This window comes from Coffea arabica, chromosome 5c (assembly GCF_036785885.1).
Source record: "Coffea arabica cultivar ET-39 chromosome 5c, Coffea Arabica ET-39 HiFi, whole genome shotgun sequence".
Taxonomy (NCBI): domain Eukaryota; kingdom Viridiplantae; phylum Streptophyta; class Magnoliopsida; order Gentianales; family Rubiaceae; genus Coffea; species Coffea arabica.
In genome coordinates this window covers 5,443,935-5,516,023 of record NC_092319.1, presented here as the reverse complement: position 1 = coordinate 5,516,023, position 72,089 = coordinate 5,443,935, and the positions used below count along the sequence as shown (strand labels likewise).

The following is a 72,089-nucleotide window of genomic DNA, read 5'->3' as shown; positions in this document are numbered from 1 at the left end:
CATTTTCCCTTCAACATACTTTTGAATGTCATCAAATGAAGTTAAAAGATAGCAAGCAAAGATTTTTTACTCGCACCTTCAATTTGCTTCTTATAGGACTAATATTAGAAAGAGAGTAGGAAAAAAAAAGATAAAGTTGCATCACTAAATGCAAATGTTAGCACCAGCAAAGTATCCTTTTGTAATTGTGGTCACATCAAACTACACCAAATTCTTGACTATGCACCGATTGCAATGAAGATGGCGACTGAGAAAACTACATACAAAATTGGTCTATATATTTTTCGACCTGATTTGGAAGATAAGCATAAGATAAAAAATTGTGTTACCGGGTTGAAGGGAAAGGTGATGTACCAATTATGTGGAAAGAAGAAAGCATTCTGCAGTTGTTGTACGTCACAAAGTCTTGGCCGTTTCGGCCCGTAGCCCAGAATACACATTAGAGACCTGCGCCAATGTCTTGGGGAAAAATACAGAAAAATGGAAATGAGATGAGAGCCAGTGTGATCGAAAGCGAGTTGAGATCTAGTGCTCAGTTTGGCTAAAAAACAAGGAGTGATGAACGGTTGTACTTTTCGAAGTGCTTGTATGTTTTCAGTGATCAAATGCTAATTAACTATGTGAATGGATCCTAAATTCTTTAACTAAACAATGAGCGACTCTACAAATATATGAATGGTTTTGCTTGATTAGAATCTTATCCTTCTTGTTCCTCTAAATATTACTTTTAGTTTCATTTTTCGGTGTAGGGATGTACCAAAAACTATAAAATAGCTATCTAGATAGTTAAAAGTCCGTTAAATTTTTGTGGGAGTTTGTTTGAAGGGTTGATATGAGTAGTAATCTTTCTTGAATTTAATTTAATTTGACATTTATATTCTATGCTTTCCAATGAGATTGAGAATCAATTAAATTTTTTAAGACTCTTATAGAATTTTTTTTTTGTATGTTTTATTCAAGGAGATGGTTAGTCACTTTAAATACATAATGTCTCTTTTCCTTTCGTTAAGCTCCAGAAATAAAAATCTTTTTGATGTGATGACAGATAAAAAAAAAACCAGCAATAGTCATAGACTCTAGGCGTAGAAAAATTGCCAAAGTGTTCGTCCTTCACGCACTGATTGGGAAGATTACTACAGTCGTAAAATTAGTAGCTATATTTTTAGGATTGAATAAGAAGATAATGTGCCAATTCTGGTTGGAAAGAAACCGTTCTATTGTCCTCGTAATTTCCAAGTCTTGGTATTGCTGGTCCCAGAAGCACTTAACATAAAGTTGAAAAAGAAAGAAGTGTTGGATCCTTAATCCAACATTGGACTTATATGTGAATAATTATGTATTGCAAGTTGTCAATTAAGATTAAACCCAATTAAAGTGATCAAATATAGTTTGGGTTTAATGTATATAATAGGGTGTGGGCCTTTAATGTGTAGAGACTTATAGGCTCCTATTTCTATAATGGGTTGAAATAGGGTTCCAAAAGGTAACAGGAATGTTAACTATAAATAAGGTTATGGTCCCCAGGTCACAGGTATCATTCAAGTTGTCGTATTTTTTAATACCACAAAATAATTCTTCCCTAATATTCCATCGTCAGGAAAGATACCAGAGAGAAACTAAAGGCCTCTGTAACAGCCCCACCTTCCCCTAAGGCGAACCAAAGGGGTTAGCGAACTGCCTGCCCAACTCTCGCCAGGACTAACGGTACAGTTTACATCGTTCTATTACGTTCCGAAACATACCAAAGCGCGCAAACAAGTCAAAATCACTAAATAAAAAAAAACGAAAATCGAAGCCGGAATGAATAGTGCAGGACACGTCAGAATCCGGATTCGGTACTGTTCATCCTCGCCAATTTTTTTCCTTTCCGTTTGAAAATCGTGTCACTCCGAAATTCGTCCAAACAACAACCATACATATATATTCAATGGAAATCAACATTTACAAGCCAAACGGCCTACCAAAATATCCATTTAGTTCAAACATATACAAGTAGCCATTTACACATCACACATTGGTGGAAACAAAGCACTTAGGGTTTTCACCCTCAAGGAGCTATTCAAAATACATATACATGAGCTCAACTTGTCATTCAACTATCACAATCTTTTCCAAAAGTTTCATTTTCCTGTAAGAAAAACAAATGACACGGAATGAGCTAAAACCCAGTGAGCAACTATCACAATAGCAGTTAAGATCACATAAGCATAACCATTCAATTCAAGTATGCAATTTCGAAGTAAAGCAAATCAGTGAAAGGATACGGTCGGCTCTCAAGAGCCCATTCCACGCTTGCAATCTTGATCCAACCTCATTGACTCTCCGTCAATGTTAAAAGTACCAAACCGTAGACCACCCTTTACTTCCAATCCTTCCACCCATCATACCCCAACCGGGCCCGCACTCCATTCAGTCATTTTGGTAATACTCGATTATACCGGAACCAAGGGTCTCAATACCACAAGGTTCCCCAGTACAGTCCCCGTGGCAATTCAATCTTCACGACCAAGCCCTCGCCGGCTCGATCCAATTGACTACCAAACGGGGTTGAGCTCAGTAATACAGTAAGGTCGTTGGACATCGTCCAAACAACACCAAATCAGTTTCCATAAAATGGAATGCAATAACTCATATATCAAGTTCAGTAAGACAGTGAAACAGTGGACAATCAGTGATACTATCAAAAGGGGTGAGGGCGGTCAAGTACACCCTCACCTTAATCAATTCCAATATCCAAGTAAGCCTTCAAGGCATCACATATACATTTAGCAAAGCCACATAATAACATTTAAGTGAGTAGTATACTCACCAAGTGAGAAAGTGGTGTTTCATACACCGTGGTCACCAAGACGTCGTGAGCTACCGTCACGCCCTAAAACATGTAACACATACAATAAAACTCGAGAACGAATCACCAAACAATGCTAAACACAACCCCAATAGGGTTTCATAAGCATAAATGAACATGATAGCAAATCAGAAATTTAAAAGAGCATTAGTCTTGGCCCCCGACTTGAAAAACTGTTTTGCACTTATTATGCGGTAATGGCGTCAATTTCACTACGGTTATCGGATGGGGGTGTAAGACCCACCGTTTCGAAGTTATGAATCAGGGCTACAACAATGTAGAAGGTCACTCAGTCCAGTTCCTAGCTTAACTAGGTCAAAAATGCCAAATACTATACCAGAATTACCAAAACAGGTTTGCAAATCGCACAAAACTGTAATTACTATAACTCGGTCTATACAAGTCCAAATTCGGAAATTCCAAAGGCATATGTTAGCTAAGACATCCAGCTACATTTCATCAGAAGACACCAACAACAAAATCCAAACCAATTCCAGTCAAAATGGCCAATTACCAGTACAGTTTTCGCATTCTGTCCAAAGCAGAATAGCTACAGTAATTCCGTCATATCTCATTCTACATTAATCTAAATGACCTGAAATTTTACAGGCACCTCAAACACATCAATACCTACAACTTTCATGTTTTGAGCAAAGTCAAATTCAGCCTGTAACCCTATGGTCTAAAACCGGACAGAATTAGGGGTTTATGAACCCTAACTTTTCAATTTTCACACCAAATCCAAAATTGGTTGCATTTAGCAACAATTCACACCTACAAGAGTCATTATAGTCCATTGCCAATCATCCAAGATAGCCACAACATCCCATTCATATTAAACCAGAAAATTCATCATAAAATGGAAAACTTCACCAAATCACTTCAAACCAAAATAAAAACCAGAAATTTCAGCACTTTAATCACTAATAAGCATAACTTAAGCTTCATAAGGTGTAAGAGGGTGTTCAAGCTTCACTTACCAAGAAACAAGAGAGAGGAGGATGTTGGACACCTTAAACCTTCAAACAAGCTTCACTAAAGCACTCACTATCACTAAAAGGAAAGATTTTATGGAGTGGAATTGGATGTAACAAATGTTTTTGGGTGATTTGCACCAAGTAGAAGCTTGAAAGTTGAAGAAATTTCCTTCCTTCCTTGCTCAAGGTGGCCGGCCAACAAGAGGTAAGAAAATGGTGAATTTTGTGCATTTTTGAGATATTTAATCCTTTTGTCAAAAAAGTCAAGAAAGTGAATAGTACTTCTTAAAGTTCATCCAATGAGGAGGTGACACTTGTCACCTCCATAAATGCATTCTTATCTTTCTTTCTTCTCTCACATCAATCAAATCTCACTCTCTACTTATCTCTTAACACCCGATAAATTTTATACAGTATCCGAAACTTAACCTTATTGGCCGAATTTTTCCGAACCTTTCGCACTAGTGGGTCCCACGTCCAATATATATTCTTAATTTTCTAAAAACTCACCAATGCTAGAAAAATCATCTAAAAACTATAATTTCTCATAAAATCTACCAGAAAAATATTCCTAAACCCGAAAATGCAGGAAACATGAAATTAAGGGGAAATAAAACTCTCGGAAAAGATTAGGGTTTTTACGGGTTCTCACACTCTCTCCCCCTTAAAAGAATTTCGTCCTCGAAATTCCTTATCATTGACTACACCAGGATTAAGTTGAGCATTATACTTAGCTAACAGATCGGTACCCCTTCACTGGCCAGGTTCAGTAAATTATTACCTTCCGCGTCCTCTAAGGGGTCAAAGACTTGATGTTGTTCTAAGGAGTACACCCGAGAGGACACTTTCGATCCATCCTTGTCTCCCTTCGACTGGTCAGGGTGGGTCGTGGTTGGTGGTAGAGTCCCTTGCCTCTCGCGCAGGCGAGCTGGACAGTTGGCAATTTGATGTTCGGCACTTCCACAGAGCAAGCATTTTCCTCCTTTCCTCCAGCAATTGTCCTCCGAGTGGTTTAATTTTCCGCAATACCCGCAGGGTCCGCGTGCTGCAGAAGCTGAGCCTCCTCTTGACGGCCTCTCTGGTGACATTTCCGGCATCCTCACTCCTCCCATTCCCCGCCCAAATTTGGGAGGGATACTTTCATCCTCCAGTCCCGAATTGTTTCCAGGAAATCCTCTCTTTTTCGCTTGAAAGTTTTTCACCTGGAGCCTAGCATTCTTTACCCGTTGTGCCTTTTCCACTGCTTCACTGAAGGCGTTAATTTGGGCTGCCGCGAGGTCCTTCTGGATTTCTACGTTCAGGCCCTGGACAAATCGCCGTATTCTTCGTTGCTCGGTCAAGATCAACTCAGGCGCAAACTTGGATAAACGGGTAAATTGACTCTCATATTCCGCCACAGTTTGAGTCCCTTGGCGGAGCCTAATGAACTCGTCCTCCTTCCTCTCCTGGACTAGAGGAGGGAAAAAATTTGCATTAAATTCTCGGATGAAGTTCACCCAAGTCCTCGGCGTCTGCTCCCGTTCCCATTTCTGCCTAATTACGTTCCACCAGGAACGGGCCGCTCCCTCAAGTTGAAACACGGCGAAAGTCACCTGCCGTTCATCGGGGTAGTGTAGGGCTGCAAATATGTCAACCATCTTTTCAAGCCATCTCTCAGCAATGTCTGGGTCGGGTCCCCCAACAAACTTTGGCGGAGCGAACTTTTGAAAGCGTTCAAGAGCTCTATCTTCGCTCTCGATGTGGTTACCAGGGTTTCCGGGGTTAGGGTTTGGGTTTTGGCCCTGTTGTTGCACTACTTGTGCGAGTAGGTTTGTCATTTGCTGCATAGCAGCAGCTATCTGCAAATTGGGGTCTATTTGAGGTGCAGGATGGGTTCCAGTAGAGGTTTCCCTCGTTCCCCTAACCGGTGTAGATTGTCTAGTTCTGCGTCCACGGCCTCGACCACTCCGAGTGCCTTCCATCAATCTAAGTCAATCTAGGTCACCAAATAAATATACTGTTAAAGGGCACCTAACCCTCCTTTCCGTAGTACCAGACAGGAACAATGAAACAAGAATAAACAACTCAAACATTTACTGCGAAGAGCATTTAAACACATAACACGTATACATAGATCACATAACCAGGTTAAACAATCATACGGAACGGTCAGTCAAGTACATATGAAGTCATTGCATGAAACAATAGGGTCTTCAAAAGTACTATGAACAACTAGGTCACAAGTGCAAAAGAACTCACGAAAAGCTTTTTCCCTTCTAGGGTTTCGTCCAAATATTTATATCTTAATCAAGGTCGATCACGCTTAACTACACCCGAACAAACCACACGAAGTTCCATAGAATCGCCTTTCTAGTTCACCAAATCCTTTCTAACCTAGGCCTTCATATCTTTCGTATCCGGGCGCAAGAATCTCGTCTAAGATAATTCACATCTCGAGCCGGCCGGTCCCAAGAGTAAACCATCCTTATTAAAGATTCCTACCCGACATACACACCTAACTTCCTCGAGTCCCATGATAATGATTCGTACACTTATTACATGCTCGGTTCATAACTTATGCTCAAACGAGCACTTAGACATATTCACGAATTTAGGACCACAACACCGCTTGGCCCAGTCTCACTCCGCGCAGAAACAACGCGACGTGGCTCTGATACCACTTGTAACAGCCCCACCTTCCCCTAAGGCGAACCAAAGGGGTTAGCGAACTGCCTGCCCAGCTCTCGCCAGGACTAACGGTACAGTTTACGTCGTTCTATTACGTTCCGAAACATACCAAAGCGCGCAAACAAGTCAAAATCACTAAATAAAAAAAAATGAAAATCGAAGCCGGAATGAATAGTGCAGGACACGTCAGAATCCGGATTCGGTACTGTTCATCCTCGCCAATTTTTTTCCTTTCCGTTTGAAAATCGTGTCACTCCGAAATTCGTCCAAACAACAACCATACATATATATTCACTGGAAATCAACATTTACAAGCCAAACGGCCTACCAAAATATCCATTTAGTTCATACATATACAAGTAGCCATTTACACATCACACATTGGTGGAAACAAAGCACTTAGGGTTTTCACCCTCAAGGAGCTATTCAAAATACATATACATGAGCTCAACTTGTCATTCAACTATCACAATCTTTTCCAAAAGTTTCATTTTCCTGTAAGGAAAACAAATGACACGGAATGAGCTAAAGCCCAGTGAGCAACTATCACAATAGCAGTTAAGATCACATAAGCATAACCATTCAATTCAAGTATGCAATTTCGAAGTAAAGCAAATCAGTGAAAGGATACGGTCGGCTCTCAAGAGCCCATTTCCACGCTTGCAATCTTGATCCAACCTCATTGACTCTCCGTTAATGTTAAAAGTACCAAACCATAGACCACCCTTTACTTCCAATCCTTCCACCCATCATACCCCAACCGGACCCGCACTCCATTCAGTCATTTTGGCAATACTCGAGTATACCGGAACCAAGGGTCTCAATACCACAAGGTTCCCCAGTACAGTCCCCGTGGCAATTCAATCTTCACGACCAAGCCCTCGCCGGCTCGATCCAATTGACTACCAAACGGGGTTGAGCTCAGTAATACAGTAAGGTCGTTGGACATCGTCCAAACAACACCAAATCAGTTTCCATAAAATGGAATGCAATAACTCATATATCAAGTTCAGTAAGACAGTGAAACAGTGGACAATCAGTGATACTATCAAAAGGGGTGAGGGCGGTCAAGTACACCCTCACCTTAATCAATTCCAATATCCAAGTAAGCCTTCAAGCCATCACATATACATTTAGCAAAGCCACATAATAACATTTAAGTGAGTAGTATACTCACCAAGTGAGAAAGTGGTGTTTCATACACCGTAGTCACCAAGACGTCGTGAGCTACCGTCACGCCCTAAAACATGTAACACATACAATAAGACTCGAGAACGAGTCACCAAACAATGCTAAACACAACCCCAATAGGGTTTCATATGCATAAATGAACATGATAGCAAATCAGAAATTTAAAAGAGCATTAGTCTTGGCCCCCGACTTGAAAAACTGTTTTGCACTTATTATGCGGTAATGGCGTCAATTTCACTACGGTTATCGGATGGGGGTGTAAGACCCACCATTTCGAAGCTATGAATCAGGGCTACAACAATGTAGAAGGTCACTCAGTCCAGTTCCTAGCTTAACTAGGTCAAAAATGCCAAATACTATACAAGAATTACCAAAACAGGTTTGCAAATCGCACAAAACTGTAATTACTATAACTCGGTCTATACAAGTCCAAATGCCGAAATTCCAAAGGTATATGTTAGCTAAGACATCCAGCTACATTTCATCAGAAGACACCAACAACAAAATCCAAACCAATTCCAGTCAAAATGGCCAATTACCAGTACAGTTTTCGCATTCTGTCCAAAGCAGAACAGCTACAGTAATTCCATCATATCTCATTCTACATTAATCCAAATGACCTGAAATTTTACAGGCACCTCAAACACATCAATACCTACAACTTTCATGTTTTGAATAAAGTCAAATTCGGCCTCTAACCGTATGATCTAAAATCAGACAGAATTAGGGGTTTATGAACCCTAACTTTTCAATTTTCACACCAAATCCAAAATTGGTTGCATTTAGCAACAATTCACACCTACAAGAGTCATTATAGTCCATTGCCAATCATCCAAGATAGCCACAACATCCCATTCATATTAAACCAGAAAATTCATCATAAAATGGAAAACTTCACCAAATCACTTCAAACCAAGATAAAAACCAGAAATTTCAGCACTTTAATCACTAATAAGCATAACTTAAGCTTCATAAGGTGTAAGAGGGTGTTCAAGCTTCACTTACCAAGAAACAAGAGAGAGGAGGATGTTGGACACCTTAAACCTTCAAACAAGCTTCACTAAAGCACTCACTATCACTAAAAGAAAAGATTTTATGGAGTGGAATTGGATGTAACAAATGTTTTTGGGTGATTTGCACCAAGTAGAAGCTTGAAAGTTGAAGAAATTTCCTTCCTTCCTTGCTCAAGGTGGCCGGCCAACAAGAGGTAAGAAAATGGTGAATTTTGTGCATTTTTGAGATATTTAATCCTTTGGTCAAAAAAGTCAAGAAAGTGAATAGTACTTCTTAAAGTTCATCCAATGAGGAGATGACACTTGTCACCTCCATAAATGCATTATTATCTTTCTTTCTTCTCTCACATCAATCAAATCTCACTCTCTACTTATCTCTTAACACCCGGTAAATTTTATACAGTATCCGAAACTTAACCTTATTGGCCGAATTTTTTCGAACTTTTCGCACTAGTGGGTTCCACGTCCAATATATATTCTTAATTTTCTAAAAACTCACCAATGCTAGAAAAATCATCTAAAAACTATAATTTCTCATAAAATCTACCAGAAAAATATTCCTAAGCCCGAAAATGCAGGAAACATGAAATTAAGGGGAAATAAAACTCTCGGAAAAGATTAGGGTTTTTACGGGTTCTCACAGCCTCTCTCAAGGACTAGTGAATACGTGTTGATCTAGAAGGCCACCCCAAATTCTCTAAGGATTCAAGTATCAAGTTTGTTAATATGGATTCAGGTACGCTTCCGCTATTTTTACTGTTAATTTATTTTTTAATAATGACCATATAAATTTTGGGTTTAATAGCTAATGATTTTCACCAAAGGTTAAATTTAGATAACCACCCTAACAACAAGATGATTTTTGCCATTTTCACCGGCCCACAGCACACGTATTAGTTGATGAGATTTTGAGACTTTGTAGGTTTGATAAATTGAGCAATTTGGAGGTGAACAGAACTGGAAAATGGCGGTTCTTAGAGAACTGGAGATTGGAAAAATCATCTCATAGATGAAATGGTATCCGATCACTTACAAGCAAGTTTGACGGATCTGGATTAATTCCGTATGTTTGCTTCATTAATTTCTAATGAGTGGACAAGAAATCCAACATTGAACAAATAAAGATAAGGTGGAAGAAAAGCAAATTAACAATTGTTCGTTTTGTGGGTACCTATCTACATATTGAAGAATTCGAGCTCGTTGCTCGATTGTGGCATCATCACAATTTTGATTTGTGTGTACCGGTTGTAAGAAATGTTTCAGCACGAACGGTAACGTATATCTTGGAATCCCACAAAGTGTGTGTATTTGTATCCCTTCGAGAACAAGGGATCATTGTTTGTTTAATGGTCTCAAAGCCAATGTTTTAAAAACCGGACCGTTAATTGAACCGGTGAAGTGAAAGGGTCGAGATTCAATCGGTCGGATTGGTTCGATCTTGGTTCAATAAATTTAAAAAAAAAATAATTTATATAAATATATATATGCACAAAATAAGACATGTAATGGATTAATTTAATACTTTACCTGATGAAAAGTTTACTATTTTTGAATAACTTGGATTTTTAAAAATAAATTATTTATTTTTGAATTATAAGTTAAAACAAATAAATTTCATATCAATTTCAATTATATCTACCAAAAAATCTTAAATCCAACCCAAAAACATCACAATATTTTGAAATTAAACAAAATTCACGTCTATGAGAATTTAGACATTATGAACTTAAATTTTAATTTACGTTTTGGGATTTAGAGATTGCAATTTAAAAAAGAAAGTTTGGAGTTCGAAAGAAGTCAAGAGAATCGAAAATAGAATTGCAAACTTGATAAGAAACAAAAAATGATATAAAAGTAAGTGGTTGTGGCATTAAATAATTTGGGTTAAAAAAATAATTCTTTTTTAACTTTTTAATTTAATGGACAAAAATAAAATTAAAAGATGTAAGAAAACATCAATAAATTAAAAATAAAGATGTTTGATTAAAAAGGGAGTGACAAAAGAAAAGAGGATAGAGAGAGAGAGAGAGAGAGAGAGAGAGTTGAAAATTAAAAAGAAAAAACCATCAGAGAATGAGATTTTGTAAGAAAAATGGAAAAAAGAAATATGAGTGTTTATTTTATATAAATAAGTTATAAAAAAATAATAAGATGTGATAGTGTAACGGTTACTATATTGGTCTTCTATTACAAAGGTCATGAGTTCGAATCTTGAAAATGCAAAACGTAAAAAAAAAAAAAAAAAAAAACTTAAAAAACTTAAAAAACCGAAAAAAATCGGTTCAATTCGGTTTTGACGGTTTCACGGTTGGACCGATTTTCTAGCATGGTCAACCCTAACATAGAACCGGACCGATGCTATGGCCGGTTCGTGGTTCAATCGATCGAACCGACCGATCCGATCCGATTTTCAAAACATTGCTCAAAGCAATAACCTTCTTGGATCATTGTTTTCAAGAAATATTTCTTTTTGGTATAAATCATAGGTATTTTATCAATTTTCCAGTCTACGGTTAATGTTGTTTGAGTCAGATCATAAAAATATAAAACACGGATCAGACAAAACATGTACTCTATATGAGCCTTTCCTTTTCTCATCCAATTTCCCGAGCGATCCCATACTTGCACTAATGGGCTCAAAAGCTCTATATTTATAGTGGGCTAGAATGAAAAATTGGTTGTTGGACTTGCACAAAAAAAAAGGGCATGGGCCTGAGTTGCTACCATTTTGTAATTTTTTTTCTTTTTTGTCTAATGAGAAACTCCAAGCCTTAAGCAGTAAAAAAGGAGAGGAGCAATAGCTTAAAATCGAATTAGGGATTTCACTGTGGACTAAACCAAGTCTTGGAGACCATATCGTTCCTTATGATTATGTGTTAATTGTGATTGCAAACAAAAATTTGTTTAGTTTTTAAGGTTTGGACTTTGAACGCCCTATGTGAAAGATATTTACATCAAAGTTCAACAACCAATTGTCTCTTTCTTAGTATGCACGGTTTGGCCCCAAAAAAAAAAGAAGGGTTAAAAAAAGTTCCATCTATGGTGGAAAGAGGACTAGGAACACCTAATTTCTGGCCTATGGGAAATCTTGTAAGAAGACATGAATTAAAGGGTCGAAGGAAAAGAATTAGGGATTGCAGATGAGAGAGAGTGGTTTCATGGTTGTAAGCATAGTCATAAAACCCAACTCGATCGCTGGTTCAACTCAGTGAACTTGCCATAAAATCAGACTGGATCACTAATTAGATCAAACAAGTAATAAAACTGTTAACCGTTCAACAACCTGACGATTCAACTGGTGAACAGAGAAAAAACTATTGGTTGGACTATTAATCGAAAAGTCAACTTAAAAATTTTATTATTTTTGTAATTTAATATATATTATTATATTACATAATATAGCTACCACCCAAGCTACAGTTGAACTGCCCAACCGAAGATTGAATCGAAACCATTGAACTAATCACCTCTTTGGGTTGAAGTTTGAACCACGTTTTATAGCTATGGTTGTAAGGACGGGGGATTGGGCTGCTGGTTTGATTTGTAACCATGCCTGGGCTGATATTGCTCCAGCAAGAAAATCTAATAGCGGTCCTTTTGGATATAGTGATTGCCCTTAAGGTTTGATTGGTGACATCATGCAGAACCCATTTTACCAAACTAGCAGTGCTCTACAACACAGGCACAAACTTTGTTCTGGGTAACTAAATGGACGTGCAAACACTACACATGGTGCACGCCTACACTTTCGTTTCTAGGAAAGCGATAAACTTGAACGGATCAGCCAATAGGTACCAAGACAAGACTCCATAAGTCTTTGAGTTTGTTTGGATAAGAGTTTATTTGGATGATTTATTTGAGATAATTATTGTAGTACTTTTTGTAATGTAATGTATGTGAGATAAAAAGGTGGTTGAAAAGATAAAAAGATAGTTGAAATTTGTGAAGTAAATTTTTTTATTTGAAATCAAGCCAATCCAGGTAGTCCCATTTGTTCTTACGGTTGAAATTATGACTTCATCTACCAAGCTTCATCCTATGCCGTCCTCAAGTACGTGGAAAAAATTTTGTTTGAAGTCTTGTTCTTTTCTTGAAGCGTGCCTACAAAGAAATTGCACAATACGTGTGGTGTTGACTTTTGTATACAAATTCATATATTTTCCACATTGGAAAACTTGAAAAGCATAGCAGCTCTCCCTGGCCCTACATTCCTCTATCAGCATTGCATTATCTAATAAATAGGATGGGCGTGAATATTTCAGCATTCACATTCAAAGAGGACGTCTAATTTTCGGAAAAGACTTGTGAGGACTAAGAAATACTAGTTGAAACTTCAACTTTCCACAAGAGACAAGTGGGACGGGCTCTTCTCGATTTACACATCCATATAATCATGTATGGAATTAAAACTTGAACGCTTATTTGATTAAATAGTTCATTTGATGTTCATTCGGCATCAACAAATCATGAAAAGATAATTTCACCTGAGAAATTTTTGCTATTCAAATTTTAGTTGTATCTAAGAAAGTAAAACTCTCTTTAAAAAAAAAAAAAAAAAGAGTTCAAAATGAATACATCAGGAAACAAAGGCTACGGCAAAAGAACAAACAGTAAATAAGTACCCAATAAAAATGCTTTAGTCAAATTCCAACTAATGCCAAGCTTCCAATTCCTTTATGACCTTTAAAGTTTCAACATTGTGCCAATGCTAGCTTGCATAACCCGATTTCAGAAAGAAGTTAATTGTATTTCATCTTAGAATTCCATTTGTTTCAAAGTTTATACGTAATATTTTGGGTAAATTATATTCTATCCCCCATGGTTTAGCTTTTTTTACATAACCCCCCTATGATTTCAAAAGTTATACATAACCCCTCATGATTTGAATTAAAGTGTCAAAATGACGGAAATAGTCACCTGTAACAGAACTTCTAAAAATGACCCTTATAAATACATGACACATTAACCCCGTATGATTTTTATATTTTATCATATAATCCCTTTATAATTTAATACTTTACTATATAACCCTCTTATAGTTTTCAAAATATACACATAACCCCCCTTGATTAATAAATAATTTTCAACTTTACATAAGGGTATTTTTGACATTCTAGGTGACTCCGTTATGAATGATCGTTCCCGTCACTTTGACACTTTATTCAAACCATAAGGGGGTTATGTATAGCTTTTGAAACTATAAGGGAGTAATGTAAAAAAACGCTAAATCATAGGGAATAAAGTGGAATTTGCCCTAATAATTTCCACGGTGCGTGCAGAAAAAGAAAATACATAGACATGTTAAAAGGTCAATGATAAGGCACTCTAGAAAAAAGTCACGTCACTCCAATATTCATTTCTTTTTTTCTTTTTTTTTTTTGCTTAATGAAATGACATAAACACTTCTAAAATATTATAGAAGACAATATTGCCTCCAAATGCTTGCTCTCATAGACGGAATAAAAAATATTTGAGGGGGCGAACTTTAATTTAACTTAAACTTAAATATTTAACCTGAAATATTTTCAATTTGTTGCCGGGGCAAAAGTATTTAACCTCCCTTCCCCCGCCACTCCCCCGTTCCATCCATGCTTATTTTAATGTTCACCGATAGCTCTTCTTTCCTTGTCTATTCAATCCGCTCATTTTCCCCTACTCTTACATTAGTTCTACGTTGTTGTGCTATTAATAATGGAGGAAACGGCCTTCTGAGTATAAATTGTTTGCAGTTCTTGAATGCAGTATTGGCCATTTTGGTTTTGGAATTATCTATTACTCTTGGATTTGCTCATTATTCTTTAGGTGGACTTTTAGAACTTTAAAACTTGTTGGGCTTCATTGCTTATAGAACTTTTTAGACTTTGTAGTCAAGGTGCATGTATTTATGAAAATAATACAAGCTGATCATTAACCAGGCCTTGGGGTAACTTTGGCACTCAATTTGTTACAAATTTAGGGTAGCTGCCTTTTTGTCATATTCAGCAATAAACAAGCAAGGAGTACTGATTTTTTTTTTTTCGAAATGCCAAAACAATTAGCCTGTTAAAATATCACAGACAACATGAAGAGAAAGTATCGTGCTATAAGTTACGTCTACTTTTCTCTTTTGGGTAAGCAAATTAAGTTTAATTTCTCTTGTATCGTTTTAAAAAAAATAGGAAAAGTACACACTAACTTGACTTAAAACGATTAGTTTGGAATTGCGTCATTAGAATTGTTTTGGGACTTAACAACTAGCCCTTCTCACCATTTATCAGCATCATGATGGTTTATCAATGTTAAAGAGCTAGACAAGGAATTTTATGAAAAGTAAAAACAAAAAGAAGAAGAGAAATGAAAAGGACAAGCAAGAGCAGAAATTATTCCCAGGAGCCCACTCCATGACTCCACGTCATCTTCCCAAGAATTCTTTCCAATATTCTCTGTGAATCTTGTTATTAACCATGACTCCGTGTCATTCAATAGATTAAGTGGTGAAATTCCTGCTGGAGGTCCTTTTGCAAATTTCACATCTAAATCCTTTATGTCAAATGAAAGACTTTGTGTAAATCCTTCAAGTCCCAGCATGCAGAGCTAGCTTATCTAGAAAGCAAAGAACAAAAAGAGTACTGACTGTGTTAATTACACTAGCAGTTTCTCTCATAGTTGTGGCCATCACCATCCCTGTTGCCTTAATGCGATCTAGACAAAAAAAAGCAGCACAGTGACTGGAGGAGATTACTTAAATGCTATAGCACATGGCAGAATATCATATCATGAAATTGAACAAGCTACGTACTGAAGGATTTAGTGAGAGAAATTTGATTGGCATGGGTGCCTATGGTTCTGTTTACAAGGCACTAATCAATGGATCAGATGTAGCTGTGAAGGTGTTCAACTTACAAATAGAAGGTGCATTTGGAAGTTTTGACATAGAATGTGAAGTACTACGCAACCTTCATCACCCTGATTTCAAAGCTTTAATTCTTGAATACATGTCTAATGGAAGTCTTGAAAAGTGGTTGTACTATCAGGATTTTACATGGATTTTTTGCAAAGACTAGACGTAATGATTGATGTGGCATCAGCATTAGACTATCTGCACAATGGTTATTCAATCCCTGTGCTTCACTGTGATTTGAAACCAAGCAATGTTTTACTTGACGAAAATATGGTAGCACATGTGAGTGATTTTGGCAATGCAAAATTATTAGGGATGGGAGAGAGCATGTCCCAAACTCAGACACTAGCAACACTGGGATACATGGCACCAGGTGATGACAACTGCTTCTGATTTTGTTTTATTTCCCTCAACATAATTGTAATCTTTCTGATAAGCTGTTTCACTTGGTGCAGAGTATGGATCAGAAGGTTTGATATCCAAGAAGTGTGATATCTACAGTTTTGGAATCATGTCGATGGAAACTTTCACAAGAAGGAAACCAACTAATGAAATGTTCTCAGGAGATATGAGCTTGAAGGACTGGATAAATGCATCATGGCCAGATACTGTATCTGAGGTTATAGATGCTCATTTGATGAGGCTAGAAAAGGATTTAACAGGGATGGTTCAGCACACATCATTGATAATGGAAGTAACTTTCAAGTGCTCAGCAGAGCTACCCGAGGAAAGGATAGCAAATGTGGTTGCAATAGATTGGTCTATAGTGTTGACATTTGAAACTAATCTTCTGGTTTCATATGAAAGGTTCAAGGATTCCAAGCTTATCATATTTCCAATTGATTCTGGAATAGACCCTTGAAAAGCGTTGTTTGCCAAAGAAAGGTAAGTCAAATCTTGTAACTCTCCAATTGTAGTAGGAATAATGTCTTATAGTTGATTGACTGAGAAATCAAAAAGTATGCTGGTTTGAGGTTTTCGATCTCTGGAGGTTGGGATCCACTTGAAAAGTTTGAGAAAGATTGAGTTGAAGAATTTTCACGTTCCACAGGCTGGTAGGAATTCTTGAAGTCGATTTATTGGAATCCAGATAAATCGTGGCTAGAGATGTAAGATTTCCTAAAGACGTTGGAAGTGGCCCGGAGAACTAATTTTGGCTCAAATGCAACTCACAGATTCATAGAAAACTTCCAAGGATTCTCTTATTTCATTGACACTAAAGTCCAATCGCTGAAGTTTTGTTAAACCTTGTATTGTTCTTCGAACAGATCCAGTGAGTTCATTATATGATAAATCTAACACTAGTAAACTGCTCAAATTGCCGATTGTTGTAGGGATGTTTTCCTTGATTTTACGCCTAGTAGCAATTAAGGCTACTAGAGAAGTCGAATAGTTCGAAAATGCTGCTGGAAGAATACCAGAGTGGATTATCGCTCACTATTAAATATCTCAAGAATCTACAACATGTCAAGGAAGTGAGAAAGCTCGATCTAGTAGAGGAATCAGTTGATAGATTGTTGCTGGCTAAGTTTAGATTCTTGATGTTTCTCAAATTTTCTTGAAGCTACTAAATTGAAAGCTTAGCCAAATGAGCTTAGAAGCATTTGAGATGGAGTCGGGTATAACTCCACACAAGTCATTTTGGTGGAGTCCAAGAGTCTCAAGATTGCTCAACTTATTTCCAATTGTCGAAGGAAGAGTTCCTGAGAAATTGTTAGTATTAAGATCAATTTCTTGGTGAGTTGTGATATTAAAAATCTCCAAAGGTATGGAACCCGAAAACATATTTTTGGAATTTTTCATTTTTGATACAACATAGAATCCAAACCAATTGTCATTTTCTTTTAATAAACAACAGCATACCATTAACTTTCAAAGGAGACTTCAAATGGGGACAAGTCTAGATTTGGGTTTGTTTCTTCTCCATCCTCATATATACTAACGGAAACTGGGATTAAAGTCAATGAAAGAATAAAGCAAGACTCCCCGTCCCGACCAGCGTCGCAAGCCCCATTCGTCCATGATTGAGTTTTATTATTCCTGGAATGTCTTATTAGTGAACTTCCTTGCTCGCTTCTAAAATCGGCAAATTCTCGGGTATTCCACCTGTGAAATGGTAATTGAAGTACTTTTACGTTAGCATACAATCGGCAACTTTCCATTGGCAATGTGTAGCAAGGTTCTAAAATTTTATTAAAAAAACAACTTTCGGAATAATAGAAAGTTATAGGTGACAGGTGCCGAACCTGTGTAATAATAATAAATAAAACCTAACTACCACTAAAAGCAGTCAATAATCAATTCTAAATACTGGAGCAGGGACTCTAGACGTGCAATGGGTTACTTAATTCACCCTATTCCCGAAGAGTTTACTTAATCCGATATACCGGTAAATTCTGTAGTGTATTCACATATTTGAAAGACAGGTGTGGAAAGCAAATGATATGGCCAAGAAGCTGGCACGTAGCAACCTGACATGTACGGAGATGAAGGGAATGTTTCTAAAAAAGTAAGTGGTGACCTATAACCGCGGTGAATGTAGCGTACGGCAAATGTTGGAAATGTATTGGGGTGAAACGGAATTAACATAAATATAATGGGGTAAGGAGTAAAAAAAAACCCGTTAACTTTATTAAAACAACCCCAATTTTCAACTCTTTCGTCCATAATAACAACGCAGTACCCATATTGGAATGCATTTTAGAATAAATAGCCAACTCTTTATGGCTTTCCTGCACTACAACTAAAGATTAAATCCATTTTGGATTCGTCAATCTTATATTCAAACGGGTGTCCAAGTTTAAAAGTTTCAGCTCCCCTTGGCTTTCTTCCATCACAACAACATAATACCGAAGGTGGCATAAAGAGAGACTGATTTATCGGATAAAAAGAAATTAAACCCGTTGGTGAGTAAAAGACCAGCTCTTTGTGCCTTTCAACCATTACAGTGACAGAGTACCCAACGTGCCTTAAATACAAATGTTGGGTAATGGGATAAAATTTAGTTAAAACGGTTGTCTTATAAACGACCGGCTGTTTGCGGCTTTCGTCCATCAGACGTTGAGGAGAACCCAATTTCGTAGAATACAAAATTTTGGATCGGAAAGCATAAAAATTAACAGCCGGTGTCGGTTCTGTTGTATAAAACATCGAAGAAATTGGGAAAGCAGTACTAAACAAAGCCATGCTGGGGCCACCGAAGAGGAAGCGTATTAGGTACTAAACACACAGCCATGTTGGGGCCCGCAGTGATGCGTGTGTTTGAAGACAGGTGGTGACGTCGGAATCGAAGGCAAAAATTTGGTAAAGAAGAAGTCAAGGCGGAATAGACAGAGGTGGTGTCTACTGGCGTAAATTTAGGCGCAGGCGGTGACGGTAGATATATCTGAGGAAGGCCCTTGCGAAGCTGTGGTGACACAATGCAGCGGCGTGGAACAGAAGCAGAGAAATCAAAGGTGAGTACTTTTTTGAGTTTTTCCATAACTTTGAAAAATGGAGTAAAATAACGAGTAAAACACCTGTACGTCTACTAGGGTGATTTCTACAGTTCTTGTAAGAGGCAATGATAGAGGAATAAGGAATACGAAGTACGGGGTGTAAGACCCTGCGTCTTCGAACGAAGATGTAACGAAACCGGGAAATTATCGCAGTTTATTTGTGCACGGAGCTTTGTGTACGTACGTAGGAAATCTTGGTCCTGTAATTTGTATTAAATAGTGTAAAGGAAATTAAGCAGAAATGAGTGAAGACGTGAAGAAGACGTTGTAACAGGACTAAAGTCTTAAAATAGAGTGATTTGGATGGCCGTGTGGACATCGATAATGGCCCCCATACAGCATTGCGCATGGTTATGTGAAAAGAATTAAAGAAACACACAGTAGAGGTTGAGTTTGTTGGTGTTAATGAAAATGCATGTCGATAGTGGTATTTTGTGCTAAAGGTTGATATAATTGCATCAGCCACACTTATAAAAACTGTGTATATGAATGTTAGAGTAATGTTTATCGTCTGCATTTTGTGAAAGTTGTGAGGTAAAGTATGGTTTGTTAAGTGAAATGATCGTGTATATATGTTTTGTTCCATTAGTAGACGATCAGTATTTATGTTACAAACGAAAGCATATGGGGAGGCTGAAAAAAAATGTTAAGCGACCATGGTTAGAAAAAGCATTGAACAACCACACAGGGGTTGTAAGTATGGGGCAGGATGGGGTGCTTAAAACTCATGACATGGTGCAGGAAATAGAGAAGGGAAAAATGGGGATGGATGGTTGCGGCAGGTTAATGTCATTTGACCTTAACCAAGAACCTGAGTGTGACCGAGACACATGCAGTGAAGAAAGCGGTGGTTCAATAGGAGGACACGAAGATGAGGAGGCAGATGAATTGGTGGGCGCAATAGGCGTGGATGACGTAATGAAATTAACATTTGACACGGAAGAAGAAGCTGGGGAATTTTATAATTTGTATGCGAAACTAAGCGGATTTGGGATTCGTAAAAGTAATGCCAAACGAGATGAAGATGGCATTTCAAGATTTAGAAAATGGGTATGTTGCTGTGAAGGTTATAGGAATGAAAAGTGGTTTAATTATGAAGACCGGAAAAGAGAAGCAAAAGCAATCACAAGGACCGGGTGTGGGGCTTGCTTTCGCGTGAAATATGACACAGAATCGGTAAAGTATGTGGTGACACGTTTCATTATGGAGCACAATCACCCGCTGGCATCAGAGGCAAGTGTGCAACACCTTAGGTCGCATAGAAAAGTGAGCGATGCAGAATATGCGCAGGCAAAAAGTCTAAAGTTGGTTGGGGCCAGAATATGCCAGATAATGAAACATTTTGTTATCAAAGCCGGAGGGTATAGTAACGTGGGATTTTGCATTAAGGATCTGTATAACCGAATGGACGAGGAACGTAGAAAAGATATTTTTAATGGCGATGCAGAAGGGGCACTTGGGTTCTTGGCAGCGAAGAAGGATGCCGATGACATGTTCTTTTATAAATATCATGTAGATAACGAAGGAAGATTGGCAAGGTTGTTTTGGTCAGATTCTAAATCTCGTGTGGACTTCAGTGTATTTGGAGATGTATTGGTGTTTGATACAACATACAAAACAAATAAATACCGCAAGCCACTAGTTGTACTTGCAGGGGTAAACAACCATTTGAACAGTACTATTTTCGGCTGTGCACTGTTATCAGATGAGAGGATTGAAACATATGAATGGGTGCTAAGTACATTTGTAGAGGCTATGAAAGGTAGAAAGCCAGTAGCAGTGATGACAGATGGTGACAGTGCAATGCGAAGAGCGATAAAGAATCTTCTCCCGGATGCTTGTCACAGGCTATGTTCGTGGCACTTGCATAGGAATGCACGGAGTAATATTCGCTGCGAGGAGTTTAATAACAGGTTGTATGACCTGATGGCGAGAAAGTTTAGCACTCTTGAGTTTGAGGATCGCTGGGCTAGGTTAGTTAATGAATGTGGGGTGGTAGAGAATGAGTGGGTGAAGAAGTTGTACCGTAGGAGAAGGTTATGGGCAGAGGCCTATTTACGCGGTAATTTTTTTGCAGGTATGAGAAGCACTCAAAGGTGTGAGAAAATGAATGCTTTTTTGAACGAGTACTTGAATGAAAAAATGCGACTATATGAATTCGTTAGAAGTTTTGATTTGGCAATAGCATGGCTTCGACATACTGAGAGCAAAGCAGTTCACACAAGCGAAAACACAAAACCAGTCTTAACCACAATCCTGCCCGAATTAGAGGCGAGCGCAGCGGAGGTGTTTACAAGGAATGTGTTCTTCATGGTGAGGAAGCATTTGAACAGGCAGGGACTTCTAATTTCTGAGGGCTGGAGCGAGGATGGAGGGAGTCGTACATATTATTACTCGAAATATGGTGGACACGAAATTAGTTGGAGGGTGGTTTATGATAGGTCAATGGAGAAGCTAATCTGCTCTTGCATGAAATTCGAGTCAAAGGGGATTCCTTGTGCTCACATGTTTCGCGTGATGGTGGTAGAAGGAATGAACAGGATCCCAGAAGCATGCATTTCAAAGCGGTGGACAAAGGGAGTTTACAGTACTAATAATGGAATGAAAGCATTTGTTGCAGACGAACAGCTGACACAAATGGCCAGATATGGCACTTTAAAGTCGAGCTGTAATAGTATGTGTTACTATGCGTCCTACATGGATGATGCGTTTAATGACCTGCAGCAGATGTTTGACAAGCATTCTGTGGACCTAAAGGAGAAGTGGATTGAAAGGGGATATGGGGGAGACGGATTTGCAATGGATTCAAGAGTGATGAACGATAGAAGTAGAAGAACATTCGGGCTGTTAGATCCCAGGGTGTCCCGGTGTAAAGGTGATCAGAAGCATTCAGAAACAAAGAAGAAAAGAAAGTGTGGTCATTGCAGGTACTATCGAAAATGCATACGTAGTTATAAGCAATTTGTTAATTGATAAAATACATGAAGTGGACAGTGAAGGTAATAATTATTATGTGGGTATTTTTCAACAGTAGCAAATAAACACATAATTGAAAGTGCATACAAAGTATACAAAGTTATTGGCAGTGCAAGAAAGTTGAAGTGGTGTAATGTTAGCAATGTGCTTAGTTGACGTGGTTACTTGCAGTCACAAATGATTTGACATGTGATATATGGGTTGAAGATTGCAGGCAGGCCACAACCAACGAACATGCCCATACAAAAAGAATTCGCACAACACAGCAGTTCATGATGATCATATGGAAAATTGTTTGGATGAATCGGTGGAAAAATCATTTGAAATTGGTACGGGGTGGAGCGACTCAGGCGAATGGAGAGGACAAGCATTTGCACCACAAGCATGCGGTAGCGGTGGAAGGGACACAGGTGACCAACAAAGAAGTCCAGGAGAAAGATGAGGCACAACTGTTGTGATGGTTCGGTTTGCAGTTACGCAATAAATAAGGCAGGTTTTGGTGAGTAGAGGTGCAAGAGTATTGAAGGTTGCTAGCTAGGTCTAGATGGGTAAGTCACTGTAGTTCCACCGAAGGCGTCATGCACAGAAGGATCACAAGATGCATCACTGTCATGGTTGCGTCGTAAGCACTGTTGTAGCAAATAGTGCTGCTGCACTTGGTTAATAGGAGAGAGTAAGTAGTTGACAAATTGTGTATTACGGTCCTTTTTTGTAAATAGGAAATTAAGTGGAAGCGTATGTTGCGCAAAATGTCTTCGTGGGATAGACGTTTTCCGAAGTGGCTACTTGGGAATCATCTTCAGTTGCCAGGTTTTGTAAACTGGTGCCTTACGCTGCTGCTATAAACTGCTTTTACGATATGGGCCGTTTGTTCGTCTCCTTGCTATCCTAACCAATGACCGTAAGGCCCAACGCCTTTTGTTTTGCCCATCGTTTCATTCTGGTGTAGGAACAGTAACTTTTGTTTCTCCCCATCTATTTTCATTGCTCACAATGCTTATGCGTCTCTTCAGTGCACCAATGACAATGGTATTATTATATATGTATATTAATTTATGCAATATAATTAATATTATGAATTATACTAATAATTATACATATCTACTAATAGAAATTATTAATTAGTTCGAATAAGTTTAAGAATACATTTGTACTAATATATTTAATTAGCCAATAACTATCAGTTACGATTAATATTTTTTACATCATTTGTACATTTCCATTGGAGTTTACTATTTTACGTAACTTGTTGGCACACGATTAATGAATTCTTATTATAACAATTATGCAATGTCCGCGTCATGTCCGTAATCTAAATTGCTATTAACATGTAGAAAAAATTCCACATGTTTACTGACACTCCATCCGAACAACTTTGATACCTCTGATGCTTTTTTGGTGACATAGTTAAACAAAAATTGGTATATCCTGTTGGAACAATCCACTTAGGTAGCAATGCTTCGTCAGCCTCCCTCACACTAATTACTGTACAACTGTGTGGAAGCTGGATCACACAAATTACTGTACAACTGTGTGGAAACTTGAACTCATGATATAATGTTGGAGTTGCATTCATACAAAAGGCTTTTCTGTCATGATATAAATAAGTCCAGAAAATGTAATGCAGTAAGTATGATAGATTTATAGTAACAACAACTTGCATTTAAATTATTTTGTTGTAAATATTTAATTTCACTGCAAACTTCAATTGCAGGTGAAGAACAATCTTGGACAGACGAAAAATAAGAACAGGACTAGAAATTAGTTGTGGGAAAATGACGGTGACAAATTTTCTATGGAAGCAGTGAAACGGTACAAATTTAGAGAAACAAGTTCAACGTTACCAATTATCTGTGAACTGTTAACATTTTCCGTGCTGGGTGTTCAAATTTTAAATTGTATTAGAAGTACACAACAGACGTGGCGATTGCTCACAGCTCGGCTTTGTTGCTGGGGACTCCCAACTACTTTGCATGCTCATTCCTCCGGCTACACAACCTTGTTTGCGGTTATGGGCCATGGGTGCTCAGTCTTAGGCATTATGAATTCCCTGACATTCGTGAGCTTTGCCTCTACCAAGGTCTTCCGTAAATGTCTCCGTCCCGGCACTTGTGTTCGGACGCTTAGAAAGACAGGAATCCCAGCCACCAATTCCACCGCGAAGGCAGCGTTTCCCTGCCCCCTTTTGGAGCTTCAATGCAGTTTCCAAAATTACCTGTATTTGATGTAGCCTTTGGTCCACCACTTGTGAGTTGTCCGACACATTGGATGCCAAACGAAATATTTCTGCACTTTTTTCTAAGACTTTCTTTCTGAGGCCCATGCACTGAACAAGCAGGTCCTCGTACCAGTGTCTAGGCACCTAAGCGGAAACAACACAGATGGCTGTATTAATTGTACACAAATTGCTAAAGTTAAATGCCGAGTGAAGTACAGGGCGAAGAATGCCATACCACATCACCAACAGCACATGGAAGAGGCAACCCTATTACATCGCCACCAACCCTGTGAATGCCCTCCTGCTGCAGTGATCCATCAGTTTGTATGCACAACACAGACCAGGGAGGGTAATTAATTGGATGTTTCAGTGACGGTGTTGTAGCCTCACTTAGTGGCAACTGGTCACATATATGAATTATGCACTCCTTCCCACTGGGTGGCAACGTGGAGGAAGTCATTGGTTTCATTAGCCTGCTGCGCACAAACTCGTCATACGTAGCATATGGAGGGGGATCTGGGTATAGGCTTGCAATGGGCAGTCCATCAAGCACATCATGTAGCGTGTTTCCCGAAATTGTATCAGCGCTGTACATATCTGATGGCCGATGGGGAGGTTGCTTTGCACATACACCTGCATACACCTGCCTAATAACCCTCTCGCCCAGGTAGTAAAATCGTCCCATGGGGCCATCCAAAAGCAATCTCGTTGCAGTTAGTTCCTTGGATTTGAGATACCGACTAGGCAATGCCATTGCAGGGAAGGGTAGCCAGGTGACCTAGGACACACAATTAAGAAGCGATGTAACATTGGTTTGTTGAGCACCAGTAACAAATTCATAACAACTGTTAACACGTAGGCGGTAGAAAATGTAAGATGTCGTAAGTACGGGAACTAACGTTGTCCGGGTTAATGGTGTCAATTGCGCGGCGAAAATGTTCGACCGTAGACGGTGATTGTCGGCTGGCTCTATTACACGAGCGCCATCGCCACATTCTGGGCAATACGTCCCTCTCGTCCTGTTTCAGTTTATACGGACTTAACTGAAGAATTTCATAAGCCCACACCTACACGTGGTTGTACAAATTATATCCAGCGTTGGAGATGAACACTAACTGCCTGAAAAGTTTATTTAACGGAACAGGGTAATGTCGAATTGACACAGAGTGAAGGCAATTGTGGACTTACCTCCCAAACGAAGCTGTAGCCGCCAAGGCTTTTCGTCCGGCGTCGGGAGACGGCGGACATAAATCTGTACAAGGTTGCCATCCCCGCCCCTCCCCAGTTATAATCCCCTATACGATCTACGTCCTCCAGCGCAGGCAGACAGCACAGGTGAATTGTTTCGGCCGTGTTGCTAAGTAAAGTGCGGCCAAGCATGTAGAGAAAGAAAGCTCTAGTTAGATGTGCCAGCTGGACGTCGTCGTACTCGTCAATGGCTTTGTCTTTGTAGAATGACAATATATCGGTAACTCTGATGGCACCGGCAGAAGCAAAAGCTGGCACCCAACCCAATTGGTCGTTGATGTAATTGGCATTTTCCCTAACATTGTAATCCCACGGAATGGGCAACCCGCCCACTGCAACACCGGTTATACAGGTGAAGTCCAAGGGTGTCAGTGTCATCTCTCCGAAAGGCAAGTGGAACGAGTTTGTTGAGTCCCACCATCGCTCCGCAAGTGCGACAGGCAACTTCCTATCTCTATCGGCCACGGGCAAGTGGCTCAGAAAATCCCCAAACCCAGCAGTAACAACTTTCGCGGCCACCTTACGAGGCAGCCTCTTCCACCACTCCATAACTTCGACTGACGACCCTCTAGGATAAATTGAATAGACTTCCTGTGCATTAATGTAGAACCAATTCAGGCAGTTATATATAAGTATAAACCAAATGAGGGCTTAGGGCAAAATAAGCACAAGTAATTGTCGACATTGATTCTGCAACATGTACCCCCTGTGCAAGGAAAATGCGTGATATGTGGGTTTTCCGATCAACCAGCAGTTCTTGCGAGTGTTCTTCATCAGGCGGTGGCCGGTACCGATGGAGCCTGCCCATGGCACGGCTTTTTTGGAGTTGGATTTTATTCCGAATATTGTGATGGCGCAGCTCTAGTTATCACAAAATCCCTGTCGCCCCACCCGCGATTATGAACAGCTTTGGCGTTAAGTGTTGCGGCCTTGTAGGTGCGTAGGCGTCTTTCTTCGCGAGAAATTGGAATTGTTAGACATTTTGGACGGCTGTCGCCAGGTTGGGCGTGCAATGGGCTTGTACCTGGTAATTAGGGTTGCAAATTGGGAAAAATGTGTTACAGTGACGGTCGGCGCGTGTGCTATGCATGATTTCATTGGCCTTGACATACATACCCTTCTCAGTTTTACTTGGACGACTAAGGAAACAGTATTGTGGCCAACCTGCGCGTCGTAAGCAATGAAATGTCTCCGAAGGTTTCATTATAGCGAGTGCGAAATTTGGATCAGATTGCCATGAAATAATTTGAATTTATAAACAGAAACCGCAACTCCAAGACATTAACAGCTAAAATTGAAAAGCACCCGTAATATTACGGATGGTCCGGACGATAAACGAATACGGGTTGCCAGAACTGCAATGACACTATGTTGACACGGGCTGTGCAACGCACAGGCACGGCCCTCTAGAACATTAGTTAAATACATACCACCGGCAGTTTTAGTGCACAATGAATAGAAATATAGGAAAAATATTAAGTATAAAAACAATTAAAATTTGCTGTGAAAAGAACTTTGATATATAAAGTTAACCCCAATTTATTGTGATTTCGATAAAGGATTTGTAACCAACATTATGTGTACGTAATGATACCAAAAAAGAAAACAAAGCAAATCCATTATGAGTGCATGATCGGTTTAAGAGCAGCATAGTTTTAACAGTAATTAAATAAACAGTAGTCATAATGTTTCAGAAATTTTAATAATTAGAAAAAAAATAGAAAGGCACAAAAACCTGTGACCAGCTTCAACATCAATCAAAAAAATACAAACTTGCATATTTTTCTTTCTTTTTTGAGAGAAATAGCGAGTTAATCTATCCATTTAAATCATGTCTAATAGCATTACAAATAGATGAAAACATTATCTAACCAAATAGTTATAGAATATGTATAGCAAGTTTAAATGAAAACATGAATTGCCATATTTGTAAATCTACATATGCAAATTGCAAATCAACAATTTGTTTGATTGCAATTATGTGTTCTTAATGAAAATAGAATTTTCTAATAATATTTTGTATAGTGACACTCTAAGCTAAAAGCCTCAATACTAACTTCCACCACCAAATGCATTCCTTTGAAAACTGCAACTGTTTTAGCTAGTCAAATCAACAAAATATTATTAACTTCTTTAGCCAAATAGTAATGACATGTCCATTTGAAGTTGCCTAACAGTCATCTCAAACTCTAATTACATTATCTATCATTATGGGCAATAAAGAAGGATAAAAGTAAGTCATATAGAACCAAATACATAAGTTAAAGATTCTGAAGTCTAATTTTGCAATTTTTTTATTTCCAAGCTATCATTTGCTAAAATTAAAACCATGAAAATAAACTACCTATCATGGATACAAGCAAGTAATTCAAAATGTTGAACGAAGACATATAAAATATTATCTTCACATTCTAAATTGCTAGCCCCAACAAATATTTTACACGTCATCCACAGTAACCCCACTTTGTAAGCATTTTTCACAATTGATAAACTTTATATAAATTAAAATATAATAATGTATCCATCAATTAAGAGATTGGGTTAATTTATAATTGAATAAACATACTTTTTATCTTCGTGATGATCGTTTACCTTGGATTTTCATGTTTTAGATTTTTTTCTCCTCTATTGTAGTACTATCACCCTATTATCAAATAACAATTATAATAAAAAAATTAGAAATAGAATGAATCTGCCCAAATCACTCTTTTTGATACCTCTAACAATTCTTTCATTGTTAGCGTAAAAATTTTTCATGTAATAACCACTCGTCGTGTTGTCAACCTTAGTTTACTTTTTCCAAAAATAAAAATATGAAAATGTAGTGTGGCCATAAATAAAAAATGAAAAACTAAAAAAAAGTTTCTTTAGATTTGGGGAAAATATTCACAGCATCACATACGTCCGTCCGGGCAGAAAAGAAAGTTAGATGAAGAAGAAATAGGTGACAAAACCAATAAGCAAAGGTTGGTCATCAAGACGGAAAAAATGACAAAAAAATATGAAATAGTATATACCAAAAAGAGACATTAAACGTAGAAGATTATGAATCATAATTTTTGGACTACGGACGAAAGGAAATTTCAAACCCATTCTTGATCTCCTTAAATGAACTCATTCATTTAGTTATTTATGGGGGAAAATGAAAGAAAGTGCATGAACTAATACAATAGAGAAAAAACAAGTTCAAATGATTAGGATGATAGGGGAAAAAACGGAGTACAAAGTAGAAAGTATATAAGAAACATGTAGTTCACGTCAGGATTTGTTTAATTACCTTTATCTGCAATCAAAAAAGATAAAGGAAATAAAGCGAACAAAAGAAAAAACTAAGCAAAATGAAGAAAACAAAAGGAATGGACCACGTGTCAAAGAAAAAGAGATCCACTTGGCAATCATTGGAGTTGCTATAGTAACTCCACTCTGTTGTTATATAATAGGTAGATTTTGTGGTACAAAATCTTGATTATTAATCAAATTTGCCTTGTTATCAGTAATAATTACTATTTATGTATAAAAACTTACTACTACTTGAATTAAAGTTACTAAGGTATATTATGAGTGCTTACTAACTAAGGTACTAAGTTTTAATCATTAATAAAAACATCTTATCATTATTTGAAATAAACTTCATAATACTACTTTGAGATAAGGTTTTAATGTAAAAATTGTACATGCATTCCAGAATTACTATTTATGTATAAAAACTTACTGTTATTTGAATTAAACTTACTCTTTTAAATGTAAGTTTGGGATATCAAGTAGTAATCTATTTATTTAAAAATTAAGTTTAATATTTATTCCAATTTACCTTTTGAGGTATAAAAGTTACTAATCTATTACACTTAACTTACTATTTTAGATAGGAAACTTACTTCCATAATTTTAGGTGTTATTTTATTTAGGCGAATATGTTCAACAATGAATCAAATGATCGCTAAAAGTGCAACAACGTGTTATATCAGGTAAAAACTATTTCGCTATCATAACTATCGTTTAGTATCTATATCTAAATGTATTGCTGAGGGGGTTTTGGAAAAGGAGCTTCAAAAATTATCAAAAGTGTGAATGCTATTTGAATAGAATTTTGCAATTTTTTAATTAAAAAATATTTATGTCTTAACTAATCATGTAACCGGCCCTACAAATCCTATAATCATACTTATATTTTTTCCACATTTCCCTTATGTTTTTTCCACTACCCCATAAAATTCAAACTCCTAAACTTTAACTAACGGATAATAACCACCCCTGTAAAATGATATCTGCAAATTCCAATTCACATCTCACATTTATTACTGACACTTACCATATCACTTAGAGTAATAACTAACCTTTAATTTAAGAAATTCGCAACTACGAAAGTCAAATATCCAAAATATAGGAGCCTGTTTAAATTACAATTTTCACAATTCAACGTATCTTATTGTCATAATATATTTTACTCTCACAATCATTCACAAATTATAAAGGCATTAAAAATAATTCTTTTTTTAAATAAAAATTAATTCAAAGGTAGTTAATTCACACGCACACACATATATACATACATATATATATTCTCATAATGCATATATATATAAGATTATCAAATGGAATGCATACTACTGGTAAGTATTTCATTTTAAAATAAAAAAACATGCAATTACATTTATTTGTATCCATATATCATTCATTTTCTAATATAAATTATTATTATTATTTTAAGATCCTTCTTTTGCAAAAACACAATTCTTGAATGATTTACAGTTTTTGTCATATTTTGAACTATTGTTAGACAAATAAACCCATTTTTCAATAAAATCCTAACTCTTTATACCTTTCCTGTATTATAAGAACCGTGAACCCATTTTACCATAAACAAATTTATTTATCGACAACAAAAAAATGAACCCGTTTCTCAATAAAACATCAGCTCTTTATGGCTTCCCTCCCTTATAAGAAAAGAGTATCCATTTTGCCATAAACAAATTTGTTTATCGCATAAAATAAAAATAAAAATGTTTTTTCAATAAAAAACCAGTTCTTTATGACTTTCCTCCATTATAAGAATATAGTACCCAATACCCATTATTCGATAAAAAATATTATTTATCGAATAATATAAAAATGAACCTGTTTTTGAATAAAACACAAGCTCTTTATAGTTTTCATCTATTATAAGAACAGAGTATCCATTTTTTCATAAATAAATTTATTCAGCGGATGAAAAACTAAATATATGTTAGAATAAAACACCAGTTTTTTTCCTGATTTTATTCGATGTGGTCTTGTCTGTATGATTGCAAAGTTCAATTTCTGATGTACTTTGAGGGGCGTTTGGCTGTAGCAGCAGGGAAGTGGGGAAGTGGGTGGCTTTCCGGTGGTACCGCCGGCTCAGTATAACCCATTAGACGAGCCGAGTCCATTGGGATTGAGGCTGAGGAAAAGTCCTTCCCTTTTGGAATTGATCCAAATGAGGCTTTCTCAAGCTTATTCACCTAAGGGTGCAAGTTCAAGTAAAAAAGAGCGTAAAGGGACCGCTGCTTCTGGTTCGTCTGAGAAGCTCAAGGCTTCAAATTTTCCAGCAACTATTCTGCGAATTGGGACCTGGGAGATTTTAGAAACTTGTTTTATTGGATTGCTTATGATTTCGTTAATTTTGATTGCAAGTCTTTGTTGTAATTTCTAGTATAAGTCAAGATATGAAGGGGATTTGGTAGCAAAGTGTTATTTTGCAAAGCATAAGCTTGTACGGGAGGTTCGTGATGGCGGGCTCAAGAAGTTGGGTCCAATATATCTACATTGAAATAACACTTATGATGGTCATTGCATTTATGGGCATTTTAAAAAATAAACTCTGCATAAGCTAAAATTTTTCTAACTAAAATTTTTTACATTTGTCATAACTTATTGATGGTTAAAATAATAGCAAGGATTTATGAAATTCTCCATCCCCACATTAATTTAAACTAAATATGAGACTGCATAAGCTGAGAAAACAAAGCAGCATTTGATTTGAACAATCATGAGAGTCCCACTTTCTTCAACTTGAGGGGATGCAGCATCACCATCAGGTGGTGAATCATCATCTTCGAGGAATGAACAAGACATTGTTAGTAGACCTCGAGAAGACATGAAACACCATCATAATGCTCAGTTATCCTTTTAATAGTCTTGAACCAAAATTTGATATTCACTAAAAGTTTCTGACCAACAGAAATGTAAAATGTCTTTTTCATTTGATTTATAATCTGTAGTGTTGATAGTATTGGTTGTAATATATTATTGCTCGTTTTGTATTTGTAATGACAAATTGGTTTGTTATTTGGTATACAAATTTTGCTATATCTCAATATTGACATTAATGATGATACCTCTTGCTAAAAAAATTGTTGAAACAAAAATTTAGCAACTACAGTCACAAAGCTGCTTTCGGCAACTTTGTTGCAAGAAAATCATTTAGCTGCATTTGATCGTCTTTGGTAAGGGGTCGATGGTTTTCAATAAAACACCAGCTCTTTGTGACTTTCGTCCATAAATTTTATATTTTTCCTTTTTCCCCTGAAATAATTTATTTCATGATTTAAATTCAGAAACTCCATTATAAGAAAAGGTTTGGACGGAATAAGTTGTAAGCAATCCATGACAATTACCGTCTGATAGTAACATGTGAAGGAACAGGGGCTATGACAATTTGCTATATGTACTGTGCAAATCTTATCCCATTGAAAATCACATTGAGAGGTGGGCCAGCATTTTGCTATATGTCAATATTGACATTAATGAGTTTATGTTTATTTTATCCGATAAACACATTCCTTTTTGCCTTCAAAATGCGTACTCTATTCTTATTCTTATAATAGAGGAAAGTCATAAAAAGCTGATGTTTTATTGAAAATACAAGGTTTATTTTTATTTAATCTGATAAATAACTTTGTCTAACAAAAAATGGGTACTCTGTTCTTAAAATAGAGGAAAGTCATAAAGAGCTGATCGTTTATTAAACAACGGATTTATTTTTATTTTATCCGATACATAAATTTATTTATGAAAAAATGGGTACTCTATTCTGATAATGGAGGAAAGCTATAAAAAGTTGGTCTTTTATTGAAAAATATATTTATTTTTATTTTATGGCGAACGATAAATATTTTAATTTATGAGAAAATGGGTACTCTATTCTTATAATGGAGGAAAGCCATAAACAGCTAGGCTTTTATGGGAAAGTGATACTTTACGGAAAGTGACCAGGATTTGGTTTTTGAAATAATCCCAAATAAAAATTTAGAATGAATTTATTTGTTTTGAAAGTTGTATAACGGTCGTTAAAACTCCAACCAATGCTTTATTTTCATTTTCAATACAATCCCAGGCCTGGAATTGAAATGAATACTTTAAAAGAAAAATAATATGCTCTAGAATAGTTGAAAAATATGAAGGAAAAACAAGGTCCACATACCATTAAACTATTACTATTATTTGAGGAGGCAAAATCCATAAATTATATAAAAAATTAAAAATGGAAAAATATTTAGAAAAAAACCCAATCCACCCCGTTTTTAATTCAGTCGGTGTCAAAGTAAAAAGTGCCATATAAATTTCCAACGATTCAAGAAAAATCATTCGCCAAAATTGGCTAACGGTTTCTAAAATTATCCTTTGAAATTTGAAATACATTGGTTTGTTTTAGTCCGAAAGGTTGAACTTGATTCGTTTGTATTGGTGAAAATAAATTTTTGTAAAATTCAAAATAAAAAATTAGAAGAAAACAAGTAAGGACATCACCAATTGTAAAATGTCATCTACACATTCCTTATAATTCTTTTTGATACCTCCAACCAATGCTTATTGTCCAAGGACAAGAAAGAAATCTAGTAGCTTTACTTTTTTTTTCTTACATTTTCTTGACGAAACCCAAGAAGCTTGACGAAATCTTACTTCTCACATTGGAATTCACATTGGAATTCACAGTGGAAGGTGGGCCACCGGCAACGAAATGAAATGTGGGCCACCAGCAATGAAATGACCGCTCACATATCTGTCCATCCGTCCACGAGGCTGTAATTCTTGTGCTGTAAGCAAGACTGGCGCCAGTCTGCCGCCAGTCTTGTCATCTTCGGGACTAACCCCGCCAACCGAGCTAAAAATCTTGGCGCCAGTCTTTGTTTACGTGAATTGAAGTAGATTCGCTTTGATACCTAAAAATGGGTACTCCGATTACAATGGAGCAAACCCAAGAAAACCGTATGTTGAAGTGGACAAGGGTTACCTTATAATCCCAGGCCTAGAATTCAAATGAATACTTTAAAAGAAAAATAATATGGTGTAGAATAGTTCAAAAATATGAAGGAAAATCAAGGTCCACATACCATTAAACTATTACTACTATTTGTACAGGGAAAATCCAAAAATTATATTAAAAACTAATTAATGGAAAAAAATTTAGAAAAAAACCCAATCCACCCCGTTTTTAATTCAGTCGGTGTATGAATACATATTTTGGCGGTGTATGAGTACCGTCATCTTATAACGGAGGATTAACCCCCGAATAGGTGGTGTTTTATTTAGAAAACCTATTATCTGTGTTTTATCTCTTAAATTAAGTTGTGTATGGAACAATGGGTATGTAATTGGTTGTAATGGAGGAATGCCGTAAAGAGCTGGTCATTTCTTCGAAAATGGTTGCATTGTTATTCGACCCACAGCTAAAAGGGGGAAAATGGGTAGCCTGTTGTTGTAATGCGGGAAACACATAAAAGGCTGGTATTTTATTGGAAAAAATCATTGTTATTATTGTATTAGGAAAAAAATGTCTGTCTACGGAAATGGGTACTCTGTTCTCATATTCCTGCCGAACCCGTCCACAGCTGGTCTTCTACAGCGGAGTAGTGCAATTCAGAAATATGCATGCCATTTGGTTCTTCTAATTTTCCCAAATAAAAATTTAGATGCAGTGCCAGCTGTGACTTATTATCGCACTAACCCAAGTTAGGTTGGTTAACCGTGGTCCGCAAAAGGATGCCTGAGAGGGGTCAAACTGCTCTTAACCACTCAGTCCATGCACTGCAAGCTCCTCCATTTAAACCCAGGTCCGTCATCCTTATCTCCTCCTATAAGAGCTTCCCGAAACTAAACTTGTTCCTTGCATGCCCATTGACTTCCGCATTGCTTTGGCACAACAGCCTTCGCTATAAAAGGGCCGCTTCAGTTGTTTACCACCTGTAAGACGTAAGTAGACGAAAGAATAGCTTCGTTCTGCATTTTCTAACCCCTGAACCGACCAGGCTCGTCGTACCAAAATCCTTTTCCATACTGACTCATGGCACTTGGACGATTTCCTCAAATACATGTCCTCAACAACGGAGGCATGGTCGGCTACTTTCAAGATGAGGTGTTACCACTTCACCACATTGGAGTGAAGTGGATAGTTGAGGAAGCCCTGGTTCGGTTAGATAGGTTTCCCGGAGCGGAGTTTCCACAGTCGATGCTGGTGTCTTGCATCCCCGTTCGCAACCCCATTGCGAACGAGGAAGTATTCCGGTCGCTGGTCAAGTGGCGCCGCCGTCCACTCCCCCTTATGCAGAACCTGAAGGCGTTTTATATCATGACCTACAATGCATGGTTTGCGGGAAAGGAGGAATTTGTTGCACATTTCCTGGGTCTAAAACCACTGCTCCATACCGACGTCTGGATCCTCTTCGGCGCCAACTTTGAAGACTGGTCTGTAACAAGGTTTCTGGCTGACCAGGGGTACCCCGCTAGTATGACACGGAACGTTGCCATTGCGGACAACCTTCACACCGCAACCATTTGCTGGAATCCATCAGCTGTAGAGATCACGTTTGAAGACAGAGATGCTATTGACAGCCTTGTCCTCACTGTGCGCCGCAGAAAATACCGCAGCTTTCTGAGGGTAGCTACCACGGTTGCCTCCTTAAACCCTATGTTTGGTCTTATTGTGGAGCGTTTCGAGTGAAGGTTCGCAGGTACGGCGGTGTGCTTTTAATTTTTTTGTTGAAGATCATATTTGGATGGTGGGTGGTTTTTTGTTCATGGCCCTTGCTGTTGTTGGGCGTACCATGCATGGTTTTGATTGTTAGCGTATCAAGGGTAGGGGTTAGGGGATGATAATATGCAAGGCCTGAAAATTAGGAGTGCACCGTTTGTCGGATATGTAAGCGATGGTACTTACACCCAAATATATAAGTAAGAACTTGTTTCGTCGTTCAACTCCACAAATTTTCCAATTTAACCTAACAATGCTGTGCCACATCCCACTTCGTTGTACGTAACCTTCAGCTTGTTCAGTTGCCTGGCTAAGCTGAAGTTCATATTTAACAACGCAGCGATTGCCATCCCACTCACTAATGACGTTCATCGATCAATCAACGATCCGTAGTACCTCATCCGCACACACATTTCGTGGGACAAAGGGAACAGTGCATGCCGAAAAACCACATAATGCAGAATGTCAAAATAAACCAAATACGGAAACCGAGTTTGTTATATAACGCAAAATCACCATTTAAACAGTAACACTCCGCCGGTTGGCCGAAAAACCACATGCGGCAACCACCGGTTGACAACGGAGGGACAAAAGACATAAGGAGCACAGCAGTGGCAACCACAAATACAAGAGGCTGTAAAGGAGCCTTAATGGCCATTCTATCCTTACGGACACCATAGTCCAGTACTGTAGGGGGGGGTTTGGAGGGAATGCAATCAACGCGAACACATGAATTCACGGTTTCAGAACCAGAAGAAGGACTACCCCCACCACAGCTACCACAGCAATGTTAAGGATGGTCACGTTCCTTTGCATGCTTCTCAGTTCAGCTATGATGGCAGACACCTCCGCCGCGGGTGTATTAGGAAAAACGGGGGCGGTACTTGACGGGGGGGCGGGATCGGGAACTTCAAACCCCGTTGCTCGTGCAAACTCATCACACCAGCCAATGAACGTTCGACAGGGCCTCTGCAATACAACTACCTTAGCAATCCGAAATTAATGGAAGAAACAGTTCTACCGAAGAACATACCAGGGCGTTAGCGCAGCGATAGTAGTGGCGCCCCCTGTTTGCTTCAGACTTCCAGACAACCCGAACTGCACAGCTTCGACCACAATTGCAATATAATGTAGGCCACACCGTGCTATTGACCGACCCGGCTGAAGACGAAGAAGCCATTCGCAAAGGTTAATCTCCTCCGCGACACCGCCTAACTTTATCTCAGCGAAACACAAGGACACGGCGCTCCCACGGTGTCGACGGACAGCAGCTTTAACAAGAATTTGGGGGTTGGAGGGAATAGGTTTTCGCCAACAGTAGTCAACACATTTGTTTGCTTATTTGGGTGTGGATGAGGTTATTGCTTGGTTCAGTACTTGGAGTCTCCCATCATGTATAGTTGATGTTTCGGAACGAATACAATAAATATGAATAATCTCACTATCCTCCCCTGAGGTTGATTTAAATTTCAGTGGCATCCCATCCCATTTAACACAAATTTCACTGACCTCCCTTACTGTATTGCGTTTTTTGGTAACAACGCAGTCCAAATCTGATTACAATATTATTTTCATGCGTGAGAAGGTATTTTTATTCCATGGATGCCCCTTTGGTCCTTGTATTGGTAGAAGATTGAAAGAAGAATAAATTATTAGAATGATTACTAAAGTTGAGGGGTTATAAGTACAAAAACATTTTTTTGTAAGCACCGGATGTGCCAGGAAAAATGCCGAGTTTGACAAATTTTAAGTGAACTAGTAGGTTATCTATTTAACATAAAATAAGTAAGTAATTAAACTAATTAAATGCAAGCGAGAGAGAACTAATTAAATGGAAGAAACTCGTAATAGAGGAAACCTATGCAAAACGAATATTAGTCTATCAGCTTATAAATTGTACTCACGTAAACTAATTGACAATTCCAAAAGCTGGTTGGTAATTACATTTAAGGACAATAACAGAAATTTAATATGTAATGAAGGTGATTAAAAAATTATTGCTGCTAGGCGGCAATAGAAGAAGTAATTTGGCGCCAATTTTTGAAAGTTAAATTTATGTATTTAACATAAATTGAATATGTGAAAGTTAAAATAAGAAAACGAAATTGCGCATGACATACCAGCTCTATATGGCAAACATTGTACCTTCTTTGTATGGGAAACATACCAGCTCTTTATAGGAAATATTGGTTAAATAGCGGACGGTGGAAAACTAGTATGTTTTGAACCAAATTTTTGTGGCAAACATACTAGCTCTTTATAGCAGCAACTACCGGCCAAGACAGAACTAGTATGGTTTTTATTTCACATAACAATAATTATATGACGGTTTAGGAAAATTTGAACAAACAACGCATACTATACCAGCTCTTAAAAATAAAGTGGCATGTTTTGTAGTACGTTAAGTTTCAGATTTTTTTTTGGAAACATACCGAAAGTTTTATAGGGAACAAGGGTTTTGTAGCGGACGTAACTTGTAACCTAGTATGTTTTCAATTCAATTATAGTATTTAATTTTATTAGTTTTATAACAAAAGTATTACTGCTGGAAAAGCCTCACCAAATCGTGGTCCCAGTCTGTAAAGTATCACTTTGTAGTATAAGACCAGCTCTTTATGGTCTTCCTGCATTATAATAACAGAGTACCCTTTTTCCATAAATAAATATATTTATCGGATAATATAAAAAATAAACTCGATTTACAATAAAACTGATGCTCTTTATGGCTCTCCTTTATTATAAGAAAAGAGTACCCATTTTTTCGATTACAAATTTATTTATCGGATTAAATGAAAATAAACAAGTTCTTGAATAAAACGCGAGCTCTTTTTGGCTATCGTCCATCAAATATCCATTTCATGATTTTTCCATAAGCTAATTCGGGGGAGGTTTCTGAGGGTATCCCTTATAATATATGTGTATATAATATTAATAAATTATATAAAAACATAATTACAATTGTTAATATCAATAGATTGTAATCTGCTGCCAAAGTAATTTGGCTTCCGCATAACCCGATTCGGAATACACGCTCCAGTACCGAAACGGGTTGATTTCCCAATATGTAAATCGGGTTTGCCTCATGATGATACGCCCGTCCCCGCCACATCAATTATCCCACAAAAAGCTTGTCTTACTTGAACTTCTCATCCTTTTTCCTGTTTAGCCCATCAACGCCTCCGCCGTTGTGTCAACACACTGAACAGTGTCGGTTTAAACTTCCCCCCCCCAAAGTGTGGAATTTCGAGCGTTACAGACGAAAAACACCAGCTCTTTATGGCATTTACCCAAACATTTGTCAACACCAGCTCTTTGTGCGCCTTCTCAATTAATGGGTTCGGGTTACGACCCCATTAATGGCAGCATACGAGGAGTCAGTCTGGACAAGTTTGAAGGACGCGACCTTTTGGTTGCCATTTACCCCGTTCGTGGCAGCATACGAGGAGTCAGTGTGGATATATATCGGACGCGACCTTTTGGTTGCCATTTACCCCGCCCGACCTGGCTGCCAAATCTGTGCTACCGGCTTCTACGAGTTGGTTGACGACCACAGGTACGAACTAACCCTCCCTGTTTATCACTGTGGAACCTCCTTTGCTATGCGATTAACGCCCGTAAATTTACGATGTACGTGTAGTTCATGACTGTTCATCTTCCCTTGCTATCGGTGTATTGTTACGGTTCTGATGAATTGACCGTATTGACACATACGTTGGTTGGTTTGAAAAAATGTTACGGATGACAGTTTTTTGACGACAGAATGTTGCGTCGTTTGCAGGAGAAGTCGCCACTTTCCCATTTCTGTTCGAACGAACGCTAAGGTTAGTCGGATGTCCAGAAACAGTGGGATATTACACCTGATCTATCATTTTTGGATTTTATGAGGAAGTAGTTTTTGTTTGAAGTTTACTCCATTGTTGGGGCTTTCAGGGATTCACTAAACTGTGCCCAGTAAAAGGAGTTAACCGGTCATGGCCAACGCACAAAAACGGAGTTCACGAACCTCCATCCTCTCCCTTCCAACCGAGGTGCTATCCGAGGTGCTTCAACGTGTCGCGTCTTCTTCATCCGCTGATCTTTTCCGGGCAAAACTGTGGTTCGTTCTGCTATGGATGATACAAACTGGAAGAGGCGTATTCTTGTTCCATTCTGTGCTTTTCGTTTTAGTTTAATGGATCATTTCTATTATTTTGCAGCTGTAAGTTGTTCAACGAAGTTTCCGAGTCAAAGAACATTTACCAGCGGATGTCCCTCGACAGGTTTGAAATCGTTCCGTGGCCAAAAAACCAGAAAGTGTCGAGGTTCTTGAAGAAGTGCAGACAAAGCAAAAATCCAGAAGCCTTGTACCGAAAAGGAGTGGTAAGTTGGGTTGCTTTGGAACGTAAGACGCAATAGTCATGGGAAAATTCGGTAATGTTTTAAATGGAATAGTAATGAACTAACATTCCATAACCATACTTGAGTTACAAAATTTCTACACCAAGCTCACATCATCTCTTTCATTTGAGCTTCAATGTGATTTTGGTCAGCACACTTCACCCAAAAGATTGGCGTACAACAGGTTACTGCAGCTTTGGGCCCCAGTAAATAACTGTTGTCTCGCCGCCACTGTTCTGCCTGCACTTTTAAACTTTTTGGTTACTCATACATTTCGCAAGACTGTAATATCAACCTTGGAACTGCTTAGGTTGATTTTTTTTCGGATAAGCACGAGGACTCAGCATTGGAAAACCTGGAAGAAGCTGCTAATTCAGGCCATGCCGATGCTGCATATGCGTTGGGAATAATTTACATCTTTGTTGGTGGGGACGGGTTAAAGCGCAAAGGTATGAGACTGCTCATGAAATCCAGACTTCTCCAAGGCAGAGTGAATCTTTGCCGTCAGAATTTGCGAGCGCTGCTGAGGATGATATGGGTCAAGAATCCTGTGTTTCTAAACCCAACGCCCATTTGTTGTGCCATGACACATGAGAGGAAAACATCTTCATGGCCTATGCATCCCGATGAAGTGGAGGAGAGTACATGTGAAGGGTGCGCTTGCGATGAGGAAATTCGAGCAATTTGTGCTGCCCTGCCATATCGTTAATGTGTAAGATTGAATGTTGACAACACATCGTTACGCTTTTTTTATGTTTGCCAACTGAATTGACCGCTACTTCTTACTCTCTTAATACTACTGGTATGAAAACATAAACAGCTTATCTTGGCCCTTGTATGTTCTGACATTTTCTCGACAAAACGCCGTTGTAGACAAACGTGTATGAAATGTAAGAATAAAGGATGATAGTTAGAAGGTAAAGAGGGAACTCCTCAGCAGTGATCTACGTGACGGATACTGTAGTGAAGTGAGAAGTTTACTAAGTACAAACGAAATGGTGGTTGATTAGATACTGCAAAACAATTTACTTATGCAAAAAAGGGTACTGTGTTCTTATAATGGAGGCAAGCCATAAAGAGCTTGTCTTTTAAGACAATGTGATACTACGATGAATAGACCACGATTTGATTTATGAAATTAATGGAAGAAAATTGCTGAATGATTTTGTCAACTTAATTAATTAATTATTATACATATTCATATAATGCATTATATAATTATGCTAATCTTTAATTTTATATTACTATATACACATATATATTATAATTATATGCACATATAAAATACATTTATAAATATATTTAAATAGTAATATGTAAATATATACTATAACAGTATTTATAATATACATTTATAAAAAATTTTAATTAATGTATAATATACTGTATAGTGATATAATATATTAGTATAATTATACAATGCATAACAAAAAATATATAATGATGACATAATTTTCTTTGCATAATTTGATAATCCAAATGGTGGTCCCAGTCTGTAAAGTATCACTTTGTAGTAAAAGACCAGCTCTTTATGGTCTTCCTGCATTATAATAACAGAGTACCCTTTTTTCCAGAAATAAATATATTTATCGGATAATATAAAAAATAAACGCGATTTACAATAAAAGTGATGCTCTTTATGGCTCTCCTTTATTATAAGAAAAGAGTACCCATTTTTGCGTAAACAAATTTATTTATCGGATGAAATGAAAATAAACAAGTTGTTGAATAAAACGGGAGCTCTTTTTGGCTATCGTCCATAAATTATCCATTTCATGATTTTTCCATAAGGACATTCGGGGGAGGTTTCTGAGGGTATCCCTTATAATATATGTGTATATAATATTAATTAATTATATAAAAGCATAATTACATTTGTTATTATATAGATTGTAATCTGCTGCCAAAGTTATTTGGCTTGCGCATAACCCGATTCGAATACACGCTCCAATACCGAAACGGGTTGATTTTCGAATATGTAAATCGGGTTTGCCTCCCCTCCACGCCCGTCCCCGCCTCATCAATTATCCCACAAAAAGCTTGTCTTTCGTGAACTTCTCATCGTTTCTCCTGTTTAGCCCATCAAAAGCTCCGTTGTTGTGTAAACACACTTAACAGTTTCGGTTAAAGCTTTCCCCCCCCTTTCTGAAATTTGGAGCTTTTCGAAAAGTTTTTCGCGGCAAGGTCGAAGAAGAAGTAGATTTATCGCGTTCGCTTCCTCTGTTGCTCAAAGTACTCAACAATTGAATCGCATCCCGGAGCAAGCATAGGCAGTAACATGGAGGCCTGTATGAGTCTTCCAGTGTATGCAGGCATGTGGGTCGACGTAGAAGCTCTCGCTGGTGAGTGTATTGATATCACGGAATATCTGAATGCCCAAAATTTGTTAAATTTGATGGCAAATAATGACAAGTGCTATGATGCGATGGTTAGGGAATTCTATGCTAACTGTAGGGCAAATAAGCAGAAGTCAGTTCTGCGTTCAGTCGTTAGGAATGTAGAAGTGTCAGTGTCTACCGAGGTTTTGTGTTCAGAGTTTGGGTTGGTTGACAGTGGATACACTGTTGACTATAAACGGATTAGCGCAAAGAATGTAGATAAGCTTGCTGTGAAGGGGTACAATGACCTAGAATTTCTTGGAGAGATTAGGCAAAATGGTGACAGAGTTATGAACACGGGGAAAAAAACTAAGTTTTATGCGCCGTATATGAAAGTGTTGCCACGGCTGTTACATCTGATAATAACTCATAACATTTTACCCAAAGCCGGAAGTATCACTTCCATTAGTGCATTAGAAAGAGTTATATTGTGGCATATGTTACACAAACAACCCGTCAACATAGCCAATTTGATCATTGCAACAATGCTCAACAGGATTAGGAAGATTAAGAGCAGGGAGAATAAGAGAACACATCTCCCATTTGGTATGTTGCTGACCAGGCTCTTTAGGCGCTTTAATGTGCCATTCTTGGCTGACCATGTTGACAGAGGATTTTACGCCCAAAATATGGGAGTATCGTACTTCAAAAAACTGGCATTCAAAGCTGAAGATGGTGGTTGGATGTGGAAGAAATCCTATACCTCTGATGCTGTCATTGGTGAGACTGGGGACGCGAATAGAAAAGTTGAAGAAATAAATAAGATGGATAAGGGGGGGAAGTGTGCTGGGGTCGAGGTGGGGCCGGTTGTGGGGGAAAAGGCACACCTTCAAGATGTTGTCATACTGTCTGAACAAACCAGAAAAGGGGCAAGTGTATGTGACAAAGTTATTTTACTCCTTTTTGTTTCTTCTTCTCGATGGCAACACAGGAGCATAACCCAATATTTGTATGACTAGGTTGCGGATAAAGTGACACAAATTTTACAAAGGGTTGGTGCCATCGAAGTGAAGGACTGCGGAATTGAGAAATTGCCATTTCTACGAGATGTAAGACATGCTCTTGCACTCTCATGTAATCCCCTTTTTATATGCTAATACCTTTATTGTCCAGTGTCTACCGCAAGCTTCCGGCGTAGCACCTGATGAATTGAAAGAAGCCGTACGCTTTCATGTCAGAGAACTCGTCCCGCAGATGTATGTTAAAGTGTCGGTATTTTCTTTGGCTAACACTGATCTCGCTTTCATCTGATTATTCTAATCATGTCAATCATTGTTCACAGCTGTGTGAGTACACTAGATAGGCAGCATCTCTTTGATATTACAAGAGAAGAACTGGAGGAAGTGATGCTTCAGGACACACTAATCAGTGACAAAGTAAGTTTTTTATGCGATTGCACAGGCCTACCTTGTTCACTAATCTCGCTAAAAATTGTCCACTCGATGTTGAATGTTTGAATTTGTTCCATTCTGTGAAGGTTGTGACCCAGTACCTTCACTTACTCCAGAAAGAATATAAGCAATTCGTTTTCTTCAATCCTATGTTTTGGGTACGTAACGAAAATTATTGTATGTGCTGTTGTGCCTTGCAAAATGTGGACCTAATACTTGCTTCTCAATCACTTGGTTGTAGCTTAAATGCGTGTTAGACTATCCATGCATATCTCCCGCAACCAAAAAGACATTCGTTGATCAAAGCAATGACGACTATCAGTCAAATCCTGAAAAGGTAAACATTAGCTATCATTCTCGCCTTAACATTCTTATACAATATGAGTAGCAGCTGCATGTTAGTGGAATTGGATTTAGCCTAACATGCCTTAGCTTTTAACACATTCAACATTGCTTGTTGTATGCGATTGCAGATTTTTTTCCCAATCATTTATTCAAATCATTGGTTGCTCATGATTGCACATGTCAAGGACAAACAGGTGTACATTGTTGATTCTATGGACAATTACAAAACCATCTACCAAGGTTTGATGCAATCTGTGGTGAGTATACTCCAAAAGCGTACCTTAGCTTCGTTTCCGAAGAAGGTAACATTTTTCTAACATTCGAAACCTGCTGTATTTATTTCCTTTTTTAGGAATGGATTTTGATGGAAATTTTCCACGAAAATCAACCCTGGACATTTATTCTTGTCAAACACAAACTAAAACAGACAGACGGGGCGAGTTGCGGGGTTTTCACTTTGAAGTTTGCGCAATGTTGGGCAAAGGGGTGTCGGCCAGAATTTGTAAGTGCACACAGTGACAACCCCTTGTGGCAAGCTGACTCTATTGCGTCTGACATTGTTTCTGAATGTATGTACAGCTTGATGTTGTCATTGCTAGAAAATTTATTGCCTGGGAGATCGCTTTGGGTAAACTTGCGGACCCATTCGCTTATGCTGCTTTCCTCATAGAAAATAAACAGGCACATGAGGCTGTAACCAGAGGAGATTTGCAAGATCATGCTACCAAGGATGTGGGCCATCAGGAAACAGGGAACGGTACATTATGTCTCGCCTTTACTGTAATTGGTTCGTTGCATATGAAGGCAATATTAAATGTTAAATTCTTTAGGGCTGTAGCAAATTATTGGTACGAAATTAATCATTGTATAAAGGAAACCATAAAAAGTGTATGTACCTCTGTTCCGATGCATCTCCTTGTGACACCATTGTAATAAATCCTCGGCCCCAGAACTTTGCTTTACACTTTCCATTTCCTCTTGTTTGATTTCTCATTATGACATTCAAATTTGATCTCACATGCACAATCCATGTGCTGAAATGCTGTATGCCTTCATTTTTTCCCCAGCCGAAGGTACAAGGGTGAAAAAAAACCCGCCAGAACTTGCGTCCAGCAATGATTCAAAGAAGAAGCTTCTTATTCTTGATTTGAATGGAGTGCTTCTGGGCAGTGCATTTACAAGGATGACCAGAAATCGGGACTTTAACTTCAGACCACATTGCCGTGAATTTTTGCAGGTCTGTCTGTCATATTTTGAGGTCGCTGTTTGGTCATCAAAGCTAAGGTATCCGCCAACCTATATTTCAATTACTTGATTAACTAGAACGTCCACAAGTTTTTGTGTTGTTCCCTTAATTCAAGACAGTTGTGTTTTCTGCAGCCACAACATTCAACCAGTGTTGGACAGTCTATCCAAAAAAATGAATGAACGTTTGGAGCAGAGACTGTTATTTGTTTGGGTGAGATGTCATTCACAAATTACTTCGATTGTGTGTAGTCAGTCCGTGTGTAAGACTTCTGATAAATCAAAGTCGGGAACAATCAATATTGTGCAGGATCAGTCGCGGTGCACTATGACACAAACCAGGCTTAGGGAAAATCCAGACAAAACGGTGATGTTTAAGGACCTGAAACGTGTGTGGGGAGAATATAAGTCGTACAACAGCTCTAACACGATATTAGTCGATGATTCTCCGTATAAATCCGTCCTTAATTCTGTAAGTGCACCATACGGGAACTGATCGTTATGTTGTATATGTTCCAGTATGCACAAACAACATGATCAGGCCTAACTGTTTCCATATTACTCGTTCTTCAGCCGTACAATGCCATCTTCCCCACCTCTTATACATGTTACACTGTAGAAGACAATTATTTGGGTAAGACCTGGTCTTTTTGGCTTTGAAATGTGGCTTTTGCTACGGAAGAACATCCGTTCAAAGATTGGCCTGACACAAAACTTATTTGCAGATCCTGAAGGAGATTTTGTAGGACACCTGAAGAAATTGGCCCGTGCTGATAATGTACAAGATTTCATTAAGCAAAACCGTTTTGGACAATCACCCGTAACAGAAGGCAGTGTGGATTGGAACTTTTATGTTAATGTTGTCAGCAAGCTTGGACTGCAGAACACAGCAAAGCAAGTGACGCGCAAACGGGAAGCCCCAAACATATATCCTCCGGAGGTATTTAGATGCATTCATGTTCAGGACTATGTTGACAATAGTTCATTTCGTTTTTTTGATAGCTAAAATTGCGTCTGATCATATGCGCAGACCAAGAAAAAAAGGAAAATTTGAAAGCATGAGGAAGATCAGTTTATGGGCCGTTCACTGTACGGAAGCTTCTCCAAACCATTGGAAGGAGAGAACCTATCTTCTGATGGGACACACAGGTTAAAAACTTTTGTGCTTTAGTCAGACACTGGGTCTGTCTAATTCATATATGTTGGTACTACTTTCTTCCCTTCTGTTTTTGTTTGCAAAGGGCCATCGCTGAGTTTTTTTATGCAAATTCTAAAAATGTCGAAGTTGGGAATGACGTATGTTGTATGCAGGTTCCCGAATGCACATGAGGAAAAATTATCAGATAAAATTTGTAATTGCTGTCAAATGCAGGATGCGTCAGCCATATACTTCAGACCACATTGGCATGTAGTAAGTTTAGCCTGTTCTCATTCTAATTGTTTGTTGGCAACTTATCGTCTAAACATTAACAACAATGCAATTCACTAAATCTGCCCGTCTGGTTAACCTCTCGGATACGTGCAATACTAACAGTTGGTCAGGGAGCAATGGTTGACATTAATTCAGCTAGGCTCCTTGCTTTGCGTCTGTACCAAAATAAAGTCCACCAATGGAATCTTCAAACCCAACACGAAGTCTGTATGAGTAATGTATTCCTTTAGCTAACCCCTGGTTGAATATGTACTTCGATAGGGAAAATTAGCTGCTGGACTAGGAGCTTAAGATTGCCTCACTTTTTAATGGGGATGTCTATGCTGCTGACAGGCTTGGACAACTTACAATACATTTCTGGGCCTGTATTGATGCATTCGTTGTACAAATTGGAATACGTTATTGAAGGGATGCACATGACGCAGGCACAGATGTTTCCCATCATGCAAATATATATGTCCATATATTTATAATATATATGTGTATGTAGTAATAATATATTATATAATTATATTTGTTATGTATAATATAGTAATATATACTAAAAATTATACTTATTAATATATAATATTCTCTAGAATTATAAAAAATATTAGTACAATTACACAGTGTATTAAATAAAAATATATTATAATTTTTTATATAAATAAATTAACTAATTCTAAATTTTTTGGGATAATTTCATAAACCAAATAGCGGTCACTTCCGTAATGTATCACTTTCCCATAAAAGGCCAGCTCTTTATTACCTTCCTCCATTATAAGAACAATGCACCCATTTTTCCATTAATAGATTCATTTATCGGATAAAATATATGATAGCTCGTTTTGCAATAAAACCCCAGCTTTTTATGGCTTTTCTCCAATATAACAACAGAGTACCCTTTTCCATAAAACAATTTTTTTATCCAATAAAATTAAAATCAATCAGTAAATTATACTAAAATGTATATTATAATTTTTTATATAAATAAATTAACTAATTCTAAATTTTTTGGGATAATTTCATAAACCAAATAGCGGTCACTTCCGTAATGTATCACTTTCCCATAAAAGGCCAGCTCTTTATTACCTTCCTCCATTATAAGAACAATGCACCCATTTTTCCATTAATAGATTCATTTATCGGATAAAATATATGATAGCTCGTTTTGCAATAAAACCCCAGCTTTTTATGGCTTTTCTCCAATATAACAACAGAGTACCCTTTTCCATAAAACAATTTTTATATCCAATAAAATTAAAATCAATCAGTAAATTATACTAAAATGTATATTATAATTTTTTATATAAATAAATTAACTAATTCTAAATTTTTTGGGATAATTTCATAAACCAAATAGCGGTCACTTCCGTAATGTATCACTTTGCCATAAAAGGCCAGCTCTTTATTACCTTCCTCCATTATAAGAACAATGCACCCATTTTTCCATTAATAGATTCATTTATCGGATAAAATATATGATAACTCGTTTTGCAATAAAACCCCAGCTTTTCATGGCTTTTCTCCAGTATAACAACAGAGTACCCTTTTCCATAAAACAATTTTTTTATCCAATAAAATTAAAATCAATCAGTAAATTATACTAAAATGTATATTATAATTTTTTATATAAATAAATAAACTAATTCTAAATTTTTTGGGATAATTTCATAAACCAAATAGCGGTCACTTCCGTAATGTATCACTTTCCCATAAAAGGCCAGCTCTTTATTACCTTCCTCCATTATAAGAACAATGCACCCATTTTTCCATTAATAGATTCATTTATCGGATAAAATATATGATAACTCGTTTTGCAATAAAACCCCAGCTTTTCATGGCTTTTCTCCAATATAACAACAGAGTTCCCTTTTCCATAAAACAATTTTTTATCCAATAAAATTAAAATCAATCAGTAAATTATACTAAAATATATATTATAATTTTTTATATAAATAAATTAATTAATTCAGCATAAACCAAATAGCGGTCACTTCCGTAATGTATCACTTTCCCATAAAAGACCAGTTTTTTATGACCTTCCTCCATTATAAGAACAATGCACCCATTTTTCCATTAATACATTTATTTATCAATCAGTTCTCTAGTAAAACCCCTTTTCCAATAAAACACCGGCTCTTTATCGATTTCCTCCACTATGAGACAGAGTACCAATATGCCATACTTACTAATTCACTTATCGGATAAAATTTAATTGAACACGGTTTGCAATAAAACACCAGCTATGTATGGCCACTTTATTTGTTCGATAAAATCGGATCGATATTATACTTGAGTGTCATTTACCCGTTACCATAGAATGCAAAGCAAGAAACTAACCTATTGCAGGTTAAAAGTCCGTGTTAAGACAAATTGTTTCGGATACGTCAAGACACCTAATTCATAAACTCTCGCGATACATAACTTTAATTACCACAAATCAAATATTTCAATCTTTTTTCATTTATTTCTAATGACTGCATACCATGGATCACTGTACGCTACTCATAACCACCCACAAATCTTCTCTTAACTCTCGACCACATGAAGATTGTGGTACTCGTTATCCCCATGGCAAGGTCTCCCCGCACCACCACCGGCGAGTTTGCTCGGTTGAACTTTGCTTTCCCTTCCTCTAATGAAACTCATGGATACACACCAACCGCTTGCCTTGCTATGGCAGCTTTTGGACTCTCTCTCTCCGTCTTCTACATTTTAGGCTACGACGACGTCCATCCGACTATGACACCGCCTAAAACATGGCCCTTTCCACAAAATGCCGCTACTTTGTCTCTCTATCTTGCCACCTTCATCGAACCTCAACTTTATTCATCTCCAACCTCCTGTGCGTGTTCGCTTTCCGCATAATTTGATGACGGACAACGTTGGCATCATCCAGAACCAAAGACAGTGCTACTTTGCGCCGCTCCTGCTCCGAATTGTACTGCACCGATAAATTTGTTACTATCTCCATCGTTCGCAACCAATGCAAGCATACACACTTACTGTTACAGCATACGACGCCATTCCTTTTTCCTTACCTGATTCCATTTCCAGCTTCCAATTCCACTTGATAACATATCCATGTACTTCAGCATCAATAACCCACAATCCCACCTGCATTACAAACCATAACCACATTTTTAGACAACCGTTGCTGAACTATGGAAAAAACTTCCAAACCTATGCACATGCAACTTACGCATTCCGTTGCTGTGGACATGTGGCTGCAGCTTTTATTTTGTACAGCCAAAGGCATGACGAATACTGCCCCTCCAAACCATAAGTCAGCGCTGCTTCCAACCTTTCAATCTGACGGCCATACAAGAAAAACATATGCAATTTTAAGTTTACTGCCACCAATTGTAAAGGTGATGGTCGTGTTCATGAAATGTTTGACAAACCAACTTAGTTTACCACTGTCTCCACGGAGCTGCGCCTATTCATTTCCGTTTGCTCGTCTCCTCTCAATGAATCATAAATTAATACTTCTTCGCTTCCCATGTCCACCACACACATATACCAATGCTCATCGTGCCACATTGGCACGAATATCTGAAGCATAGCAGCGGTTAGTTAGTCATCATCATGGCAATCTGTATCTATTCCATTATGCTACATAACAGGGCAGCTGCTCGTACCTTCTCACACTTTTTTATATTACCTCCTACTTTACATTCCTGTAGATATGTACAGTACAGCTCGTCTGCTGATTTGTTGAACTCCAAAATCTCTTGCTACAACACGACAGTAAAATATGACATTTCAATATGAATGTACGTACTCACAAGCCCCCAACTTTGGCCGAACACTTGTACCTGAAACCAAGTTGGCATGAACCACCATCGCATTGACTGATCGTCAGGACGCCTTTGCTGCCGCGCTGTTTTCATCGCACAATAGCAATTGATTATCTGCACCAAACTCAAGTCACATCACTTCGTCCTCCGTGAAACAGTCCACACAACACCACCCAATTTCAATCCCTCGATTTACTCACATCACATGCCATGGGTTTTTCAGGAAGCAACGACCCCATTGCATCCCGACTTGCTGTCTGCCCCTTAATTGACACCAGTACTTCCCTGTCATTACAACAGCGTACATTAATCTTTTCCCTATGTGTATTACGGTTTCATAATCTACAAACTTGATATCATCATTTTCAATGACTCGAGTTAAAACGGCCAGACTAGGTTCGGTCTTCCTCACTAATACAACCAGCAATCACGGTTTCAATGACTCAATCGGTCCTTAGGGTCATTCAGTTAGCCTAAGGCGGTTATGTACTCACCATAAGGGTCATTGAGTTTTCATTGTACTTCCATTCTCAAACTTCTGGAATACTCACCTTTTATTCTATATGCAACCATGTTACCTACCCTTGCTTTTTATATAAAGGTGGCATGATTGACAGCACACAAATTGTAAGTTTTGTGCTCACTTGTAAACCAATTTTAACTGCTTCGAAGATTTTCGTTCCTATGCCCTCTCCCCTATGGGGATAATCATACTACATATTTAGTCAACCTTATAATTGCAAATACTTTTCTGTCCCCTTTCCCATTGCAATTTCAAATAAAGGATAAAACAAAATAGAACTGTTGATTTAACAAATCCATGATCCAGTACATACCCTTGCGACAGCTGAGTGTCAAACAAGAACTTCAGTATTTTTGCTCGTCCCTCACTCAATTTTCCCCCGATAGATGCTAGCCTCGTTTCCTGCTACCACAAAAATATGTCATCTTTCATTGTCTATAATTTCCCATACTTTAGTAATTCTGGAACGTTGGAATACTCACCTTTGCCAATAAAGCAACGATCTTCGTTTGACACTTGTTCATCACACTGCTATCCATCTGTACATAAAACTACAATTTATACTTTACTTTTCTAATGCTACAAATACCTTGGCACAAACCGATCCATACCTTTATTCTTTTACCTTGCCTTCTGTTTTGTTTGTCTTCCCCCACAGGCTTCTCCGTATTGTCCATCCTTAGTCTCTTTCTACTCCTCCACTTTGTAATTTTCGATGCACTCTTTTCACCCATTACAGTACTATTCGTAGTGACTCTATCATTTTCACTCCTGCTTTTGGACCTAACATCTGGCGTTGTAGGACTCAATTTATGTAACTCACTCCCTCTTTTAACATTACCGCGCCAATCGTCCTTCTGCCCACCCTCCACACCAAGTGCCCGGTTTGTTTTGCACACCCTTCCACTTTCATACATGCTCCTCAGCCTTTCAAAACGACATTCAATCATTGCTTCCATTCTACCAATACTATCCTTCACATCTTTATTACCACATTCAATTTCAATCAGTCTTCTATCAATGTCTTCTCTACAGCTTATGTTATTGTAAAACTGCACATTGCCCTGTCACTACAACCCTTCAGTTTTGTACTACTAGTAACGTCACAAAATGCAGATTGCAATTTCAACAACAATTCACACGAAAGGATTTTACATTACCTGTTCCCCCTCAAATATGTGATTCCTCCTCAATATTCGCACGCTTTCATTAATCTCGTACCTTCCCCAAAATCTTAGCCTCGGCCCTCTCGGCTGGAACTTGCGAAACTCGTCCTCACCCTCGATATAGAATCGTTCCAGATAGTAAATCTGCACGGACAAAAACGCCTACCATCATTTACGGGTCTTTTCTATCAAAGTTTAATTTCATTATTCCAGTAATTCCTATCTCTAATACAAAATGGTGCGTCTTTCTTATACCATCAAGAAAAGTGCACATCCCGCTATTCCGTTGCCGTCTCTATCACGGATGCTCTTCACCAAATTGTCAAGTATGAATTTCGACCAGTTCAAATTTTCCATATTCTCCTCTGTAGCCACTACAGCCACCAGAGCCCGGCTCACTTTGTCATCCAAACTTGGTGCTAACAACCTACCAACAACAAACAATACGAACTTCACTTTGAATTCTAAGCCTTCGTTATGCAAACTACATATACTGTGCCTCAATTCCTCCACTACAATTTCACCGCTATTTATTCTGATATTCAATTCTCTTTCCAACTCTGTATCCATCTCTTGCCTTCGCTTTTCGCTTTCAATATCTTTCCCACGGCTGCTCAAACCAAGTACACATTCCACATCCTCCGCTGTCACCTGTAGACAGTACCCATGAACGTTCAGTGTCCTCCGATCTACATCAAAGTTATCCACCAGCCACTTCAACATCTCTTCGTCAACCTCTACTCCCTTCACATTCAAAATTGACCCGAATCCAAACTCTCTGACAGCCTGCCGCTGCTCATCCGAGATCCAATCCACCATATTCTTCACGGAATGAGTTGAGTGGCTTACCATTGTTTCCGCCGTCCGACGAATGGCCTTCCTTTCACTGCTGCAACGTTTATAATTCGAAGGTGTTCCACTCTCATGCATCAGCGATACTACCATTGTTTCCGCCGTCCGACGAATGGCCTTCCGTTCACTGCTGCAACTTTTAAAATTCGAAGGTGTTCCACTCTGATGCATCGGCGATACTACATTTTCGCTTTCTCCTTCACTGTCCCACTGCATCTCCGAAGCATCTATTTCCGCCGCCAGCTCCATAACAAATCCCTATCTTCTGCTATTCCTCCTGCTCAGGTTTTGGCGCTTTTTCCTTTCTAATACGCCTGCACTCTTTAGCTTATCCAGTAAGCTTCGCGCCTTTTTTCCATGCCGTACTTTCGCGTACAAACCCTCACTTTCCCGGTTGCTTAATTTCGGCCCCTCCACATTTGACATGCCCGGCTGGAGTCCTCTTCAACCCCCAATAGATCTTCCGGTTGCACGTCACAAAAGCCCTTTCCACGTGCCCGCCCAACACACTTCCCCTACCGTTTGTGGCCAAAAATGCTTGAATGTCTTTTCCGTTAACTTTCCACACCTCTGTTTTGACATGTAAACATACCGCAGCAACATCCCGGGAAATCGTCCGTTGCACGTTTGATTGTTTGCAAGTATGGGAGAAGCATTCAAAGAAGAATGAAATTGAAATGTCAGCCACTTGCTATCAACCATATAATGTTCGGATGCCGTGAGGAAAAAGAATTCCACATTTCACTTTCAGGAGGACTTGTACTTGTTGCATAGAAAAATTCATCCCCTAACTCCAGACCCTCCAATTTCCCCGGCGGGCTCCATTTTTTGCCTGATTTCAGTTTTTTTTTTTTTTGTAACATAAATTGGAAAACCCAAGCGCCCTATTCCTTTATAGACGATACCAATTGCACCCAAGGAAAGATGACTAAACTTCCAACATAAAGTTCAAATTCAAAAGGTAAAAAAATATATAATAATAAAGAGTTCAAGGTCTATTTTCAAAAAACATGAAATTTCGATAAATTAATAGACTTCATTTCAAGTGATACACGTTTCTAGTCTAAGTTGAAGTTATATGTGAATAGTTTTGCTTACGAAAATCTTTGTTATATTCATTGAGAAATTTTGCTTCCTTGTTTTTGTTCTGTTACAAGTTTAGCATATCTAGCAACAATCGATATATTGCATTACAAATAGTAATTTACACTACCAGTTTGTGTTCATTTAGGCCATAAATGACTCTTTATGACGTTCTCTCTTTTTTCACAGTGTGCTTTTAATTAATTACCTTTTTGCTATAGTTAATGTTTGTTCTCATATCTCATCACAGAGAGATGCTTTGGCAGGAAACAAAGATCAGCCTAAAGTTGCTTCCAACGCTGTCTCCAAAGGCCTAATGAAGAGGTGTACTAAAGAATCCTAAAATCCTAGAGTCTCTTCCAACCCTTTTCTAGTTTATCTATAAGGAGGTCTACTGCACAATTCATGTTCAATATTATGTCAGATGTCACTTCCTTTTTTAAGTGCTTTTAACAAACTAGGAGAGGATCGCGCGGTGTTTAATTGTAGAGTCTGTTCGATGATGCCCAATACTGTATAATAAAAGATAAATAACATAAAAGTTACATTGAAATTGGCTCTATGAATGTAAATTTCAATCTTGTCCAAAGGAAATAAGACATAGAACTAAAGTTATATTGATCCAAAAGTACATTAGTAATGTAAATATCAATCACGTTTGGAGGAAACAAGATAAACAATAAAAAGTTACATTGATCCAAAAGTACTCTAGTACCTATACTTTGAACAGCTAACTATACTCTTGTTTCGTAGTGCTTTTTGGACACCTTAAATTCTCAAATAACTTCTTCAGCCATAAGGTTTTCACCACAAAATACTCCAATATCAACATGCAATCAACAATACTCCTCCAATGAAACTAAGAGACTAAACTTCGCCTGTAATCCTTAGTTCTGATCAAGTCAGATACAAGAAGAAAAAGAACTTTCAGAGAACATTGTGCAAGTTTCTAGTCTGGGGAATTGAAAAGTTAAAACATATATGACATAAATGTAGAAAGCAATTACGGAGAACCAGCAAAAAAAATCCCAGGGGGAAAAAGGAACAGTTAAAATTCATTAAAAAAAAAATAGCTGACAAAACCAGAAAAAAGGGAAAGGGAAAAGAATTCAGATTTTGATCAAAGCAAAATTATTATCAGAATCTGCTAATGGCAGTCAAGCATTATCCTACATCCATGATAATCCCATCAAATGAGAACTTATTAAAACAAACCACTATGATTGCATACTATATCCAAACAAATTGCCATTTAGGCATTTGATTTGTCTCCAACAATTTCAGCCATGGTTAATAATCTTCTATGCCAAGCATCATTGTATGCCTTGAATATCAAGAAAATGAGAAGACAACAAATTCAGAAAATGTGAAAGAAAAGAAAAAATGAACTACATGAAGAAGATTTTTCACATTTAGCTATTTATGAAAGAACAACAAAATTTAAAAGAATTGAAAAATCTGCTTTCACTGTGTATGTTGACAAAATTATATATCTTAGATTAAATAATCAAATCTAAACATGCTACCTCTTGCTGTTCAATTCGAACCCATTTTGAGTGGCATAAATAAATCTTAAAGCTTTTAGCAAAATTACCATCACTAATGCTTCAAGCTTCATCACGATCCACTTGAATTAACCTAAAAAGGAATAATATTAAATAGGTTAGTCGAGCAAAAACACAACTTGAAAGATACGGAATCTAACAGCTAGCAAATAAGCAGCAAACAAACGAAATGGACGCACAAAATAAGTAACAAAAGGTAGTTCAGCATGGAATGCAAGGCTGCTTGTAATTTCTATCCTTCAGTTGTAATAGTACAGGACCCGGAGCTGAATAACTCCTTGTTAACCCAACATAGTCATCCAAAAAATTTCGGAAAGAAGTAAATAAGCTTCCACAATTCAAAGCCAAAGAAGTGAGACTGTGAGACTCAAACAAGATGCAACCAACGACATAGCAGAAAATAAAAGTGATAGAGACAGAATCTAAATAGCAAAATATAAAAGAAAGAGGGAAGAGAGGAGAACCAGAAACACTAACCTGTTTGGCTGCAAAAAAAGCGATGGGGCAGAATCAAAGAAGAGTAGGCGATACCACGATAAAATTGAGCATACAAAAGCTAATAGCAAAAAGAAACAGAACAAGAAAAAATAAATCCGTGTTAATAGACCAAGTGCAATGAAAAAATTAAAGGGATTAAACTGGTGCGGGAGAAAAGAAAGAAACCGTTCTTGAAAAAAGAAGGCAATAACTAAGTAAAATGACAAAGCAATAAGAAAAAATAAGTAAAATAAGAAGGCAATAAGCTAATTATTTTTTGGAAAAAAGCTCAACAGGTGCAGAGAGACTAAGTAAAACGATCTTGGAGCAAGACGCTCACCAGTAAAACAGCAGCAATAGCAACTTTGCAAGCTGAAACAAAGCCAGAAAATTAGCAATGAAAAAGTCAAAAAGAAGCAAGAGCAAGAGAAGAAGCAAGTTGATAGCTAACCTTTGTTCTGTCCAGCGAAAAAGCAACCGAAAGGGATTAGAAGGAAAAATGCTGCAGCTGCAGATCGACCACCGATCATGATGGTAAGCCGCCAAGGTCCTGCTAGGACAAACCAGGCAATGCTAACAACCATCGTACAAAGGGAAAACATAGAATTATCCCTAAACAGAGCAATGCTGAAAGATGATGTTTAGCAGAAGGCAACAGTGATGGCTACTCCATTTTTACAAACATGACCATGAGTAAGAGACAAAAAGAAAGAGAAATTGAGCAAATCGAAAGATAGAGGCTGGGTAGTATAGTAAAATAGAGGTCCCAACTTTCCCATCAAATACAACTCCCCACCAAATGAAAGTAATCGGAAGTGACGGCTGAGGATGCATTTGATTAAGATGCGCAGAAAGCAGATTAAAAAATCGATGCAAGCAACGGAAGAGTGTAACTTTCCAGACAAATATACGAAAGAAGATTTTGTTCAGGAAAAAAGATATTAATAGAGAGGCATTTTTTTTTAACAGTTAAAAATGCAGGCCAACTAATTAATCATTAACAATAACAAATAAAAAGTGACGAGGAAAAACCAACAATTAAACATAATTTTGTTGGACAATAGAACAAATAGAACGCGTTATTAATTAACTGCTGACAATTAACAGTGAGAAATTGATAGGTAAATATGAGTGTCAAGAGAAAAAGCAGTTGCACTTTTTTGCTAATCCAACATATTGGGTCTAATCAGGCAATAAATAATTGTTAACAATCAATTGTAAAAAATGATAATTATTATTTGTTTTGGAAAAAAGGTTTTTTTTTTTTTTGCTAACAATTGAAGGAATCGCTAATTAAACACGATCCATTGGATGACCAAAATGAAAGACATTATTAAATAGCCATTAACAATTAATTACAAAGTATTGATAAATAGATGCAGTTTGGTGGAAGGAAAAAAGGGCCATTTTTTTGTTAACACGATCCATTGGAGTAAAAAAAAGAGCGGCCAAATAAATAATGAATCATCAAGAGAAAAAGAAAAGTGAAATTACTAATTAACTAACGAAGCATTAATGGCAAAAGGGCATCTATTCGATAAAATTTAAAAAAAATTGATGATCAAAAAATTTTTTTTGGAACAAAAAAAAGGCCTTTTTTTGGCTAATAGCTGCAAGGAAGCACTAATTAAACACGATTTATTGGATGACCAAAAAAAGGCACTATTAAGTAGCTATTAACAATTCATTTGTGGGAAAAAAAAGTAGCTATTAACAATTAAGCGCAAAGTGTCGGTAAATACATGCAATTGGGTGGAGGAGGAAAAAAGGACATTTTTTATTCATACGATCCGCCTGAGCATAAAAAAGAAGCGACTAACGAACAAACCATTAATTGGGAAAAAAAATGAAAGTATTAATTAACTAATGAAACTTTAATGACAAAAAGGGCATTTTTTTCGATAGCATCCATTAAACAAAAAAGGTGATAATTAATTTTTTTTCTGGCAAAAAAGGCCTTTTTTTTTCCCTAACAACTGCAAGAAATTGCTAATTAGACGCGATCCATTGGATGACAAAAAAAAAAGCATTATTAAGCAGCCAGCAATAATTAATTGCAAAGTATTAGTAAATAGATGCAATTTGGCGGAAGACTAAAAACGGCCAACGAAAAAAGAGGGCATTTTTTCGATAGCAATCTAAAAAAAAAACTTAACACCGCATTAACATATAACCAATCAAAAACAAAACAATTCAAGTGAGCATAGAAAAAAAAAACGTTAGGGAAGGAAAAAAGAATGCCAAATTTCATCACAATTGACCAATTAAAAATCGCCACATCAAACAATTAGGAGGACTACCACCAATCGACGAATCAAAGGATGACAACTCATCAAATTGGAATCAATTGGAGGACTATCACCAATTGACCAATGGGAGAGCGCCACATCAGCAATTGAGTTCAATTTGAGGGAATGGCATTCACACATTGAACTATATATGTTAACTAGGAGGAGATCATCGCGCGATGCGCGATGGATGAATGGAATTATGCCCACTAATGCCTAATGTGTTTTTGAAATATTGTAATGCCGATGAATTAAAATAATAAAGATGTATTCCGGGTTGTGTTTTGAATAAGTATATGGGTAATTAAAATTTGAGGAAAAATAATAAGAAGATTGGAAAATGTGTAATGTAATGTGTTTAATAGTGCAATATGGAAATGCAGTGATGATTAGTAGGTGTGAAAGTGGTGATGATTAGTAGTGTAATATGTTCAATAAAAGTTGAATCCTTGATATAGCGAGCTCTCACAATAACATAGCTATATCTTGAGATGTAGAACTCATATGACCATGACTCTTGAGGATTGTGTAACTTGTGGATGTCTAGAGAGACCTATAGTTGTTTGAGAAGATGCAATGCAAATGATAAATGTAAACAAAAGGTTGGTAGGTGCCAAAATCTATTAATAATTTATAAATAAAGTTGAATATTAGATAAGCATTTGTATGTAACGGAACACAATACATTATATTGTCCTTAATATTGGCAATTACTGAAGCCTCATTTGGATTCTGAGATTTTCCAGAATAATTTTAAAAATTGTTTTGATGCATTTTCAAATCATTGCGCATCTGTGGGATTATATCGGTCGTATTGCAATTATGCCTACGGTGATCGAACCATCTCCAAATATTGAAAACATATATATGCAAGCAGTAGTGAATCACAATTGGTATGAGATGGAGCACATGCTGTATAGCCACAACCTTGTATGTAACAAAATCAACCATAAATTCAGCTTTGGTATATTTGTTGGAACCATAGCTTTGCACTGTACAAAATTAAGGATGTTGTCATCTAATACCGTGATAAATTGTTGAAGCCAAACACTTCCTAATTGGAGAAAAACACAATTCAGTTGAAAGCAATAAAGCTATCATAGAAAAAAAATTTACGAGAAAGGAATTATTGAATAAGTAAAGAGGCCAATTGATCTCTAGACAATTGTTGATGTTCCCATAAATATATTTATACATGTATAATTTTGGATGATTACTAATCATCACCGGGGCAAGATTTATAAAAAAAAAAGGAAATTCAAACTGTCAAATGCACACTATTCGTGGTTGGAAAGATCTGATCTTGCGTCTTGATCATGCCAGTATAGGAGAAAAGCGAAAAAGCAGTCATCTCAAGTAGATAATCAACTTTTCGCACTCTTCATCCTAGAAATTCAGCCGCTAATTCTGTCAGAAGTACTACATCATCACAAGTGATTATTTACAACAAGATCAATAAAAAGAATGTTAGGAGCAATTTGGAAATTTGAAATGTGACAATATTGTAAAACAGGTACACTGGAGTCATCTAACTGGTTTTCATCATTTTATAAGAACAAGGGTATGCGATGACTTAAAATTCAAAAATTCAAATTAAAACAGATTTCTAATAAAAACATAAAAATGTAATCCCCTAACAAGTTGTTCACGTTAACTGTTTAAACAACCAGCCAAATAGAAAGCTGAAACTCCCGTGAATTATATGAGGCTATACCACTTACAAGTATAATGTTGCAGATTTAATATTGAAGGCCACCCTACTATTATGAGGTGAATCATTTTATGTTGTCAACTTACAATGAATCGACTCTAAACATTTCAAGCTGATGTAATCTAAAACGCAAACTTTAAGAAAGGTAAAAAAATTACTTAACCCCGCGTACCAAAATCAACCATTTTTTAGAAAATTTTCTTTTGATTACTAATATTCGAATAAAATGCTAGGTCCTAATGAATGCTATACTGAAACTATTGTCAAATTTCAGCCCAATCCATAATATTCGAACAAAATGCTAGGTCCTAATCAATGCTATACTGAACAATAGTTTGTCAAATTCCAACTATTGCCAATCTCATTTCTCACCACAAATTCAATCTTGAAAGTTCTATTAACATACTAAACCACCTTTCCTATATGGGAAAACCAACCCAGATACAAAATAAAAAAAAAATTTCTTTTGCGGCAAGACTTCACACTGAGTTGATAGAGCATCTTACCTTCATGGAACTTGTATGCAAAATTCAACAACGTTAAGCAAAAGTAGCAGTCTTCGATACCCCTTTATGTCAACATAATGCAAACCATAAAAATGGTTTTACCTGGGAGCAGAATGTTAAAAGACATAAGAGCGTCGGCATAAAAACCTTAATTTACTGTTTGTTTCTTAATGACTATACCAACAAAATTATAAACAATAATATTTTCCAATCATATCAGAGTTACCATTTTGGAAAATGATCAATGGTTCTCAAAAAGACAGAACAAAGGATCTTCTATATTTGCACTTGTCAAACCAGAAAATACATTATTCACATAATTTAATACATTATTCGAGAAGAAGAAAGAGATGTAAATTTTTAAAGCCAATGTCACCATTGAATTTGAGAATAAGAAGCAAAAACACCAAAAACATGAGAATTTTGATACATTGATGACCACTTAACTCCTTTTTTATCTCAATCAACTTCCAGTGATTCTAGAATTCTACTGATTTAAAAAACATTGAAATGACATATAAATAATTTTAAAAAATAATACAATGATGAAACTAATAATAAAGGACAAAGTACAAAATATGACTACTGAAGTATCCAATCATGAACAAGCTAATGGAAAACTTTTAAGGGAACAACGTTTATGATAATTAGTTGTCCTTTTTCTTCTCCAAATTTTCCTGCAATGCAAAACGTAAAACCAAGCTTTGATGTTACAAGCTGTAGCCCTTGTTCACTGCACGATAACCCAATTAAATGCAATTGCGAGGCTCACTTTGTTCCTTTTTATTTCTTCTTTTCCTTTTTTACTTCCTAAGAAAATATCAACCAGTTCACATGGGAGTGAAAAATAATCATAATAAGTTCAAAATGGCCCCAATTATAAAATACTGTATGAAGTTTTTTCAAAAATTTAGAAGAGGAAATGCGAATCATAGTTTAAGTGAGGAAACACTGAGTATGTTTAATATGTCGAGTCATTCCCATCCAAATCACTGATTTTCCTATTTATATCAATTCGAAGAGATCGAACAACATACCAACAGATTAGTATATTGATTCAATTCATCCATTTCCTCCTTTTGGCCGTCACAAAGTAAAAATAACAACTAATTCAATGGAGCATCTTCAACCAAATAAATGTATTATTTACAAACAATGGAGCCTCATTGACATCAATACCAAACTACTAACTTTAAGAAATTGCTTCCTATGTGGTGGATTTTTTCAAAGGTGTCAGTCACCACAGCTTCAGAAAAATATACTCTGTGTCCAAAAATTGTATGTCATAGAAAAATTGTTTCGCATTAAACTGTTGCAAGTTTCAACCACGAAAACTTTCTCCAGGAAAAGTAATGTGCACGAGAAATTCTACCACTGGTGCAAAATTCCCCACATCATATCAAAGTAAAGAGTGAGAAATCAATGCTTAAATCAATGGAAGAATAGTATTTCAGATCTCTGGATTATTAATCGAAAGATTAACAAATCTTAGCAGGAAAAATGTCTTTCTTTTTTAAATAAAGGAAACTGTAAAACTTTAGGGAAATATTGGAGCTTACCAATTAAGATGATTTCTGTGTCTCATGCGTTTAGTAGCTTCATATCCAGACCAATTCTAACAAGGGAAAAAAATCAATTAGAATCATATAATTGAAAAAAGGAAAGAGAAGAAAGGGAAAAGGGGGGAAGGGGGAAACCGGAGGGAAAAACAGAGAAAAAAGGACCAAATAAAAAACAACAAAAAGGAACAAAGGAACAAAGAAATGAAAAGAAAAATGGAAGGGGAGAGGAGAGGAGCTCTGGAGAGCAACGAAGTGGCAGAGATGAATAAACTTTTGACTTGAAATATATAAAAAAAAAACATAAATTAGGAACAAAAAGAAACCAGGAAAAATTTCTTATAAAGGCATTAGATCGGGAAAAGTTCCAAAAAAATTTCTCAAATTTGTTAAATCCTTTTTAACACTTTTTGGCCAAGAGCAAAATTGAGATACAAATATGGCAAGAGAAGGAAGAATACCAGGCAAAAGAAAGGGGGGAAAAAGAGCAAAACTAACAACGTGTTTTAGAACACAATTTTAAAAAAAGGAAAAAAAATCTTACAGAGTCTCACAAGAATGTTGGAAGAGATTCCAAAATTTTCACCTGCAATATCACAAATAAATACGAATTAGATTAGATCAGGCAACTAAACCTAAAAAGAAAAATAGAAGGCTAGAGAAATCAGGGAGGGAAAGAAAAAAAATACCAACCATATGTTTTGGTCCTGATGTTGCCGGTCATGGAGAAGAAGAGAGCTAGAAGGGCTCTGGGGTGGTTGATGAAAATGAAGAAGAAAAGAGAGAGATGGTCTCAGAGAGAGAGAGAGAGAGAGAGAGAGGAGAATAGCGGAGAACAGCGATGAACAAAGGAGAAAGAGAACCTTGTAAATTATGATGCATCGAGCCATGTGCTAGTCCCATCCTCGACAGAATGCGTCAGAAAGAAAGAAAACCAATGCAACAATCAGCAGGCGTCCAATTCTAACACGGGCTGGACGACCATCAATTCGGAATTCCCACGGGCCGGACGACCACCAATCAACCAATGCAAGCAAGCCACGTCAGCAATTAAAGCCCAATTGAAAACAATGGCATTCCCCAATAGACTAGATATGTTAAAGAAGTCCGTGCATGGACTTGTTTAAGGGCGGTGACAGGTGATCGATGCCTGTGCAATAATAAAAATAAACTTAATTACCAATTAAAATAATCAAAACCCGATTCCAAGTACTGGAGTAGGGACTCTAGGTGTGCAATGGGTTACTTGATTCACCATGTTCCCGAAGAGTTTGCTTGATCCAATATACTCGAATGGGATGGCTTTTTCACAAATAATTATTAATTTGTAAATATGGCAAGTGGGGTCGTATTCTCAGGGATTGGGGATATTTGTCTCTTTTTAATGTTCAAAGTAACAATGGGGGATTTTTTTATAGCAATGGCAATAAGTAAATGGTTCGAATAAAAATAAATAGCTAACAAAAGATTAAATGACGAATTACTAAAATCAGAGTAATAATAACTAAAGGTCTAGCCGAGAAATAACTTCAACAATGGTTTACCTAATTGATCATCGATGCAAAGGCAATTCCAATTATTTACTAATAAATAGGTTATAACTGTCAAACAAGCGATGACAGTCAACCCCTCCTTACTGTGTCGGTGATTAAGGTACACCCGTTAATCACTGCTCTAATTGAGAAATAATTTTAGGTACGCCCGTAAGATTTAATTCCTCAATTACCTTACGTATTAGAGGAGCTCTATTCTAACCAAATAACGCATTACCAAGGTTATTTTAGGTTAACCCGCGTATTTCCCTGACACAAATCTAATCATGCCAGTCGTCACTATTTTGTGGCAATTAAACCATTACGGATTTAATACCCCAGTTGACAATGGATTATTAAATCAACTCATTATCCGGATCCAAGACAATCAATTAATTAAATAACCATAAGCACTACAATCAGGAAATATGTAAGTACCAATAAATAAATAAAAAAGATAAAATTAAATCGATCTCATAATTTTTAAACGAACCAAAGCATCTGTTGTTCCTTGACTAAACAAAGAGATTAGTTCATCTCCGTTGAGGAAAACCCATGCAAAATTGCAGAATTAATTGTTGCATACATCGTTCCTCAATGCGATGAAGAGAACCGATTCAATTAAGAATAAATAAAAGAACAGCTAAGGCCAAATAATGACTAATTGTTTTTCGCTTCCTTCGTGTGGCCTCTCCTGGCCTAATAAAAATAACTACTTAGACTAAAAACAGGTCTCCTAATTGGGATTGTCCATCCCTCATACTACGGAAAGAAAAGAAGTATGAATTAGCCGAGGCTAGCTTTCTCCCTACTTTTTTGCTTGTGGCGGCTGGCTCTCCCAAGGTTCCCTGGAGTCCTCCTCACAATTGACCTCTATCTCCTCTTTAACCGCGGCCAACAAACTAGGAGATTTCCTAGTTGACACATTTTTTATTTGTACTGAACTACCTTTGTCTGTTCAAATCATATTTGGTAAATTTTCGCCTTTTTATCACATTTTGCTCCAAATTCCTGTAATAAGCACAAATGCCAAAAGTAAATAGAATCTGACAATTAATTCACATTGGGTCAGATAATAGGAAAAATTAATTATAAAATAAATAATAAAATTACAACCTATCAGTGGCTTGATATCATTTTGTGAATAGTATGCATGAAATAATACTGTTTAAACTAGATGTATTGAAATGCTGCCAAACAAATACCATTTAGATTAGATGGATGGTTGTCACATGAAGAAAATTGGCCCCAGACAAGTTTCAACTTTCAATATATTGCCCATGGTCTGTTTTTTGTTAACTGATATATCTATAGGCATTTCTTTTCCAAAAAAAAAAAAAAAAAGATTGTCTATTAACTATTGGAGTTAATTTCAGAAAATGATAATTAATTTGAAAGATTGGGCTTTTGAAACTTATTCTCATAGAGTAGATTACACAATCAAAAGAATGTGTTGTTTGTTTAAAAGATGCATTTACGAAACACATTTTATAAGTAGGAATAGTACGGATGCGATTAGGAAGGAATAAAACGAAAGTGTTTCCACAGACCAAACATGCTAAAATGTGCTTTCTAAATTTTATTTCTGTTTGTCCTTTTTTTTATTTTTAATCACAATAAACTCCCTTAATGTTTTGCCCACTTATCGATTTTGTCCCTTGTGGTTTTGTTTATAATATTTTCCCCTTCAACCATTACGAACTTACTGCCATTTAATGTACAACATTAAGAATATCTGTAAATTCTTCATCACGCCAGTAAATGGTTAGTGTACTCTGCTTGGCTAAGAATAGGATGTGACTTCATTCAATTCTCTATCCTTCAAAACAAGAAGTTGGTGTGTTAGGAGTAAGTTAAGTGTGTATGGTAGTACTAAAAACAATAGTAGAAAAATTATTCTGGAGATTTGTGAGTTTGGTTTGACTCTCTATTGATGCAAGAAATGTACTGCAACAATTATAAGGGCAGCTATGAACATCGTCTGGCATTTCTTAGTTTCTTTTGCATTTTTTTTTTAATTTAAGGGGAGATTCCAAAAGGGAAAAAGGGAAGGACTTAACAGTTGAACCAAGAACTTTACAATTACTTAACTAATGTCCCTACTAGTTAAGTTAAATCTTGAAAATCTGTATTTCTTAGCTGAGGAAGTAGAACTTTGAGTGCTCGATGATGTTATGCATAACCTTATTGTAAAAGCAACTTTGTAGTACTTGAGCAAATATGATCAATAGCCTGTCATGTAAACAGAGCAAATTGGATGTATCCATTTTTCTACTTTCACAACGATGATTTAGTAGCATTGTTGTTGGCTATGTAGTTGTTAATAATCTCCAGAACCAATCAATCTCAGTCTTCAAACTGTGCATAGTAAAATATCCATTTTTATACTTTCACAAAGCGATAGTATAAATTGCTCTCAGTCTTGACTTCCATAATGTTGCAACAAATGAGAAAAAAATGAGATCCAAATGAAACTGAAAAGACATTATTTGATAGTAGCACGTGCAATGGGCGTGTTAGTCATGAGAAGAACATGTAGTAGATGTTCAAGATCATGTAATTTAATAAAGAACGAAATTTATATATGGACTTGTCCTGTTAAACTTTAATTCCAAACGTGTTCCTCCATTTTTTTTAGGGCAAATTTCACTTTATTCCCCTGTGGTTTAGCATTTTTTACATAACCCGCCTATAGTTTCAAAAGCTATATATAACCCCCCTGTGGTTTGGATTAAAGTGTCAAAGTGACGGGAATGATCATTCATAGCGGCGTCACCTAAAATGTCAAAATTACCCTTATGTAAAGTTGAAATTTATGTATTAATCAAGGCGGGTTATGTGTATATTTTGAAAATCATAAGGGGGTTATATGGTAAAATATTAAACCATAAGAGGGTTATATGATAAAATATAAAAATTATACGGGTTAATGTGTCATGTATTTATAAGGGTAATTTCGACATTTTTAGAAATTTCGTTACAAGTGACTATTTCCGTTAATTTGACACTTTAATCCAAACTATGAGGGGATTATGTATAATTTTTAAAATCATAGGGGGTTATGTAAAAAACGCTAAATCACAGAGGAATAAAATATAATTTGCCCAATAAACAATGATCCCTCGTTCTCGAAGGGATACAAATACACACACTTTGTGGGATTCCAAGATATACGTTACCTTTCGTGCTGAAACATTTCTTACAACCGGTACACACAAATCAAAATTGTGATGATGCCACAATCGAGCAACGAGCTCGAATTCTTCAATATGTAGATAGGTACCCACAAAACAAACAATTGTTAATTTGCTTTTCTTCCACCTTATCTTTATTTGTTCAATGTTGGATTTCTTGTCCACTCATTAGAAATTTATGAAGCAAACATACGGAATTAATCCAGATCCGTCAAACTTGCTTGTAAGTGATCGGATACCATTTCATCTATGAGATGATTTTTCCAATCTCCAGTTCTCTAAGAACCGCCATTTTCCAGTTCTGTTCACCTCCAAATTGCTCAATTTATCAAACCTACAAAGTCTCAAAATCTCATCAACTAATTCAAATGTCTCATGTCTCTTACTACCTTTTTAACTAGCGACTGGCGAACGAGTTACTGTATTTTGGCGAAAAGTTGACCTTGACTCCCTTCAAATCTTGTATACTAGCTAAGCCAGAGAAAAAAAATATATTAAAATGGCTATATTAGAACGCTAATCTCACAAAAACAATTATATCTTTTCAAGTTATGTTTTCTCATCTGAACGAACGTTACAAGTCTTTTGACGTGTGCTGTGGGCCGGTGAAAATGGCAAAAATCATCTTCTTTCATTCTCAACTTTATGATAAGTGCTTCTGGGACCAGCAATACCAAGACTTGGAAATGACGAGGACAATAGAACGGTTTCTTTCCAACCAGAATTGGCACATTATCTTCTCATTCAATCCTAAGAATATAGCTACTAATTTTACGACTGTAGTAATCTTCCCAATCAGTGTGTGAAGGACGAACACTTGGCAATTTTTCTACGCCTAGAGTCTATGACTATATCTGTTGACTTGTTTATTACATTATCTAAAGTCTAATGCTTGTGATTAAACTTGGTTTGATTAAGTACTTCCAACAAATAATTATTTAACTAATTAGTTGAAATTGCATCAACCATTAAAAAATTTTTTTATAGTTACCCAGCCATCTATCATTGACTTTGCAAATTCAGATCAGGGGACAAGTTCTAATCGTGAATGCAATATTCTAACAACTATAAATATAGAAAATGAAACCGTAGAAGAACCAAGAAGGTTGATATATTTGGAATCTTGTATTCCTTTGTAAAATCTTTATTATTGATCAACAAAAGTTCTCATTTTCTAAAAAAAAAAAAAAAGCCAACTTTACCATAAACTAAATCTTTCTTCTAAAAGTAGAATTCAAAACTTTACGGAAAGATTAAAAAATAGTTGAATAAAAAAAAAGGGTAAATTATATTTTACCCCCCTGTGGTTTATCCTTTTTTTTACATAACCCCCTATGGTTTCAAAAGCTATACATAACCCCCTCATGGTTTGGATTAAAGTGTCAAAGTAACGGAAATAGTCACTCGTAACGGAATATCTAAAAATGTCGAAATTACCCTTATAAATGCATGACACATTAACCCCGTATGATTTTTATATTTTACCATATAACCCCTTTATGATTTAATACTTTACTATATAACCCCCTTATGATTTTCAAAATATCCATATAGCCCCCCTTCGTTAATAAATAATTTTCAACTTTACATAAGGGTATTTTTGATATTTTAGTGATTCCGTTACGAATGATCATTCTTGTCACTTTGACACATTAATCCAAACCATAAGGGGGTTATGTATAACTTTTGAAACTATAGGGGGGTTATTAAAAAAAGGCTAAACCACAGGGGGATAAAATGAAATTTGCCCTTGTTTGTTTAATGGTCTCAAAGCAATAACCTTCTTGGATCATTGTTTTCAAGAAACATTTCTTTTTGGTATAAATCAAAGGTATTTTATCAATTTTCCGGTCTACGGTTAATGCTGTTTGAGTCGGACCATACAAATATAAAGATCACATAAAACATGTACTCTGCATGAGTCTACCCTTTTCTCATCCAATTTCACGAGCGATCCCATACTTGCACTAATGGGCTCAAAAGCTATATATCTATAGTGGGCTAGAATGAAAAATTGCTTGTTGGACTTGCACCAAAAAAAGGCCATGGGCTTGAGTTGTTACCATTTTGTAATTTTTTTTAAAATTTTTGTCTAATGAGAAACTCCAAGCTTTAAGCAGTGGAAAATGAGAGGAGCAATATCTTAAAATCGAATTAGAGATTTCATGGTGGACTAAACCAAGTCTTGGAGACCATATCGCTCCCTATGATTATGTGTTAATTGTGATTGCAAACAAAAATTGGTTTAGTTTTTAAGGTTTGGACTTTGAACGCTCTATGTGAAAGATGTTTATATCAAAAGTTCAACTACCAATTGTCTCTTTCTTAGTATGCACGGATTGGCCCAAAAAAAAAGAAGGGTAAAAAAAAGGTCCATCTGGGGTGGAAAGCTATGTTTTCATAACCGGACCGAGTATCGACTCGGTCGAACTCGGGGGTCAGGGGTCAATGAGTTCAACCGAGTTCGATCGAGGGTTGAACCAGATGATGTCATAAATAAAAATTATTTAAAAATTAAAAGATTATATGTAAACTACCTAATAATATGTTAAAATTAATAAAGGTATATTCACATATATTTGATGTTTCAAATATATTTAACAAGAAAATACAAAGAAATTAGAATAATCAAGTAACAATTTATATTATTTAACGAGTATTAACAAGTTTAGAATTAAAATTATGGACTTAATTGAAAAATAACACCAAATTTTAAGATAACATTTATAAAGTATGAAATATTTAAAGTATATTAATAATTTTTAACAATCTAGGGGTCAAAACATAATATTAAAAATATTTTGATCTTTCAAAAAAAAGTTAAAAAAAAAAAAAAACTTGATCTAGCACGAATATTGTTATCTTCTTTTGTTGACTGAACCTCCTGTATACCTTTGACCTGAAAGATTTGACCAATTTTTCTCTGACTGGGCCATAGCCCAATGGGCACAAGAAGAGTTCAAAATCCTACCCGTGTACGGAAGTTTCCCGGATGAATGTTAGCTTTGAGAAAAGAAAATAGCCCGGTTCTTATTTTTCCGGTCAAACCCTGTCAAACCCGATTTTTGACCTGGTTTGACCGAGTTCTTAAATTTTCGGTTTTTAGAATTAACTCGGACCGAACCATTGGCTGGTTCCCGGTTCGATCGGTTGGACCAACAGGTCCGGTCCGAGTTTAAAAAAAGAAGTGGAAAAGGGACTAGGAACAGTTAGGCCTTGTTTGGATTGCATTTTCTTGGATTTTTTGTAGAAAAATTACTGTAGCGATTTGATAAATGTGAGAAAAAATGGTAATAGGTAAATATGATCACAGAAAACAATGCAATTTTTTGACGAAAAATGGCTGTCCAAACACAGCCTTAATTTCCGACCTATGAGAAATCTTGTAAGATGACATGAATTAAAGGATTGAAGGAAAATAATTAGGGATTGCGGATGAGAGAGAGTGGTTTCATGGTTGTAAGCATAGTCATAAAACACAACTCGATCGCTCCTTCAACTCAGTGAGCTCGCCATAAAATTAGACTAGATTACTAATTAGATCGAACAAGTAATAAACTGTTAACCATTCAACAACCTGACGATTCAACTGGTGAACCGAGAAAAAACTATTGGTTGGACTATTAGTCGAAAAGTTAACTTACAAATTTTATTATTTTTGTAATTTAATATATATTATTATATTACATAATATAGCTACCACGCAAGCTACAGTTGAACCACCCAACCGAAGATTGAATCGGAAATCGTGGAACTAATCACCTCTTTGGGTTGAAGTTCGAACCACGTTTTATAGCTCTGGGGATTGGGCTGGTGGTTTGATTTGTAACCATGCCTGGGCTGATATTGCTCCAGCAAGAAAATCTAATAGCGGTCCTTTTGGATATAGTGATTGCCCTTAAGGTTTGATTTGCGACACCATGCAGAACCCATTTTACCAAACTAGCAGTGCTCTACAACACAGGCACAAACTTTGTTCTGGGTAACTAAATAGACGTGCAAACACTACACATGGTGCATGCCTACACTTACGTTTCCATAAAAGCAATAAACTTCAACGGATCAACCAATAGGTACCAAGACAAGACTCCATAAGTCTTTGTTCTTATGGTTGAAATTATGACTTCATCTACCAGGCTTCTTCCTGACACGGGCTGCACCTAAGTTGTGTGCAGCCTTGCCTTTTCGCACAGGCATCCGCGCGCGCCCATGCCCAGTCACGAGCACGACCGTGCTTGGGAGTGCACCCGCGCGTGCGACTGTGCCCATCCACACAATCGCCCGCACAGAACCGTGGTTAGTCACGCGCGGCTGTGCCTAGTTGGCTAGGGTTATTCCACAAGATGCTAGAAATGTGGAAAATATTCTAGAACCTTGTCAAATACTTATGAGCCTTATGGACAAATATGAACTTTGTAGATAAGCATGCACCTTGAGAATAGGGATGAACCTTGAGGATAAGCATGAATCTTGTAGATAATGTTTGACCCTAAGGATAAGGGTTGACCTTGTGGATAAATTTTGACTCATGTAGATAAGGATTGAGACTTGTAGAAGCCTCTAGTGGATAAGTATAGATAAGAGTTGTGTAGAGATTTCTAGGAGAGTGTAGTGTTTTGGCTTGCCTATAAATAGGCCAAGCCCTTTGTATTTGAGATGGTTGGCAACCTTTGAAAAGTCGGATTTTAACTTGGGATTGAATGGTATATTGAGGTTCCAGAATCGGATAATATTGCCAAACGATACAAGGCTAAAGAAAGAAATTTTAGAAGAGACACACCGATCAAGATTTACGATACACCCGAGAGGGAATAAAATGTACCAAGATTTGAAGAGTTTGTATTGGTGGGAGAGCATGAAAAAAGAGATTACTCAATTTGTCCAAACCTAGTTGATTTGTTAACAGATAAAAGCTGAACATCAGAGATCATCGGAACTTTTACAACCTTTAGAGATACCCGAGTGGAAATGGAAAAACATCACCATGGATTTTGTATCAGAATTACCTAGGACACAAAGAGACCATGATGCTATTTGGATAATAGTGGACAAATTGACCAAGCCGATTAATATGAAGTACCCATTGGAGAAGTTGGTTAGGTTGTACTTGGATGAGATTATCAGGTTACATGGTATACCTGTAAGTATTGTGTCCGATAGAGAGCCTAGATTTGTTTCGA

General features: G+C 37.0%; 3 protein-coding genes and 1 long non-coding RNA gene across 6 annotated transcripts; 3 read left to right on the top strand and 1 right to left on the bottom strand.

Moving 5' to 3' along the window:
• Positions 1-15,433: 15,433 nt before the first annotated feature.
• Positions 15,434-16,438, top strand: LOC140007166 (probable LRR receptor-like serine/threonine-protein kinase At3g47570). Its single transcript, XM_072049853.1, has 3 exons — positions 15,434-15,587; positions 15,710-15,949; positions 16,032-16,438. Exons 1-3 carry the CDS (start codon positions 15,434-15,436, stop codon positions 16,436-16,438), a joined length of 801 nt encoding a protein of 266 aa, XP_071905954.1.
• A 3,334-nt stretch (positions 16,439-19,772) lies between these two features.
• Positions 19,773-22,507, top strand: LOC113738881 (protein FAR1-RELATED SEQUENCE 5-like). The gene is made up of 2 exons (XM_072049852.1): positions 19,773-22,000; positions 22,264-22,507. The coding sequence occupies exons 1-2, from the start codon at positions 19,773-19,775 to the stop codon at positions 22,505-22,507; spliced, it is 2,472 nt and encodes an 823-aa protein (XP_071905953.1).
• A 16,352-nt stretch (positions 22,508-38,859) lies between these two features.
• Positions 38,860-40,589, top strand: LOC113705949 (putative F-box protein At1g67623). The gene is made up of 3 exons (XM_072049851.1): positions 38,860-39,056; positions 39,700-39,862; positions 40,191-40,589. Exons 1-3 carry the CDS (start codon positions 38,860-38,862, stop codon positions 40,587-40,589), a joined length of 759 nt encoding a protein of 252 aa, XP_071905952.1.
• Positions 40,590-59,518: 18,929 nt separating this feature from the next.
• LOC113690061 (uncharacterized) lies at positions 59,519-63,165 on the bottom strand. Of its 3 annotated transcripts, none has more exons than XR_003448311.2 (5): positions 62,877-63,165; positions 62,728-62,769; positions 62,184-62,239; positions 60,625-60,726; positions 59,519-59,814 (listed from the first exon to the last, which is right to left on the bottom strand). It is a non-coding gene; the product is annotated as an uncharacterized lncRNA (long non-coding RNA). The 3 variants fall into 3 exon arrangements; XR_003448310.2 differs by having other exon boundaries at positions 59,519-59,826; positions 62,877-63,164; XR_011814952.1 differs by having other exon boundaries at positions 59,519-60,726; positions 62,877-63,106.
• Between the last annotated feature and the right edge of the window lie 8,924 nt (positions 63,166-72,089).

Coding starts and splice junctions, on each gene's coding strand:
- LOC140007166 (XM_072049853.1), top strand. CDS start 15,434: ATGGCAGAATATCATATCATGAAATTGAACAAGCTACGTACTGAAGGA. Junction 15,588..15,709: donor GTTCAACTTACAAATAGAAG/GTGCATTTGGAA, acceptor TTGTACTATCAG/GATTTTACATGGATTTTTTG. Junction 15,950..16,031: donor ACTGGGATACATGGCACCAG/GTGATGACAACT, acceptor CACTTGGTGCAG/AGTATGGATCAGAAGGTTTG.
- LOC113738881 (XM_072049852.1), top strand. CDS start 19,773: ATGGGGCAGGATGGGGTGCTTAAAACTCATGACATGGTGCAGGAAATA. Junction 22,001..22,263: donor AGAAAGTGTGGTCATTGCAG/GTACTATCGAAA, acceptor TGAAGATTGCAG/GCAGGCCACAACCAACGAAC.
- LOC113705949 (XM_072049851.1), top strand. CDS start 38,860: ATGGCAGCATACGAGGAGTCAGTCTGGACAAGTTTGAAGGACGCGACC. Junction 39,057..39,699: donor GAGTTGGTTGACGACCACAG/GTACGAACTAAC, acceptor ATTATTTTGCAG/CTGTAAGTTGTTCAACGAAG. Junction 39,863..40,190: donor CCTTGTACCGAAAAGGAGTG/GTAAGTTGGGTT, acceptor GGAACTGCTTAG/GTTGATTTTTTTTCGGATAA.